The sequence below is a fragment of the Triplophysa rosa genome, linkage group LG14 (assembly GCF_024868665.1).
Source record: "Triplophysa rosa linkage group LG14, Trosa_1v2, whole genome shotgun sequence".
NCBI lineage: Eukaryota > Metazoa > Chordata > Actinopteri > Cypriniformes > Nemacheilidae > Triplophysa > Triplophysa rosa.
The window spans coordinates 2,016,558-2,086,170 of record NC_079903.1 but is presented as its reverse complement, the minus strand read 5'-3'; the positions used below and the strand labels follow the sequence as shown (position 1 = coordinate 2,086,170).

Genomic DNA, 69,613 nt, shown 5'->3' with positions numbered 1-69,613 from the left:
TAAGTTAACTATCACTTTTGGTTTAGACTCTTCCAAGTAAATAACAGGAACAGGGTTATTGAGATATCAGGATAAGTTAGCAACGACAATAATAATTAACGAAAATAAAATACACTAATATTAGAGCGAAGTGGTAAGCGCACTGATACAAACAAGCTGCCGGCAGTGATGCAGGAAACAGGAAGCAGGGTCACACAGCAAACTGGCCTGTGGTGACCCTGATCACCCTGATCACTTAGGAACCAAATGATCAGGTTGTGCTGTCCTAGAGATTACCAGCAACTGAGTCGTGATGAGCGGCAATAGCGGCTCCATACACGTTCAGTGTGGAAGGGGAGAGATTACTCTCGAGTCTCTGGAAGGACAGCACGTACCCGATCAAGCAACTCCGCGGGTCTTCTCTTCGAGAAGAGCACCAGGATGAGAAGAGGCACCACTTACAGGCATATAGTCGCCTAGTGGCCAGGGCCCTAGCCTGAGTAGTGGTCTTAACCGCCGCAGGGGGTAGGCCACTCAGGATCTCCTCGTTCCGTCCAGGGGCCAGACATGGAGGTTCCAGAGGTCTGGCCCATGATGCCATAAAGTGCCCTTCCCCTGGGAAAGCAGGTCCTTCGTCAGGGGAATCGGCCAGGGGGGAGCTGTCGTCAAGAGCATTAGCTCCGAGAACCAAGTCCGGTAGGGCCAGTATGGCGCAACTAGTACACTTGATGGTCCTCTTCCCTGACCTTGCACAGGGTCTGTGCAATGAGGCTCACTGGGGGGGACGTACTTCCGCTTGTCCCACGGCCAGCTGTGCACTAGAGCATCCGTGCCGAGGGGGGCCTCGGGCGGGGAGTATCTTAGCGGGCAATGTGTGGTGTCCAGGGAGGCGAAGGGGTCTACCTAAGCCCGCCCGGACTGTACCCAATGAGCTGGCTGCGCGGGGGTGGAGTCGCCACTCTCCGCGAGGTGTCAACTGACGAGAGAGCACATCGGCTGTCTGGTTCAGGTCGCCTGCGATATGTGTGGCTCGCAGGGATCTGCTCACCTGCGGACTCCACAGGAGGAAGCGTCGGGCGAGTCATGTTAGCTGCCATAGGCGAATGCCACCCTGGCGGTTTAATACGCTACAGCAGCTGTGCTGTCCGACCGGACCAGCACGTCCTTGTTCTTCACGAGAGGTTGTAACCCCTTCAGTGCGGGTAGCATGTCCAACAACTCTAGGCAGTTGACATGCCTGCGCAGGCGGGGGCTCGTCCATCGCCCCGACACTGCGTGCCCGTTGCACACGTCACCCCAACCCTGCAGGGAGGCGTCTGTCGACCCTGACGCATCTCGACCTGCCCGAGAGGGACCGCCGTCCGTAGAAAGGTCATTGAAGACCAAGGGGTTAGGGTGCGTCGGCAGAAAAGCGTAATCACCATCCGCCTGCTGCCGGTGTGCCACGCTCTCCAGGGAACTCGACTCTGTAGCCAGTGTTGGAGCGGTCTCATGTGCATCAACCCGAGGGGTATCACCACTGTCGAGGATGCCACGTGCCCAGGAGCCTCTTCCCGCTGACTCCTTGAAATATTCCAGGCAGTTCAACCATGACTGAGCGCAGTCGCGCTGTAATGGAGACAGAGTTGAGTTCCATACCAAAAAAGAGGATGCTCTGCACAGAGGAGAGCTTGCTCTTTTTCGGTTGACCTGTGGTCCCAATCGATCTAGGTGCCGAAGCACTAGGTCCCTGTGTGTACATAACAGATCTCACGAGTGTGTCAAATGAGCCAGTCGTCGAGATAGTTTAGTACCCACACACCTCTCTCCCTGAGGGGAGTGAGTGCGGCTTCCACGATCTTCGTGAAGACTCGTGGGGACAGGGACAGACCGAAGGGGAGGACTCTCTACTAACATGCCTGACCCTCGAAAGCGAACCGTTGGAATGGGCGATGATGAGGGAGAATTGAGACATGAGAGTAAGCGTCCTTCAGGTCGATTGCCATGAATCCATCTTGACATCTAATAGATGCCAGAATGCGCTTCTGCGTGAGCATCCTGAACGGCAGCTTGAGTAGGTGCCTGTTCAGGGTACGCAGATCTAGCGACCCCCGCTCTTTTGGGGACGATGACGTACGGGCTGTAAAACCCGTTGAATGTCTCGGCTAGATGGACGAGCACGATCATTTCCTCACCAGAGGGGTGGCGACCTCGGCCCGAAGCACGGGGCATCCTTGCCTCTGCTGAGGTTAAGAGGATGCCCCGAAACTTGGGCGGGCGTCTGGGGAGTTGGATCACGTAGCCGAGACGGACCGTATCCCGTAGTCACCGTGACGGTTTGGGAAGCTGTTGTCAGGCTCCCTGGGACCGAGACAGGGAGGCTAGGGGTACGTTCTGCTTCATCGACCTCCCGGGGGTGGTTCGATGGCTGGCAGTGCGGATCCCGGAGAGGAGATCAACTCTGCAGTTTTACCTGCCTGGCTATGATGTAGCACAACGCACCATCGAATGAGAGTGCTTAGGCTGATGATTATCCTCGACATTGTGTCTTGCCGTGACGCAACGTCGAGTTGCCGAAAACCGTCGTGTAGAGGGTGAGAGCAGCTGTGATAATACCCAGATGATGATGTGGCACAACGCACCGCCGATTGAGAGTGCTTAGGCTGCTGATTATCCTCGACATTGGGTCTCGCCGTGACGCAACGTCGAGTTGCCGAAAACCGTCGTGTAGAGGGTGAGAGCGGCTGTGATAAACACCCAGAGAGGGAGAAAACTTTTAGAAGTGGGCTGTTGGGACGGGGCAGGAACCATCCCGGATCGACCACCAGCTATGGAATGGCTGGGGTCGGGCCCGAAGCTATTCTCGATCTCCCTGGGGTCTTCCCATGAGGGCCGCTTTGGCTTCTGCCGCGGCTGCTGACGGGGTGGTGGTCTCCTCTTCGTTGTCTTGAAGAGGACCAGGGCTGCTGGGAAGCAGACGGTGCACGGGATCTCGGCGGCCAGAGGGCGGTCGAGTCGCGGCTGGAGAGGACATACTTGATATCCTCTATCTGCTCCCTAACTGTCGAGCTCGACAGTATCACCATACAGCCCCCCCTTGCAAGATGGGTGCATCGAGAATGTCGACATCGCCCGACCCAGGGCCCGCAGCAGAGTAAGCTCTCGACACCTCAGATGCCGAAAAGCCTACGTGCTTGGAACGGGAGTCTAGGTCAAGCCCCTGGGGGACATCGACGCATCCTCTAGCTGCCCCACCATCGAGGGAAGAAAGGGTGATGGAACTAGTCGACGTGTACACGCCGAAGGGGGCGAAGGGTTCCTCATGCACTTCCGGGGGAACACGGCACTGGGGGCGAGTGCGACTTGGAGCCGCTCTCAAGCCCGATGTACCGTGTATCCAGCCGCGAGTGTTGGGAGAGGCAGTGCGGTGCACCGCAACCCAATGTCAGCGACCCGGGAAAGCATGGCTGACATTTCGACGTCCGCTTCTTCCTGATCTCGGCCCCCCGAGGGAGGGAGCTTCAAGGAATCGTCGGAGTCTGATGCCAGTAAGTCACCCTCCGATGCTGCAACAGACATCTCATCATCACATACCGTGTCCGATACGTGATTGAGGAACAAGACAGTGGGACCGTCTCATGGGGAACGGTCAGACGAGCAAGACGAGGTGCGTACGGTCCGCGAGCCAGTGGCTGACGGATTAGCGCTCACAGTAATCCTCATATCACCCTCGCTGCTCGCCGTAGCGGACGGCAGGACACGGAACGGGAAGCAGACGAGGTGGAGTCCCGTGGGAACACAGCCACCTGTGAGGCAACGTCTGAATCATCAACCGCCCGCAGTGCAGGCAGGACGTATCCACAACATCTGCCCCAGCGTACTGGAAGCAGACATCGTGTCCGTCCCCCTCCTCGATGAGTATGTTGCACCCACGAGAACAGCGGGACATGCCACGCTGGAGAAATTTGCTCTTTTAGAGAAAAAACTCGAACACTTCTGGAACCGCCAAGACGCCCAGGGGAAGTCGCTGCAGGAAGTGACAGACAAACCCCATCTGTCGGTTCGACACAACGTTGAGAGACCGACAGAAAGGGAATCTATTTTATCTATTTAATATTAATATTTAGCTCTCTGGAGCTTGTGCAGAGGCAGCAGCTTTTGCCAGAGGGGAACTAGAATCCCCTGGTTGGGCCTGGGTTCTCCTGAGGTTTTTTTCTCGATTAGAGTTTTGGGTTCCTCGCCACCGTTTGCATACTGTTTTTTGCACTATTTGCCTGGCCGGGGGAGCTGCTTTAGAATTTTAAAGTTTTACTTAATTAATATTGCATATAGGAATTCATAGTCTGTTATGTTTGACCTGTGCTTCTCTCTCCTTTATCGTAAATGTGTGCTCTCACTGAGCATGTGTGTGTGTGTGTGTGCGCGTACTTGTCTGTGTGTGTGTGTGCGTGTGCGTGCTCGTCCGTGTGTGTGTGTCTATGTCTATGTGTGTTAGTACGTGTGCATATTGTGTGTGTGGAGTGTTTTGTATGTGGGTATGTCTGTCTTCTGTGTTTTCAACTAGGTCTACAGTATGATTAAAGCAATGGGTGGGTCAGACTCGGAGGGTTAGACTCGTTTAGACCAATGTAATCGTTCTGTTTAAGCCACATTTCACAGAGTATGTTAAACCTGTCATCTGTTATCATTTTATTTAAAATGACTGCCTTAGGTTTGAGCGATCTAATATTTAGTAGCCCTAACTAAAAAACAAGATTTTGTTTGATATTTTGTGTTTTTATCATAATCAGATTTTTTTCTAGGTTCTTATTTCAAGTTATTAGTTGAGCACACTATTCGGGGAACAGACAAAGTCTCTAAGATTGCCAACATTGCACTTTGATTACTCATTAGGTCGGGATTATTAGAGATTGGATTTGCTAGTCAATGTGATGATGTGTTCTAGCCTACATTTGTTCAACAGGCAAGAGGCAAGATCTAATATTTAGTAGCCCTAACTAAAAAAAAAGATTTTGTTTGATATTTTGTGTTTTTATCATAATCAGATTTTTTTCTAGGTTCTTATTTCAAGTTATTAGTTGAGCACACTATTCGGGGAACAGACAAAGTCTCTAAGATTGCCAACATTGCACTTTGATTACTCATTAGGTCGGGATTATTAGAGATTGGATTTGCTAGTCAATGTGATGATGTGTTCTAGCCTACATTTGTTCAAGAGGCAAGAGTCTATTCCTCCTGCCCTTCTCTTCTCCCAAGAACATCACACCTAACTTGAGATACCTAACAGACAGAGACTCTGATATTTTTCACTAAATTAGTGGAGAACTCCTCCAGAAAGATCCCATCCATCAAGATAAGGAGAACTTGACTTTAATAAACAGCCTGCAAAATAGCCCGACTCTGTTGACAGCCTTGTGCAAAAGTAATGTCTATGAACTGACATTTTTAAATGAAAAGTTTTTCTCAAAACAGATTAGACAGTGATCTTAACACTTTATAATTATCCTAAACAGATTGTATGTTTTTATTCATTTCATACAAAATACTAATTGTACAAATGTAACCACAAAAGTCTTAAATTGCACAGGAATATTTGTGGCAAAAGCCAACAAAACATTGTTTGGGTCAAGATGATCGATTTTTCTTATATGCCAAAAATCATTGGGATATTACGTAAAGATCATGTTCCATGAAGATATTTTGTAAGAATGTCCTGCCCTAAATATATCAAAACAGCTGGCCCCAATCTTAAAACTTGCAGCCTTGCATGCTTTGGAACCCGCTTGAAGTCCAAGAAATCACTGCGGTGCGTGTGGGCCAAATTTCACAACTTTCCTATGTGTGTTTCCATGGGCTGCCATAAACGTCCATGGTAGAAAAAGAAGAAAACTAACGGGTTTGCAATACAAGTTTTTGCCCCTTCAGTGCTTGACCCCTAATTATAAAAGTGTATTGACAAACTCTTTAGATCTGTTGCCTAGCTTCCCTAAATTGCTTAATAATTAAAGCAACTGATAAATGTGCAAACAATTGTAAATGTAAATGTTCAGTATTTATAGACATGATACTAGACAGCAGCGCTAGCTTTCTAATGGCCCTTTTTTACAAGCTTGTGATAATGTGTTCAACGGTCAATTTTTTTCTATTTTCTATTTTTTATTATAATATGAAATATTACATTTTTTACAACACTATACTTTATTACCTTTGCATGAAATTACCAAAAAATAGTTAAGTCACGTTAAATTTGACATAATTATCTATTTTGACAATTTTTTCTTACTTTTAAAAGTACTGCAAACACTATTGTTGACTTTTTCTTTTGCTATTTGAGCAAATGATAATGTAAAAAATGTATTTGTGGTAGTTCCCCATTCACCACTATAGAAGTTTACTTAACTATGATGACTTCCGCTGCTGAGAAACCCAGAAACGTTAAAAAGGTTCATTCCTATGTTTACATACACCCTCATAATGCAATTATTGCCAGAAATTAGACAACATTAAGCCTTTATGGCCAAATAGGAAACATAATGGTTTCTGCAATACTGTGTTGTATAATATTTACCCACCATATACCTTCCTAAAATTAACATCTGCACTATATAAATCATTTAGCACTGCCTTTTATGCTTAAATTAAACGAGAAAAAAAGAATGCATCCTAAAATATTGAATAAATATCATACAAAGCTTGTAACTGTAACTTTATATACATGTCAACACATTATTACAACACTAATTTTAATTTTTAATATAAGTAAATTGTTTGTGTTGCTTGAAATTGATTGGAGAAAAGTGTCAAATCAAAAGAGAAAAACTGTAATGGAATAAATTGTTTTAAAGACTTCATGTGGAAATAAAACAATAAACGATGATTGAAGAACCGCTGGATGTTTTAAGACAAAGATTAAGCCACACCCTCAAACCTAAAGCGCACCAATTAGTTATATTCTCTGACAAATAAACCATGCTAAAAAGAGACTGGTATCCTGCTTGACCTTCTACAGTATAATGGATTGAAGACCTGGGAAAGGCAAGATTGTATCAGTTCATACCATAACCTCATGACCAAGCACATTCCAGTCAGGAACCATGTACACGTAATGCTTAATGAGATTTGCTTTGTGACAGAGCCCATATAGGGACTGTATTAATGCTGTAATATATACAATGGTTTAAGTGCAGGTCTTTGCTTAAATCTTGGCCCTTGATGGAGCTAGACAGACAGTCTTTGACATTTACCCTCAGAGGAATTTGTGGTGGAGGAATTTCTTCGGTAGGTGAAGTGCTGCAAAGCATCCTGCCAATGAGAATAAGCTTTACAAGTTTAAGAAGTGCCATTGAAACCTAAATATGACCACTGGATCCGTGTCATTTGAAAACCTGTCAAGACCACTACAGAGATGATCATGTAATCTACACACTCCCGTTGCACGCCTACTTCACTTTTATCACAGTGTTTGTTTACTGCTTTTAGTTCTGGTGATAAAGATTCTGTTACACACATTCAAATTGATAACTAACGGTCACCGATTTCATCCATGTGCTGGGAAAGTTCTGTGTAATACACTGATATATTGTGCGTGTGTGTTTACATGTCTCTAAAAACACTTGTATATCCTTTAAAGTCCTGATTGCAAATATCTTCTGGTCCATCTGCATGTTTTGTTATCCAACTCGGCTCTGAACTGATAAGGCAGAACTAATGCTATTTTTATTACTGCTTGTGTAACCGGTCAGACGCGGAACATTTCTGCCACACGCTCCAAGAGGGTGACCAATCGCAAAAGATTGGGTCATCCTGACCAATCAGAGTGTATCGGAAGAAGACAGACCGTTTTGTGAGAACAGAGACAGCGGTGAAGATGAATGGTGAAATATGTCAAAATAACACGTTTTTCAAAAACTAAGAGTGAACACTGATATAATGCATGGCAAAAACACAATAAAGATTAAAAAATACCCTATAATACATGACCTTTAACATACCACAAGGCATTAATTTCCTTAATGCAAGTATATCCAGCTCTGGAAAACAAGATCTCCAGGATGAAGTCCACAGAGGTGCTCCTCCCAGCACACATTTGCCATTAAGCACCTCTGGAGGAGTCACTAATCAGATTGGGAATTTTTAGAGGGAGGGCCGGGAATTCATCAAAATCCCATGTGACACCGGAGTTGTGCCATCTGATTTGGCGCTGATTTCATACACATTTAGGCACAGCCAGCTGAGTGTCGATGAGCAGGAGACCTAATGGAATAAATAGTTCTCTAATGTTCTGAGCCAAAGACTCAAGAGCCAACTGGTGCCTTAACTCACCCCCCTCCCATTCAAGCACGGCTGTGTGAAAGCAGAGCTTCTTAATTCTTCTGAGACTAGAAGGAGGCAAGACTTTGCTTTTCTTTCCTTTCATCTGGCCTTGGCCTTCACCCTTCTCACATAGCTGGCGTGTCATTAAAAGCTGTTGTCATAAAAGTCTAATTACTTTGGCTGCGTAAAACAACGCTGGGGCCCGTCTACTGTGCCGAACTGAACTGAAAATGTCCGCAGTAATACATGATCAACAGAGTGTTTGAAGGACACTGTTACCTAAAACTGAGCTCAATATGATTTATTGTCCTTCGGTTCCATGTATGACAGATGTTTGAGTGATAAATTACCAGAGCAGTGTGCAGAATAAAACAATAATTGATATTTCCACAATGGGCATGATGAATTTCCACATGAATTGTACATGATGTAGCTGGCAAGTACACTTTAGATACTCTATAATGCCAGTTCCAATAGCAAACAGACTCTGGTCTCGCACAGATCCTTTACTTAATACAACAACAGTTGTACTATGACATCTCTCAGTAGGTCATAAATGAAAAACAGACTGACAGATGTTTGTGACATGCATCAAGAAAATCACTGTAGCGAGGAAGGCGGGGCGAGAGCCGTGGGGCGAGTAAGGCGGGGCCGGTGGCGTAAGTGGCAACGAGTGTCAGCTGTGCGACCGCCGGTCCCCGCATGCCTCACGGGGGAGCTCGGGAGCATAAGAGGACGAGCAACCGGACCATCGAGAGAGAGGACCCGGGCCCGGAAACGGTTAAGTTTGTTTATGTTTGTGTGGCCGGCAGTCGACCGCGAGGTGGCTGCCGGCCTTTTATTCTTGGATTATTGTTTGTTTATTTTTGAATAAAAGTTTGTTAATGTTCGCCGGTTCCCGCCTCCTTCCTTCCCTTCTATTGAACTGTGTTACAATCACTATTAAGCTAAAAGGCAGTCGAGAGATGTTTGGGATTAGTTTATCCCATCAGCAATGTGACAAATGACAGGTAACTTTCCAAAGCCCAGAAATTCCCACCTGTCCCATAACTCACTCCAGAAAAAACATTCCACCTGCACGAGCTAAATCATCAAACTCGCAGGCTCTGAACTTTGAAATTCATATGGGCATTTTGGTATCTATCCAGTACAAAAGTGAATTGATAACTATTCACTGAGAATTTATTTATCTCAGACAGGAATTGAAGAGCAAAAAAACAGCATTATATTTTGTTTAAACTTGGTGTCAGGCTGACATCGATTTTTTCGGTCAAATACATGCAAATGGCACACAAATATCACAAGTGCCTTGCAAACATGCCTGGATAGAACAGACCTGCAATTTGTCATTGTGGAACTGAACCAAGTTTGCGACATTCAGAAAAAGTACTTGAGCATTTTTATGTTCTTAAACATACAAATTATTCAAATTAACATACCGGAAGCCAAAATTAAGACATGGACCTTATGGCTTCTATGTAAATCATACTGTATTGCAGTTACAAATCCTCACAGGCAACAACGGCTGGTTCTCTCCTAAATAAATAAATCCACCATCAGCGAGACAGCACTGAGAGGTCCCTTTTAGGAACAGACTGGAAACACGAACATCGAGTGCGGAAAAAAAGTATTTGAAAAAAAATTAATAAATCATTGTGAAATATTTTGGCATTGTTTGGAAACTGGGAACAGACCATCGCATGCCTTCCAATCATGGCTAAACATTGCACAGACGCATCCAAGAACATCATAACATTTGCAATCTACTGAGGGAAGCCAAAAACGTGATGGAGATTATTTGACTTCTCATCTTTATATTCATACCACAATCGCTTCATTCAACGGTCTGCCACCATACTTGACTTTGAAGTGACCGGGACATTTGACTGAACATTTGTGCACCTCACTGGACACCATTGTCCACAGAGAAGGTTTTTATTATGTTAAGCGCAAACGAGCTGACAGAAGGAGAGCTGGCAGCTGAAATCTTTTGTGAGCTGTGTTTTCGATTAACAAACCCATCACAACCCTCCCCATCACCTAAGCAAAACGCTCTACATTTTAGAGGATCAGCCTTTACAGCTGATGCTGATGTTATACTAACATCTGTAACTGGGTTCAATGTTTATGACATTTTATCCTGTCTGGATGTGGTGGTTTGTACGATTTGTAATAATTATTTTTGAAAGCTTTACATTTTAAATGTTATTAATTATAAAAACTTTTCTTTTGATGGAGATTGTCATAAGACATCAATATAAAACAATAGTTTACATTCATTTTTAAGACTTTGACTTAGCAAATCTACAACTCAGTAAAAAACTACATTTTTAAGCTGACTCGGCCACAGGGTACAGTATATATGGGAATCATATATTATGATGTTGTCTGTGAAATATATACTTCCTTCTGTGTTACATTACCGACCTGGATGTTATTTGGGCAAATACAGACCATATCCAAATATGGACTATGTTAATGTTACTACACCAATTGTTTGCGGTTAATGTGGACCAGATTCTTCAGTAAAGAGACATGCGGGCAGTGCCTGAGATGTTTTCTGAAGTTTTGTCTGAGGTGTTGTTGGGATTCTGTATGTACCGTAGAAGATTGCAAATCATTCATTTGTTACCAGGCCAAGTATACACTACATAAGTATAATGATACTTCATGTACTACTGACTACTGTTCTTGCATGTTATTAGTTAAGGTCTTCATGAAACAATACCCCTCGCCCCCAGCGAATGTGCATGACACATATCATAAACATTCACACCTGCAGCACAAATCATTTGCACACAAAGTTTTCTGAAGAACTCAAATGTGTGGGAGAAACCATTTCTGAAGGTCCCTTTCATGTATCTTAGGATCTCTCATATGAGTCATCAAAGTGGACACCTACCTCCCTGAAGTGAAGGACTCGGCTGTGTGGTGAGAAAGAATCCGAGAAGAAGCAACACAACCCTCCTGCTAGCCATCTCGCCCCAAAATGCTCCGGCCCTCCCCATATCAGCAGGTTTTATTCTCCGAGAGCTAATTACCACTTCAAAAATATGTCAAAAAAAAAAAGAAAGGATACAGGACACTACGTAATTAAAAAGGGCAAAGCCTTTGGTTCGATGGATCATTGCATATTTTTCTCTTCTGTCTGGTGTTCCTGTTTTTATTCTGGTCACTCCTGCCAAATAACTGAGGGCTGCCAGAGAGAGAGAAGAGAAAAATAGAGAGTGTGAGAGACATTATGGGAGGGAAGCAGAAAGGACGAGAGACAACAGGAGAGACGGGGGGAAGAGAGAGTCGCTTTCCCATTCTCATGTCCAAAAAGAATGTAACTGTCTGCCAGACATTTTCATGGGCTTTAACAGCACTTCAAATTTTCATGTGAGCAGAGGAAAAAAATGATAATGATGTTTTACCCATCATTGTATGTCTGCCTTACAAACAAAAGTTTCACAAAATAAAAATAAAAAATAAGCCATTGATTCTCAAGACTTTACAATGATTCTAATTCCTGAAAAATGTCTGAACTGTCATGGGAAAAATGACTTGGTCAAAGAAAGCTTGAAACATGTTTGTCTAAGAGCTTTGGGAAAAAATTAAGCTTCTTTGAACAGCATGACGTTTTGTAATACATCTGAAATCCTTGCCAGATAATGCCTGCCAGATATAACTATAATGTGACTGATTTCATGTAATCAGTAATGAAAGACCTTGATGAAATGAATGAAAAATGCACCCAAACCTGAAAACACAATTAAGAATAGCCATGTCATCCCTTGTGATGACTGGAATGTTGTCAGTGAGGTCAATAAAGTGAATCTCAAAGAAATGTTTCTGACATATGGACACATGCCAATAAATGAGGCCAAATGATGCTCCTGAGCGTGACCGCCACCTTTACCTGACTCTGATTCGTGCCTCTGGCCTTAAAAGCATGGTTCATCCAAAAATAAAAATTCTGTCCTCATTAATTCATCATTTATGTTTTTCAAAACCTGTGTATGACTCTTTCTTCTGTGAATAAAGCAAATTGCCCCAATAACACCAAAACTATTCCCAACCATAACACAAACCCAAACCCATATTCCCAGCATGAGTCACTGCGATAATTCAGTCATGGCCAGTAGTTGAGGTGTACGTGATTTTTTACATCCTAATTCATAAATGCACATGACAATGCTCATGTGATACGTGAATAAAGAGCTACATTCCTGTGTGCAGTTCATGTAAAAAAAAAAACATATACCGAATTTATTCTATTACAGTAAGCAGCATGGGGAAAATAATTTCTCTGGGCCTCACACACGTCAATCTACATGTACTGTATGTTTCAATGTGAGAAACAAAACATGTCATGATTCTGCCGCATCATGTCATGTTTCTCGGTCTAGTGGAAGGATCATGACAGAACCTTATGTTTTATGTGGAGAGGGGCGTTTGTCCGTATGGCCTTCCATACACCCTCTCCGGTCTCGTCTCTGTTCCTGCCCTCTCGTCTCCTCATTATTGCTCATTTATTGTTTCATGCCCCACAGCTGTCCCCCTCTTGATTTGATCCCTTTATAATGCCCTTGTGTTTTCTGTCCTGTGGTGGTCCATTTCGATCCATGTGGGTGAGTCTCTGTGTCTAGTTCAGTTCAGTCCAGTCCGGTGTAGTCTAGTTATTTGTAGTTAATGTCAAATGTTGTCTCTAGTCTAGTTTAGTGTAGTTAGTCCGTGTTCTTGATATCCGTCATGTTTTTACCTTTGTTCTTTGTATTTTACCCCCTCGTGGGTTTTTGATTTGTCTTTTTTATTAAAGTCTTGTGTTAACCCCTTACCTGCTGTCTGCGCTTGGGTCCTCTGTCCTTGTATCCCTGTGTTCCCTCCCCGATCATGACAGAATGGACCAGCCCTCACAGGACCCAGCAGACAGGGTTCCCCTCCAGGGTCAAAGCCGTTGGACTCCCTTCCAGGGTCGAGGCTGCCGGGCTCCCTTCCGGGGTCGAGGCCGTCGGGTTCCCGTCCGGGGTCGAGGCTGCCGGTATCCTGTTCCCGCTCCAGCCGGCACTCCCGCTGGCATCCCAGCCGGCCATCCAGTCTGGTGCAACCGGCATCCAGTCCGGTGCAACCAGCATCCAGTCCAGTGCAGCCGGGAATCCAGTCCGGTGCAGCCGGCTGTAATGTTGTACGTCTCCTTTAAGAAGAGGAGTTCCCATGCTACGGTGCAGAGAAGCGGAAGCGAGACAGGTAGCATGGGATATGTGCTGTGTTAGCTGTTTAAGTAAAGAATTACATTGTCTAATGAATACTGTTGTCCGCCTAGAGTCATTACAATGGCGACGAGTGATTAACTGGTAATATAGCGTGGAATACAACTATATACGCAGCATGACGACGAACTAAAACGGACAGCATCCGACGACATCAACAGAAGTCTCTCGAATTGACACCTGCACCCGGAGAAAAATAAGTCCCATATCGTTGCGCAAAGACACAGAGAAGTGAGTGAAACTAACGAAAAACGATTAAGTATCAATCAAAAAAAAAAAAAAAGTGTATTCCTCACAACTGCAGACTATACATACAATCTGCCAGTGACTGTGCACAAGTAAACAGGCTAAACGCTATTCAACAACGTACTACTGTCAGTTTATAAAACGTGGCCACAGCAACTGAGCTGCCATATTTTCTGAGATTTGATATTGACACAGACCAAGGCTCGCTTGCATTGAAATGGAAAACATGGTTACTAAGATTTGAAACATTTGTGACAGCCGCTGGTGTAACCAACAAAACAAGATGAAGAGCGATGTTACTGTACTATGCAGGCGAACAGGTGCAGGACATTTTTGAAACTATCCCAGAAAATGGTGCCAGTGATGACTATGCTAAAGCAGTACAAGTTCTGACCGAATACTTCAACCCAAGTCACAATGTGGAATACGAAGTTTATGTTTTCAGACAAGCCAAACAAAAACCAGGAGAGACCATCGATGCCTTCCACACCAGGTTAAGACAGCTTGCAACAACATGTGAATTTGAAAATGCAGAAAGAGAAATAAAATCTCAAATTATACTCACATGTTCATCATCACAACTACGGAGAAGAGCACTGAGAGACAGCAGTCTGACATTGAAACAACTGTTGGATTTAGCCAGAGCATGTGAAATATCGGAACTGCAGGCGGATGGAATTGAAAAGGACACGCACGGTGGCGACATTGAACGCGTCGCGGCGATACCAAAAAAAGATTCAAAGACTAGATAACACGTACAAACCAACAACAGAAGACAACTCAAAGACAACAACAGTCTACATGCAGAAATTGTGGTGGATCTTTTCCGCATCCTGGTGGACAATCAACATGTCCGGCTAGAGGAATGTCATGTAAATCTTGTGGGAAACTAAATCATTTCGCTCGTTGTTGTTTCAGCAAACCACTCATGGAGCAAGACCACAGAAAATACACAAAATCACAACAAAGACACAATATAAAACAAAAGGTGAGAGCAATATAGATACACGAAAAGAACACACCAGCAACCCTGGAGTCAGCTGTGACCTCAGGCTCAGATGATGAATACGTATACGTTATGCAAACTCCTGCAAACATCAACCAACCAATGACACAAGTCTGGATGTCTCAACAACCCCTGGATATACTAATCGACACTGGAGCCACAGTCAACCTCCTTGACAAAAGCGCCCATGATAAAATAAAAACATTAACAAAATTACAACCAACATTCAAGAAAATATTACCTTATAGCAAGCAACACCCTCTTCCAGTGCTGGGAAAACTAACCACTGATGTTTCATCCCATGGAAGAACCACTGAAGCAACATTCTATGTGGTGCAGGGCGATCATGGCTCTCTGCTCAGTCACAAAACAGCTTCAGAGCTTGGACTCGTTCACATTGTCTACTCTGCAGACATAGTCAAGCCTACACGTTCTGTCGCTGATCAGCTCATGCTAAAATACCCAAACATTACAAAGGGCATTGGCAAACTGAAAAACACTCAAGTCAATATACACATTGATGGCATTCCCTTCCACATACAAAAAAAAGTGGAGAAAGAACTACAGCTCCGTGAGGATCAAGGTATCATAGAAAAAGTGGACGGTCCAACACCATGGGTCTCACCCATTGTAGCAATACCTAAGCCAAAAAATCCAGAGAAGATACGTATTTGTGTTGACATGCGCTTACCCAACCAAGCTGTACAAAGGGATAGACACATTTCACCTACCGTAGATGACATTATCCATGATCTCAATGGCGCAGTCATGTTCTCCAAAATGGACCTCAACTCTGGCTATCACCAGCTTGAGCTAGCACCTGAGTCCAGGTACATCACAACATTTTCAACTCATGTTGGATTAAGAAGATACACAAGGCTCATCTTCGGTATCTCATCGGCAGCGGAAGATTTTCAAAGTACCATTCGACAGGTCCTGAAAGGAATCCCGGGGTCCGAAATTTCAGTGATGACATTCTGGTGTATGGCACCTCAGCAGATGCCCACAACAGATCTCTTGAAGCAGTCTTTCAACGACTGCATGAAAACAACCTGACGATCAACAAGGATAAATGTGAATTTCACAAAACATCCCTGGAGTTCTTTGGATATGTATTCTCCAGTCGTGGCATCGCACCTGATAGAAAGAAAACGTCTTGGTTACAGATGTAACCTCGGTTCCCTGATGGGGGGAACGATACGTTGTGTCGAACCGACAGAATGGGGTTTGTCTTGAGAACCTATCATCTTCTGAGTATTTAGAAAAGGCCAATGAAAATTGGCGAATGAAATTTGCATCATTCATTCACCTTTGGTCTAAGAAGCCTAAAGCATCCTCCCCCGACCGCTGGGGTGGGCGGCCAGTGTTGTGGCATGAGGGACACAACGTCTCGTTCCCTCCATCAGGGAACCGAGGTTACATCCGTAACCAAGACGTTCCCTTTCTGTCGGTCTCTCGAAGTTGTGTCGAACCGACAGAATGGGGTTCCTATGGAAAACGCCACAGCACTGAGCCGCGTCACAATCTCTGCGGAGCGACGCTGACTGGCCTGGGCGAGTCAGACGAACACGCTAACGCAAAATTATGACCCTCCAGTGGAGTGGAAGGGGGACCCAGAGCTTTACACAAAGTTGGGAAGCCCCTGTCACCGGCCGTCACGGGTGGAGGCCTAGTTCTCTAAATGGCGAGAAGCCGCCCGGCACCGTACGGGCCACTGGGTAAGCATTATTCCCCCCTGGGGGAAAAACCGACGTGTGCAATGGGCACGCAGTGTCGGGGTGATGGACGGGCCCCCTGCCTGCACAGGCAAATCAACTGCCTAGAGTTGTTGGATGTGCTACTTTCACTGAAGGGGCTACAACCTCTCATACAGGACAAGCACGTGCTGGCCCGGTCGGACAGCACAACTGCCATAGTGTATATCAATGCCAGGGTGGCGTTCGCTCACGGCAGCTAACCCGACTCGCCCAACGCCTCCTCCTGTGGAGTCCACAGGCGAGCAGATCCCTGCGAGCCACACATATCCCAGGCGACCTGAACCAGACAGCCGATGCGCTCTCTCGTCAGTTGTTGCCTCGCGGAGAGTGGCGACTCCACCCCCGTGCAGTCCAGCTCATTGGGTACAGTTCGGGTTGGCTCAGGTAGACCTGTTCACCTCCCTGGACACCACCCATTGCCCGCTAGGGTACTCCCGTCCGAGGCCCCCCTCAGCACACATGCTCTAGCGCACAGCTGGCCGTGGGACAAGCGGAAGTATGCCTTCCCCCCAGTGAGCCTCATTGCACAGACCCTGTGCAAGGTCAGGGAAGAGGAACATCAAGTTTACTAGTTGAGCCATACTGGCCCAACCGGACTTGGTTCTCGGAGCTAATGCTCTTGACGACAGCTCCCCCCTGGCCGATTGCCCTGACGAAGGACCTGCTTTCCCAGGGGAAGGGCACGTTATGGCATCCTAGGCCAGACCTCTGGAACCTCCATGTCTGGCCCCTGGATGGGACGAGGAGATACTGAGTGGCCTACCCCCTGCGGCGTTTAAGACCATCACTCAGGCTAGGGCCCTGGCCACTAAGCGGCTATAAGCCTGTAAGTGGTGCCTCTTCTCATCCTGGTGCTCTTCTCGAAGAGAAGACCCGCGGAGTTGCTCGATCGGGAACTTGCTGTCCTTCCAGAGACTCGAGAGTAATCTCTCCCCTTCCACACTGAACGTGTATGTAGCCACTATTGCCGCTCATCACGACTCAGTTGCTGGTAAGTCTCTAGGACAGCACAACCTGATCATTTGGTTCCGGGAAGGCTACAGTCTCACCCTCATTCCGTACCCTCTTGTGACCTTGATGCAGTCCTGAAGCCCCTCGGAGATGCCGCTCTTTCTCTCCTCATGGTGAAGACGGCTCTCCGGATGGCGCTCAAGAGGGTAGCGGACCTACAAGCATTCTCCGTGTCCACAGATTGCCTAGAACTCGGGTCCGGTGATTCTCACGCCTTCCTGAAAGTGCCCAAAAGTTCCACGTGCCCAAAGTTCCCACCACTCCCCCCAGACACCAGGTGGTGAACTTACTGGCGCTCCCCACCGGGGAGAAAGACCCAGCCCCATCCGTGTTGTGTCCAGTATGCGCTTTACGCCTCTGCTTGGACTGAACGCAGAGCCGCAGGAGCTCTGATCAACCCACTGGTAGGTTACAATTTCGCGGTAGCGCTCACGGCTGACACGCCCAGTCCAGTCACCGTCGCTTTGCTAGAGATTGTGACAGGGCACAGTGTTGTGGCGTTTTCCATAGGAACCCCATCTGTCAGCTCGACACAACGTTGAGAGACCGACAGAAAGGGAACGTCTTGGTTACAAATGTAAGATGTTGTGTCCTTCTTGCCACAACACGTGCTGCCCACTGCAGCAGTCATGAGAGGTCTCAGGCTCCTCAGAACAAAGGTGAATGAATGAGGCACGCCGTCTCCCTTTTATACCCGGATATCTGCGGGCAGAGTCCGGCATGCAAATTTCATTCGCCAATTTCATTGGCCTTTTCTAAGTAGTCGGAAGCGATTGGTTCTCAAGGATGAACCCCATCTGTCGGCTCAACACAACGTCTCGTTCCCTCCATCAGGGAACTGAGGTTACATCCGTAACCAAGACGATTAGTTTTATGACTAAATACTTTTTATATCCTAAATTAACCTTGATTAGTTAAGTGACATCTTGGATACATATGTAACATATGTTCCCTGATGGAGGGAACGAGACGTTGTGTCGAACTGACGGATGGGGTTTGACTTGAGAACCTATCATCTTCTGACTAATTTTGAAATTGGCGAATGAAATTTCAGTTTGCTGCATTCATTCACCTTTTGTGCTGAGGAGCCTGAGAGCATCTCTCGACTGCTGCAGCGGGTGGCAAGCATTGTGGCATGAAGGACACAACATCTCGTTACCTCCATCAGGGAACAGAGGTTACATACGTAACCAAGACGTTCCCTTTTCAGTTGGTCTCTCGACGTTGTGTGAAACCGACAGATGGGGTTCCTATCGAAAACGCCACGGCGTTGTGCTGCGTCACAATCTCTAGCGAAGCGAGATTGCCCTCACTGCCAGCGGGCACTGGCGGCCTGGGATCGGTACGCGATCCAGTGCGCCAATCTCTGTTTGGAGACAGCTCTCCCCGGTTGCTGACCTCCAAAACAGACAAAGACCTGATCAGAGCTCCTAAAGCTCTGCGTGCGATCCAGTAGAGGCGCAGCGCGCATACTGGAAACAACACGGATGGGTTGAGTCTTCCTCCCCCAGTGGGGAGCGCCTGCAAGTTCACCACCTGGTCCCGAAAGGGAGTGGTGGGAACTTTGGACACGTAGCCGGGCTGGGATCTCAGGATAAGCTGTGCGCTAGGGCATCCGTGCCGAGGGGGGCCTTGGGCAGGGAGTACCATAGCGGGCAATGGGTAGTGTCCAGGGAGGTGAACAGGTCTACCTGTGCCCGTCCGAACTGCACCCAGTCAGCTGGATTATGCAGGGGGTTGGAGTCGCCACTCTCCGCGAGGCGTCGACTGATAAGAGAGTGCGTCGGCTGTCTGGTTCAGGTCGGGATGTGTGTGGCTTGCAGGGACTTTGTCCCCTGTTGACTCCACAGGAGGAGGCTTCAGGCGAGTTGTGGTAACTGTTGTGAGCGAATGCCACCCTGATGGCAATATACGCCATGGTAGTTGCACCGTCCGATCGGACCAGCACGTGCTTGTCCTGCACGAGAAGTTGCGTCCAGGCAGTTTATATGCCAACGCAGGCGGGGGCCCATCCATCGACCCGACACTGCGTGCCCGTTGCACATGGCAGCCCACCCCTGCAGGGAGGCGTCCGTCGTCACCACGACGTGCCTCGAAACCTGCAGAAAGGTCATTAAAGACCAGGGAGTTAGGGTGCGTTGGCAGAGAGGCGTGATGACCATACGCCTGCTGCCGGTGTGCCACGCTCTCCAGGGAACCCGAATCTGTAGCCAGTGCTGGAGCGGTCTCATGTGCATCAACCCGAGGGGATCACCCCCGCCGAGGATGCCATGTGCCCCAGGAGCCTCTGAAATAGTTTCAGGGGGACCGCTGGCTGCTTGAAAAGGTTCAAGCAATTCAGCACTGACTGTGCACGCTCGGTAGTCAGCCGTGCTTTCATGGAGACAGAGTCGAGTTCCATGCCGAGAAAAAAGATGCTCTGCACGGGGGAGAGCTTGATCTTTTCTCGGTTGACCTGTAGCCCCAAACAATCTAGGTGCCGGAGCACCAGGTCCCTGTGTGTACACAACAGATCTCGCGAGTGTGCCAAGATGAGCCAGTCGTCGAGATAGTTGAGTACGCGCACGCCCTTCTCCCTGAGGGGAGCGAGGGCAGCTTTCACGACCTTCGCTAAGACTCGTGGGGACGGGGACAGACCGAAGGGGAGGACCCTGTACTGATATGCCCGCGAGACATGAATGTTGTATAAACAGTAGATATAACACATCGGCATGTATGTGCATAAACAACATGAACTTATAGTGAATCAATCAACAGTTATGCAGGGATAATGCGATGATGTATTGTGTGCTCGTGCTGTAGTTCCGCCCCCCTGCACGCCTCTAGGCACTCGTCTTTTCCCTGAAATAGTCGTACAGCTGTCTTTTATAAATTTGATCATACCAAATACTCTTTGAAGATAAGAAGTATGCAATACTACTGTATAGGTACTCAAGATTAATATGAGATTGGCAGAAACTGTGTGTTACCTCATATTTAAAGATTTCCTTCCTCTGGAAAAAATGCAGTCCCTGATCTGAATAGCAACAGAATATTGGGTGGTTACTGAGCGTGCGAATTGATACACAAGCTGTGTCTTATGTAAACCGCTATGTATATATAGCGAATGACATTTGAGTCCACTATATACAGAAGAAATTAATGAAAATGACCTAGCAATTTCGGACACTGATGTATATAGCCTGTTTCGGACAGTACTGTCGTGGACATTCGTCATAAACATAACGATTAGCTTATATTATACCAAAGAGATTTAAGAGATGTGGCATTTTGGATTGTTTTATAAAATATAAAAGTTTATTTTCACTTTTTTGTCACATTAGTTGTATTCGTTTCAATTATAGAAGATAAAATAAAAAAATACTTATATGGTTATTTATTTTTATTAATTTAAATGTTCTAATATATTTAAAATAAAACACTCCCGTTTATCACGTTCATTTAAAAAATGACTACCGTTTATCACATTCATTTAAAAAATGACTGTCATCAAGAACAAAAATAAGTGCAGTGTTTCCTATACATTGATTTATTCGTGGTGGCCCACCACACTATCAACACTGGCTGCTACAAATAGATTTTGTGATGGCCTATGACTTTAGAACAACATCAATGTATGTTTTGGCCTAATGCAGCAGAGGCTTTATCATAGTAGACTTACAAACGCATGCACCTCAGTGACACAGTAGCTAATATGAGCAGTGTTGGGCAGTAATGTGTTACTGTAGTTTGATTACTTTTTTGGTGACGGAGTAATTTAACGCGTTATAATTCCTAAACTAGTCATTAGATTATAGTTCCAAGACCTGGTAACTATACGTTACAGCTGAGTTACATCGTTGCCGTTGTATCGTTTTATCATTTAAATTGTAAAAAGCGAAATAGCTTTTTCGAAGTCTGGATGCCTGCCTGTCGCACCCGCGACGTCATCAAACTGAAATGCGCCTGCGCGGAAAGTACTACCAAAGCCACTCCATGGAAAGCCTGCCACCTTAAGCTAAAAACTCGTAACGGCCAATGCTATCGCCGCGCAGAACGCAGGCAAGGAGACTAGACACCGGATATGATTGGTTGAGGTGCCTCTCGTGATCGATGTTCGCCTTTATGCTCCCATACATCTCCCTTTCACAAGACAATCTTTGGTACTACCAGCGAAAACAAACTCAGCATGGAGAGAGAACGTCTTGGTTATGGATGTAACCTCAGTTCCCTATAAGAGGGAAGCCGGCGTGCTCATTCATTTACCTTTTGTTCTTCAGAGCCTACGCATCTGATGAGCTTCTCTACGATCTTTGGTGATCATTTTTCTGCTGGAATCTACGATGTAGACAGCAGACGGTCCCTTCCTGCAGTGACTCTCCCTTGGGCGTCTCGGCAGTTCCGGAGGTGTTCGAGCAAATTTCCATTCTAAAAGAGCAAATTTCTCCAGCGTGGCATGTCCCGCTGTTCTCATGGGTGCAACACACTCATCGAGGAGGGGGACGGACACGATGCCTTCTTCCAGTATGCTGGGGCAGACGTTGTGGATACGTCCTGCCCGCACTGCGGGCGGTGATGATTCAGACGTTGCGTCACAGGTGGCTGTGTTCCCACGGGACTCAGCCACCACCTCGTTTGCTCCCCGTTCCGTGGCGGCAGGACTACGGCCCTGCCGTCCGCTACGGCAAGCAGCGAGGGTGATATGAGGATTACTGTGAGCGATAATCCGCCAGCCACTGGCTCACGTCTTATTCCTCAGTCACGTATTCGGACACGATGCGTGATGATGAGATGTCTCTTGCAGCATCGGGGGGTGACGTACTGCCATCCGACTCCGACGATTCCACGGGCTCCCTCCCTCGGGGGGTCGAGCCCAGGAAGAAGCGGACGTCGAAAAGTCAGCCATGCTTTCCCGGGCCGCCGTGAGTGTTGGGTTGCAGTGCCCGCACTGCCTTTCCCGGCGCTTGCAGCTGGCTACATGGCGCCTCGGGTTTGAGCGCGGCTCCAAGCCGCGCCCGCCCCCAGTGCAGTGTTTACCGGAAGTGCATGAGGAACTTAGTAAGACCTGGAACGCCCCTTTCCGGCACGTTTCACGTCAAACAAAGTTCCGTCACCCTCTCTTCCCTCGAGGTTGAGACAGCTGGAGGATACGTCGTTGTCCCCCAGGTGGAGTATGCTGCCGCGGTGCACTCGTGCCCATAGGCGGCGGCCACCTGGGGGGGGGGCTCGACCTAGACTCCCGTCCAAAGCATGTGGTGTCTCGGCATCTCTGGTGTCGAGAGCTTACATTGCGGCGGACCAAGCTGCCTCCTCTCTCCACGCTATGGCTCCTGCCAGGCCAAGGTGTTGAGAGAGCTCCACGAGGGTAAGACCGACCCAGCGCTTATGCAGGAACTCAGCGCCGCCACCGACCTCGCTCTACGGGCGACCAAGGTGACCATGCTTGCCCTGGGTCGGACGATGTCCACACTTGTGGTCCATGAGAAACTCCTCTGGCCGATCCTTGTGCAGATGAGTAACGCCGAGAAGGTCAGCTTTCTCGACACACCCGTCTCGCAAGGGGGGGCTGGTTGGTGTTACTGTCGAGCCGCAGCGGCCCCGCTCACCCCCGCCCGTCGGGGGGCACGAGACCCTCACGCGGCCTCCTCCGGAGGGTTCTCCACAGTAAAGAAGCAGTCCTCCGTGCCGCGACTCGGCCGCCTCGGCCGTCGAGTCCCATGCACTGTCTGCTTCCCAGCAGCCCTGGTCCTCTTCGACGCCCTCCAGCTCTGGCGCCCCCCACTCAGGCGCCCACCCCCTGGAGGAGACAGCGAAGAGGAGACCATCGCCCCATCAGCAGCCGCGGTGAAGCGGCCCTCATGGGAAGACCTCAGGGGGATCGAGGCTACCATTGGGCCCGACCCCAGCCACATCGCTGGGAAGTCGGATAGGGACGGATATTTCCCCGTCCCTCCATCTGCTGGCCCCCTCCGGGGGGCTAGCGCCCACTTACTCTCAAAAAAAAGGAGAGTTTCCTCTCTCTCTGGGTCACCACAGCCGCTCTCACCCTCTGCACGACGGTGAACGGCAAACTCGACGTTGCATCATGGCGAAGCGCAATGTCGAGTATAAACACCAGCCCTCAGCACTCTCAGTCAGACAGGCAGGAAAAACAGCAGAGCCGATCTCCTCCCCGGGGGACCTCCGCCGGCAAGGAATCCTGACTGCTGGCCATCGAACCACCCCCCGGGGGGACGATGAAAAAGATCGTACCTTTAGTCCCCGTCTCATTATGGGAGCCTGTCCGGCTTCCCAGGCTGTCAGGCTGGTTAGGGAAGACGATCCGTCTCGGCTACACGATCCAGTCGCCTCACGCCCGCCAAGTTTCAGGGCATCCGATATACCTCAGTCAGAGGCTTGGATGTTCCCGTACTTCGGGCCGAGGTCGCCACCCTTCTGGTGAAGGGAGTGATCGAGCCCGTCTCACCAGCCGAGATGTTCAACGGGTTTTACAGCCTGTACTTCATTGTCCCCAAGAAAGGCGGGGGGTTGAGCCCTATCTTGGGTCTGTGTGTTCTGAACAGTCACCTACACAATAGCTGCCTTTCAGGTTGATCACGCAGAAGCGCATCCTGACGTCCGTCAGGTGTCAGGACTGGTTCATGGCAATCGACCTGAAGGACGCGTACTTCATGTCTCGATCCTCACTCGACATCGGCCGTTCCGACGGTTTGCGTTCGAGGGACGGGCATATCAGTACAGGGTCCTCCCCTTCGGTCTGTCCCTGTCTCCACGAGTCTTTACAAAGGTCGTGGAAGCCACCATCCTTCCCCTCACGGAAGGAGGTGTGCGGGTACTAAACTATCTCGACGATGGGCTCAGTTTGGCGCACTCTCGTTGAACTCTCAAGATTCGTTGAAGTATGTTTTTGCATATTTCAAGTTTCCATGTGTCTTCACTGAGCAAAGGTTTGAGTCTGGCCACTAAGCCATAAAGCCCAGATTGGTGGAGTGTTGCAGTGATGTTTGTCCTTCTGTAAGTTTCTCCCATCTCCATATATGATCATGGAGCTCAACCAGAGTAATCATCAGCTTCTTGGTCACCGCTCTAACCAAGACCCTTCCTCATCGATGGCTCAGTTTGGACAGGAGGTCAGCTCAAGTAAGAGATCTGGTGGTTCCAAACCTCTTTCATTGAGGATAAATGGAGGCTACATGCTTCTGTGAACCTTCAATACAGCAGATTTTTTTCAGAAGTCTTCCCCAGATCTGTGCCTTGATACAATCCTGTCTCAAAGCTCTACTGGCAGTTCTTTTGACCTCATGTCTTGGTTTTTACTTTGATATGCATTTTCATCTGTTGCACCCTTTATAGAGAGGTATGTGCCGCTCCAAATCATACTTATTCAATTGAATTTGGCACAGGTTAACTCCACTCGAAGTGTATAAACATTAACAAGCAAAACTAATGCTTCTGAGCAAAATTTCAAGTGTCCCAGAAAAGGGTGTGAATACTTATGCAATGTACTTATTTTTGTTTTTTATTTTTAATAAATTTGCAAAGCTGTCAAAAATCTGTTTTTTGTTTTGTCATTATTGTGCATGGAGTGTAGATTAATGTAAAAAAATAATCATTTTAAGTAGTTTAAGATAAGGCAGCAGCATAACAAAATGTAAATAAAATGAAGGGGGTTGAATACTTTTGCAAGCCACTGTATATACAAGTTATAAGAAACTAAGGAGAGACTTTTTACATTATGGCGTATGCAGGTTTTGTCATGGTTCTGCCTCACTTAGTCATGTCTTTCTTGATTTTGTGGCTGAATCATGGCAGGATCCCCTGTTTAATGTGGAGAGAGACATTTTGACCCTTTCGGCCTTGCATGCCCCCTCTCCAGTCTCGTCTTTGTTCGCGCCCTCTTGTATTCCTCATTCTTGATTGTTAACTAGTTCATGCCCGCACCTGTCCCCTCTTGATTTGCTGCCCTTTAAATAGCCCTCGTGTTCATTGTCCTGTGGTCGTTTATTGTACTATTGTGCCTTGTACCCACATGCTTACCGTTTCCTCATGCTCGTGTTCCTGGTCCTGTTATTGGATTATTGCAGAAGCAGGACAAGATAACATTATTGCATATTATTGCAGGGAGTGTGACAGAATCCTGCTGAAGCGGGTGGGAATGATATCCGTCCGCACGCAGCTCTCTTGGAACAGTCAGCCTCTTCTTAAAGGTACAGCGTCAAAATCACATGACCCGCGACTAGTCGACATCAAGCTTTAAATGACGCGTCAGAGCATTAATGTTGACTAGTTAACTAGTTCATGCAACAAAGAAAACCACCAGGAGATACACATCAGGAAACCATGACATTACAATCACGAGACCGGACAAAGAAGGGGCAAACAGAATTTAGTCTTTATGAAGTCCTGGTGATGAAATACAACAACAAAAATTCAATAAAGACAATAATAATGATAAAAATAGTCATAAATAATAAATGAGTGAAACATCGCAAACATTGATGAGGGATGCAAAGGGAACTGTGACAATACTCTCCTCTCATAAAATTTGTATCTAAACAAGAAACTACTACAAATGATAAAAAGTTCAGTCACAAAAACAATTGTGTCCACACATTTTCAGAGCTAATTGAATAAAAAAAATTATGCAAAATATGCGTTTGAATTGCCTCAAACTATTAGTAAATCTGGCCCATAGTGCACTATATGGGAGATAGGGAGCGGTTTCAGACAAAGCAAGATAATCATTAGGTGCAGTGGTGGTAACTGTGCTTTATTGTGAAAAAAAACAGGTATTGACCAGTCAAAATCAAGGACTGGAATTAAATGTTTTATAAAATGCCGTAAAGGTGCATTTAACAAAACAATCACCCCTGGACTGTATATCATCTCTTAAGAAATGCAGCTCAGCCAATCAGATTATAAAATCAGAACAAACTTAAATTTATGTAATGACTATAAAATGCTAAAAGATACACAAACACTGCTTTCGTGAGTTCTTCATTCAAACTCAGGATGTTCTATATTTTGTTGTATTATTTATTACACAATTTATTGTTTCTTTATAAGTTAATACAGAATAAATTATTATTTTAAGACCCTTTAAATCTCTTTGACTTGTATAAGAAGATGCTTCTTTAACACAGGGGTCTATTTTACTATTTTACCTATTTTACCAACCGGGGGGGAGGGTGTTGGTGGCTAGATAAGGTATGTCAGGCAATACAAGTGAGACTCGCGTCGCACTTAAGTGGATGTTAGCACTGAAACCCCTCCTTTGCAAAGAAAGTGTAGAACCATATTTTTGGCGGATTGTTTTTACAACAAGTACCGTGGTTAAAGTGTATAATGGTGTCATTTTTTGGTGCCGCTATTGCTGGATAATTCCGTCTTTTTTTCCAGAAGCCTGCAGGGTTGATGTCTAAAACATTCATTTCAGTCCTTTGTGATGTCACTAAGTTGATCATCTTCATACATTGACACTTATGATTCATGAGGTAAATTAGCAAATGATTCATGGAGAGATTCCTGTGCAATTATTGGATCAATTGTGTTTTGGAAGTATGCTCAAACTCTGATGACTGCAAAGCTATGTGATTTCGGACGCTCTGGAAAGAGTCCTGGTACAAAAGTGGAATCGAGGTAGTCATGCCCACGATGTAAATATAGATGGTTGCTCTTAAAGGGCAAAACCAACGATAAATAATAACACTATATTACACAGCTACTATACACATTTTTTCCACCTTCCACATATGATATATGCTTTGTAATATGTCAAAAATATATATGCTTGTAACAAATGTTTTTTACAGTTATTACATGTGTTATGTGACATCTCAAGACACAGAGGTAAGTAAAACCAAAGAAGGCGTGTTTAAATACAACGGTCAACCTCAGTGATGACTGAACAAATGGAATCCTCTTTTGTTTACCAGGTGTTGGAGCACGCTCGGGGACTGATGAGCATTGGCTGGCCAATCTAGGAGCTTGATACAGGTAAGTAGAGGAATGAAGTGCTGAGCTGGGATGGCTTTAAGGAAGATTCCATCCCCACATCACAGGTAGCAAACAATTTATCTTAATTAAACTTCAACAATTTTAGCTGTTTTAAAAATATCAATTTAGCCAAAAGGATGAACTGGTCTTAATTTTTTAACCTTAAACCACATGACTAAGCCTGAACTTGTCATGAATCGGGGATGTGTGGAAATATTATTCAGTTAAAAGTATGATTTAATTATCAATAAAATCAATAAGTGTTTTCTTTCATTAAATCATTAAGCTGTGTGCTTTTATCATGTGCTTGCTATTTTACTCAGTGGAAAATTACTGTGACAAGCAGAGTGAAACAGGAAAAGAGGGGGTGAAATCATAAATCTAACTAAGTCAGCACACACACACACACAAAGAGTCACACAGAAAATAAATGTTATGAATCAATCCACTGCATATGTTTTAAGTATAATCATGAGTTGTGATGTGTTTTAATGAATCATAGGATTAAGAAACAACGCTACATAATTAAAAGCATTAGATGATTGAGTGTTTTCTTTTTACTAAAAGAATGTTGGTATGTTGTCCGGCCATAAGAAACTGTCTCTAGGGAACACTCCCCGAAACTAGCGACTGACCACAGGATGTAAAACATGTGTTGTGAGAGATGTTGTTTTGCAGGAACTAACAAAGAAGGACGGAGTCAGATAAACGTGGTTCACGGTGATTGGTTGCTAAGGAGCAATACTCCCCAGAGAAAAAGGAGGAGTCAGAAGATGAGAACGACGTCAAATACTGAATAAATATGTGTGTTTTTTGAATAATCTGGGTTGTTGGCTTTTGAGAGAGTGTGGAGAGCGACTGACAACCCAAAGCTTTGTTACCCTTTTTACATCTGATAATAAAACTTCTGTTTAATTTTGGAGAACGTCTCTGTGCAAATTTTTGAGCATGCAGGACTGACCATTAAGTCCAACAATAGGTGACCCGTGACGTGATTTGACGAGAGACGAAGGCATCTTTTGCACATTTCGTTGGAGAATCGGAACGGATTCAGGTTCAACACACAGGTCGACCTAAAGATAAAAAGGTAAGCAGAAGCCTGTTTATTCAAAATTCTGCTATTGAATATACCTAAATTGCTGTGTTGAACTTGATGAACATTCCGAGTAAGTAAAAGTAAACTATAAAAAGAAGTTTGAGAAATCAGATTTAAAAAGTAATAGTATAAGAATTGAAGAAATTTGAGACTGGGTCTCAATAGCGGGTGATTAGAGATCCCCGAGAGGAATTGAAGTTCCTGGTATTTTGTGCGTTGTGGTAATCGCGTCTGGGACAAAAAAGGCCAGGGTAATAAAAACCCTTGAGTTTGGAACTCATAAATTGCGTTGTGGTAATCGCGTCTGGGACAAAAAAGGCCAGGGTAATAAAACCCTTTGAGTTTGGAACTCATAAAGTGCGTTGTGGTAATCGCGTCTGGGACGAAAAAGGCCAGGGTGAAATAAATCCCTTTGAGTCGGCGAACTCATAAAGGAATATTCCAAAATTGTCTGTTATATGTTTGAATGTTTTTAAAAAGTGAATGCAGTTGCTGATGTGAAAATTAATGTGAAAACTGACTTAACTGTGTGACAAAGATACTGTATAATTTTTGCAAACTGTGAATAGAATTTGTGCGTAAAATGGCCGAATTTCAGAAAGAATGCGACGAATACGGGTGTCCGCCAGTATTGGTGCAGTGGCAAAATGTTACAGATATGTTATTAGCACAGGCAGAACCAAAAGATAGAAAGCAAAGACAGAAAGAAATTGATAAGTGTTGGGTAGCATTATGTGATGAGTGTGGATGGGAAAGTGCAGAAAAGGTGATGACTCCGTTAGCACCAAAAGTTAGAGAAATGGAGAAGAAAGCACACTGTAAGTTGCGTAGACATGTAGAGGAGAAAGATAAAGTAAAGTGGTATAATGCAGGGAAACATGGCAGTGAAGAAGACACCCTCAGGAAAAAACTAAGAATGTGGACTAGAGTGGCGTTAACAACCACAGCACTCAGTTCACAGAAGACACAGGGAGGTGAGAGAAAAGGGGAAGTGAACAGCTCAAAAGTCAAAGAGAAAAAGAAAGAGAATACAGGAAATGCTCAGACTAGCCCCTCTGCTCCGCCCCCAGAAAAACCCAACCCCACTTCATTATACCCAACATTAAGCCATCCCCCTCCATACGAACCGCCCAAACAGCAGGTAGTGATGACAATCAATGGGGGAGAAATGGATGTCGACGTAGATGACATTACTGATTCAATGGAAAAACTACACAAAGAGGTTAGTGAATTAAGACAAATAGTGACCACTGAAGTAGGCAGGACATTAAAGAAAGCAAATCAAACCATTCAGGATATAGAAAACACAAGACATAGGCAGGAGAACAGGGAACAGCCAGAAGAGGAGGCCTCTCAGGAAGGATCTCAGGTGAATGACAGTGAAGGTACTCAGGATAATATTATACATGCGAATCCGGTACATGCATCCACTCCTAAAGCACAGTCAGGGACCCACACACCACCAGGCCCGATAAAAGTTCAGATTACAGGGGATATGACTGTAGATGGGCCAATAGCAAACAGGCTGAGAAGCAAAACGGGGCCGTGGGAAAGGGAGCTTGTTTTATATGGCCCAGGCAATCAATTAATGGCACCCCAGATACAGGCACCATTGATGCACAGACCAGGGGGGAATCTTCAGTACCAGCCCTGGTCGCACAGTGACATGACGGCAATAACAAGTAAGTTGCCACCCATTACCTCAGGAGGCAGCAGATGGTTGAGTAAGCTGACAGCACTCAGCCATGGCACTGACTTGGCTTTGGGTGACTTGAGATGCCTGTTGGGTCAGATACTGACAGCCTCACAAATGCAAAATTTAGAGCTCGATGCAAATACTACGTATGTTGCAAATGAGATACCATTTACCAGAGTAAGCACTGTTGTAAGCCAAACTCTTCGTCGACTATATCCCGTGCCACCAACCGTGTACCAGAATATAAAATTCCGCATTAAACCAGGTGAGACTGGAGCAGCCTATTATTTCCGTTGTGCTGCTGAGTGGGAACAAATGGTGGAGGAAAACAGTTTAAATAACCCCGTGACACGAGACATATTTAGAACAGCAGTAATGACAGGAGCTCCAAATGGAGTAAAACAGGCAATGGAGAATAACCCAGATATCCCAGTGGCAAGTAACGAGGTATGGGAAAGACATTTAGTGCACCACACAGACAGAGCAGTTGAAAGGGCCACTAAGGAAGAGGAGGAACTTGAAAGAGTTAAAACACAGCTGTTAAAGCTACAGTTAGAAAAAGCAAAGGGCGAAGGTGTGACAAAAAAGGCTAGACAAATGCCACAGCATGACCACCCCAGAGATCCATATGAAGGGCCCCCATATAGTGGTTCACCCTTCGGGGGACCACCACAAGTACAGCAGCACATGACCCCACCATGGGGCCAAGGAACAAATCATAGGCAGGGATCCCACTGGAGAGGAAACAGAGGCAGACAGGGAGGACGAGGGAGAAGGGGGCAGAGCGGGACACAGTGTTACATGTGCGGTGAAAATGGACATTGGGCAAGAAATTGTCCACGAAATGGGTCACAGACTCAAGGCCAATACAGCGGTCCACCTGCGGGGGGATGGGGTCCCCGAGGAGGTGGTTCCGGTGGTCAGGGCAGGGGACCACAGACCCCACACAACCCGGGGCAACACTTCCCGTCACCCTCCAACCTACAGGCGCCTGTGCACCCAACATGGGGCCCGGAGGGTGGGGCGGAGGAATGTTGAAGGGGCCCACAGAGAACCACCGTGAGAGGAATGGCCGAACCTCTCATGGAGATAGTGGTGAGTGATCGACCACTACAGGCTCTGGTGGACACTGGGGCCACATACTCTACTGTAACTAAGGGCACAATTGATAATAGTGATCTGACGAATCGCACAGTGGGAGTAATGGGGTTCTCTGGTGGGGTGGAAAAATGGCCTATGACCAAATTGTTGAGAGTGAAAGTCGCCAATCAGACATTATCGCACTCGTTTCTGTACTCTTGCAATGCTCCCATCCCCCTCCTAGGCAGAGATTTATTAATTAAATTAGGAGCTAGTATTCTATGTTCAGCTGAGGGAGTGATAGTGAAATTTCCAGATGGATCAGAAACAAATTGTTCTCTTTCAGGTCACACCACAGACAGTCAGTGGATGTTAACATCATGTGGTGAGCTAGAAGATGCTGACATATATTGGGTGGAGCTAGATTTGAGTGTAGCCCCCAACAGTGTTGTGTCAAGGTATAACGAACATCGTCAGTGGATCACAAACATTGACATATTTCTACCACCCATCGACCCATTACATTGCACGTTATTTTATGACAGGAATGACACCACACAATACCAAGATCTGTTCCAGGAAATAGAGGACAGCAAATGGGTGTTAAGGGGATCTGGTCTTATGGTAGGAAAAGAAGGAGTAGTGGCACCAGTTCTATTGACAGAAGAGCAGATGAAATGGTATGAAATGTCAGATACAACAGCACCACATATCTCCTTAGCATTGCATCCAAACCATGAGGCTAGGGAGCTAGGCAACATGACTAAGAGACTGTTAGCAGCTAATGATTGGAAGCCCACAGAGATGTGGGGTATCCTATATTCAGATACACAAAAAGCATATTGGGTGCAAGACCAAACAGAAGACACAGGGGTGTTGACACACAAACAGATCTCTAGATGCCATGGTAGGGAGCAGACAGACGCTGACGGAGCAGAAAATATGATTAACACATTGCCAGACAATTTATGGTCCCAGGGACCAACAGATGTGGGGTTTTGCAATATCAAACCTGTTAGCTTCGAATTGACCACCACCACACCTATTTGGGTCCCTCAGTACCGCAACAAACCAGAAGCAGAAGAAGGTGTAGCCACCACTGTTTCTGGACTGATTGATAAGGGAGTGATAACCCCTTATAGGTCCAATTGGAACACACCAATTTTTCCAGTGCCTAAACCAGCCACTAACAAGTACAGGTTGGTGCATGATTTACGTAACATCAACTCCATTGTAGCAACACCTACAATGACTGTACCAAACCCATATATTGCTCTGTCTATATTGACCCCAATGCACCAATGGTTCACGTGTATTGATTTGGCAAATGCTTTTTTCTGTATACCAATCGCTGAGGAGTGTAAAGCATGTTTGGCTTTCACTTATAGAGGCTGCCAGTACTCTTACAACAGACTACCACAGGGGTTTATTTTGTCACCAGGAATTTTCAATCATGTCTTAAAACAGCAGCTACAGGACTGTAGCTTACCTGAGAACTGTGTCATGATCATGTATGTTGACGACCTACTCTTGGCAGCCACAACTGAAAAGGCGTGCCTGGAGGCTACCAGAGTTGTGTTGCTTCAGTTGCACAAGTCTGGTTTCAAGGTAAGCAAGGACAAACTGCAGGTGTGCAGACCTTGTGTTACATTTTTAGGCCGACTGATCACGGCACAGGGATCAACTTTGACAGGGACACAAAGACAGGGTATACTCAGCCATCCTAAGCCAACCACAGTGAAAGACATGTTGTCATTTTTAGGCCTCACAGGATTCAGTAGGCACTATATCCCTATGTATGTTTCACTGACTACACCACTCAGGCAGTTGATTAAAGAGCATGGCATGAAAAATCTGAAAGCAGAACTTCAGTGGACACAAGAGGCTGAACGGACGTTCATTGACCTCAAGACACAGCTAGCTCATGCTGTGCACCTGAACTGTGCCAACTATGAGTTACCTTTCTTCCTGGATGCCTCAGAATCTGGCTCCAGCGCACATGGTGTCCTGTTTCAGAAAGACCAAGGCAGGAGAAAAGTGTTGATGTATGCGAGTGTGTTGTTAGACTGTGTAGAGCAAAGACAACCAATTTGTTCTCGATTTGCAGCGGGTTTAGCTAAAGTTGTGCACAAAACATCACATATTGTAATGGGCCACCCATTGACAATACTCACCACACACTCTATCATGTCATTCGTAAATTCAGCATCATTCACGTTTTCACCACTGAGACAGAGAAGAATAGCTAAGATTTTGACCAGCCCCAATCTCACATACACACATGAAGGCATTAATATGGCTGATCTGATGGGAGATGGACAGCCGCATGATTGTGCACCCATCACCGAGAGAGCATCCAAAGTAAGAGAAGATCTGTCTGCGGTGCCATTGACAACCCCACCACCAGTTATGACATTGTTCACAGATGGTTGTTGTTTCAGAGCAGAGGATGGGAGCCTGAAGGCAGCCTATGCAGTAGTTGAACAGGTGGGAAGCTCATTAGTGACAAGAGATGCAGGGAAGTTAGAAGGAAAACAGTCAGCACAGAGAGCAGAGATGATAGCAGTGACAAGAGCCCTGTACTACGCTGGTGAGACCCGTGTGAACATATATTCCGATTCAGCATATGTTGTAACAGCTGTCCACGTGGAATTGCCCTTATGGCAGAGGTGTGGTTTTATCACATCCTCAGGTCGACCAATCACGCATGCATGCGAAGCCAGAGACCTTTTAGAGGCTCTGATGATACCCAAAGAGGTAGCAGTTATTAAATGTCCAGGACATTCCAAAAATGATTCCCCTATCACTGATGGAAACAATGCAGCTGATCTAGCTGCCAAAACTGAAGCTGGCTATGTTGCAACTCAGCAGGTGGTAAGATCAGATAGAGCCTGTAGTGATCTTTTGCCTCGTTTCACTCGAGAATATTTGGTCAAAGAACAACAGAAATCTGCCCCTGAAGAACAATCAGTCTGGTCACAGCATGGAGGCATCTGTGCTAGTGATGGTCTATGGCAAGCGCCAGATGGACGCCCGGCATTGCCTGTCTCTCTGACCGGTTCAATGTTAACACAAGCCCATGGGGTAAGCCATGTCAGTGACAAACAAATGATGAGAGCTCTCGAACATTGGTGGCATCCATTTTTGCAATCCATGGTGTCAGGTCATGTGACGAGTTGTTGTATCTGTCAGGAACACAATGTAAAACCTAGCATCAAACCCAAACGGGGGTGTTTCCCTTTGACATCTGGTCCAGGGGAAGAAATTGTGATTGACTTCACAGACATGATTACACGAGTACATGGCAAACGCTATGTTTTGGTGATTGTTGATTATTTCACTGGTTGGCCAGAAGCATATCCTGTCGGCCGAGAGGACAGTACGGCCGTAATAAAGTGTCTAATCAACCATTACATTCCACACTATGGGTTCCCACGACGTATCAGATCTGACAATGCCACCCATTTTAAAAATGAACATTTGAAAATTGTTGAACAGGCTCTAGGCCTAACACATGCGTATGGTGCAGTTTACCATGCGGCCAGCCAAGGTAAGGTTGAACGTTTAAACCTGACAATTAAACTAAAATTGGCTAAAATCTGTGCACAGACTAAATTGAACTGGCTGTCAGCTTTACCCATTGCTCTCATGTCTATTCGTTCTTCTGTCAACAGGATCTCAGGCTTTACACCTTTTGAATTGCTTACAGGTCGTCAATTTCCAGGACCAACCACGGCGTTGAGAGAGGACACAGTGCAGCCATTGTCACATACTGTGTATTTTGATAAACTAACAGCTCTGATTCGAACCTTTTCCCATCAGGTAACTCCTGTACCAGCACAACCGGAGGAACTGCCATCTCCAGTCACAGCTGACTGGGTCAGGATCAGGATCTTCCGCAGAAAGTGGAGTGAACCACGGTGGTCTAAGCCCCATCGAGTAACAGCTCGCACCTCACACTGTGTGCAACTACAAGACAAAGGCGATACTTGGTTCCATTTAACATCCTGTGTAGCTTGTGACCCACCTTCTAGGTCTCTTGCTGACACTGGTTTGGACCTGAGGACTCAGGTCCAAGAGAGGGAGGATACACAAAGTGACGGTAAAACAGACACTGAAATTGCCACTGGACAACACCAACAGCTCCAAATTATACATAAAACAGGCGACATTTTCACAAGCCCACACACAGAACCATTGGCCCATTGTGTAAGTGCTGACTGTGCATACGGAGCAGGTATAGCTAAACAGTTCAAACGGCGATATGGTACAGAGAAAGTAATTGACCAAAACAAACAACCAGGTGAATGTGCAGTAACTAAAGAAGAAGATGGCAGAATTATTTTTCACCTAATAACTAAAGAACAATGTACTGATTTACCAACATATAACTGTTTCACAGAAAGCCTAAAACACATGAGAGGTTGGTGTGTGGCTAATAGAGTAAAAAGAGTCTCAGTACCCCGGCTGGGGTGTGGTCTAGATAAACTAGACTTTAAGAAAGTGCAAAATATTCTGAGTGAAGTGTTTACGGACGTGGACATACAAATAACCATTTATTCCTTATAATCAAGTTTTCATTATTGTGTGTTTTTCAATGTTTTTCAATTTTCAGGTTTAAAAGTGTATTTTTAAGAGTGTTTTCTTACAAGTTTTAAGGTATTAAGTTTTAAGAAGTGTTGATTTTGTAAAGATAATAAGACATTACTAGAGAGGGTGAATACAGCAGCAACAACATGAAATTGTGGGAAAATTGGAAATTATTGGGGATGTTAGGAATAATTGCAGGAACGATCGTAGGAATAATCTTTGGAATACAAAGAAGCCAGGAAGGTAATAGCACCACACCAAAAACTAGACACAGAAGGTCAACTACATCAACAGACCCGTGTTTGCAGAAGTATGAGGGAATAGAACTGGATTATCTCAATGGGTCAGGGGGAAGTTTCACGTTCGATTTGTGTGCAGTAATTGATTGCGGAGGGAAAAATAGCTCTTGGAGGGGATATGATGTGTATGTGTGTGGGATGGAAAGGCCAGAGCCTATGTGGTGCTCCACATGGGGACATGTGTGGGTAGCAACAAACAGGAACTTTAAAAACTCACACAAGGCCAATAAGGTGTCCATACAGAGAGATTACGGTAAATCACAGAATCCAATCACCTTTTCCATAAGGGAACAGAGAGGACACATTTATGAGAAAAAATCTGAGAATAGCAGAACAGATACTTATTGGGGAAAACATGGGAACTCATATTTCCTCATGCTAGGGGTAGACCAGACAGGCAAAGATAAAAAAGCTGTAATAAAGATAACTATAGTAGAACCCCCAACCGAACAAGTCGTCCAAAACCGTCTAGCCCTGGATATGTTATTAGCAGAAAAGGGAGGAGTATGTTTCATGTTTGGAGATCTTTGTTGTACTTACATTCCAAATAATACAGCCCCAGATGGATCAGTCACCAGAGCATTAGAGGGATTGAAGACGTTATCTGTAGAGATGAAGGAACATTCAGGTGTAGATAACCCTATAGAAGATTGGCTAGACAAGACCTTGGGGAAATGGAAAGCAGTGGTGATGTCTATTGTAGTGTCAATAGGAGTTTTCTTAGCTATATTGATTACCTGTGGATGTTGTTGTATTCCCTGTATTAGATCACTGTGCAATAGGCTAATTGTCACAGCTATTGAGAAAAAGAAGTCACCCCCTCCATATAGTATGCCCTTGTTGTTAGGCGACTTAGTGTCAGAAGATGAAGAGGATATGTGACCTATTACGAGGTCAAGAGAGGGAATTGTGGAAATATTATTCAGTTAAAAGTATGATTTAATTATCAATAAAATCAATGAGTGTTTTCTTTCATTAAATCATTAAGCTGTGTGCTTTTATCATGTGCTTGCTATTTTACTCAGTGGAAAATTACTGTGACAAGCAGAGTGAAACAGGAAAAGAGGGGGTGAAATCATAAATCTAACTAAGTCAGCACACACACACACACACACACAAAGAGTCACACAGAAAATAAATGTTATGAATCAATCCACTGCATATGTTTTAAGTATAATCATGAGTTGTGATGTGTTTTAATGAATCATAGGATTAAGAAACAACGCTACATAATTAAAAGCATTAGATGATTGAGTGTTTTCTTTTTACTAAAAGAATGTTGGTATGTTGTCCGGCCATAAGAAACTGTCTCTAGGGAACACTCCCCGAAACTAGCGACTGACCACAGGATGTAAAACATGTGTTGTGAGAGATGTTGTTTTGCAGGAACTAACAAAGAAGGACGGAGTCAGATAAACGTGGTTCACGGTGATTGGTTGCTAAGGAGTAATACTCCCCAGAGAAAAAGGAGGAGTCAGAAGATGAGAACGACGTCAAATACTGAATAAATATGTGTGTTTTTTGAATAATCTGGGTTGTTGGCTTTTGAGAGAGTGTGGAGAGCGACTGACAACCCAAAGCTTTGTTACCCTTTTTACATCTGATAATAAAACTTCTGTTTAATTTTGGAGAATGTCTCTGTGCAAATTTTTGAGCATGCAGGACTGACCATTAAGTCCAACAGATGAGAGACACGGATACACAGACAGAGGATCCAAGTGCAGACAGTGTAAGGGGTAAACTAGACTTTTAATAAATAACAAAACAAAGACCCACGTGGGGGTAAAATAAACTGTAAACATGACATATAACAAGAACAAGGACTTACTACACTAAACTAGAAATAACATCTATTACATACAACAAAAGACTATGCTACACTTAACATGACAAGAACTCACCCACACGAAACACGACAGAGTACAATGATTCAGCACAGGACAGAAAACACAGGGACCTCATAAAGGGGACAAATCAAGAGGAAGCAGGTGCGGGGAATGAACTAATTAACAAACAATAACGAGGAGACGAAAGGGCGGGAACAGAGACGCCACACCGGAGAGTGGAAGACCAACGGGGACAAAACGTCACTCTCCACATAAAACAAGAGGTTCTATCATGGTTCTGCCACTAGGTCAAGAGAAGCAAGACAAGGTGGGGAAGAACCATGACAGAAGCCCCTCCTTAAGGAGCAGCATCCTGATGCTCCTCAAGGAACAAACAAGACTAGACAGACTGACAAAAAAAATTATACAAAACACGACCAAAAACGTGATACATAGGGGGAAAAAAAAGTCCAAACAAAGACATGGTGCCGGCACGAAGGCCGGATGGACAACACTTGGCGCCGGCTGGACAACACATGGCGCCGGCTGGACAACACATGGCGCAGGCTGGATGGCCGGCTGGACAGTACATGGCCCCGGCTGGATGGCCGGCTGGGAGACCAGCTATCACCGGCTGGGCAGGCCTGGATGTTGACATGACAGGACAGGATGTCGGCGGCTGGGCAGCACTCTCTGGCAGCTGGGCAGCATCTCCGACGGCTGGGCAGCGCTCTCTGGCAGCTGGGCAGCAAACAAGGACAAACACACACAAACAGTCGACTCGACAGGCCTGGGCACCAGCTGGGAGGCCGGCAGGGATCTACAGCGGGAACAGGACACAGGCAGCCTCAACCCTGGAGGGGAATCCAAAGACCTCAACACTGGAAGGGAGCCCGGCGGTCTCGATCCTGGACGGGGTTCCGGCAGTCTCGACCCTGGAAGGGAGTCCGGCGGTCCCGACTCTGGACTGGAGCCCGGCGGCCTCTACCCTACAAGGGAGTCCGGCGGATTCAACCCTGGAAGGGAGTCCGGTGGCATCTACCCCTCCCGCTGAGACCCCTCTGTCTGCTGGGTCCAAAAGGGCTGAATCATTCTGTCATGAATCGGGGATGAGAGACACGGATACACAGACAGAGGACCCAAGTGCAGACAGGGTAAGGGGTAAACTAGACTTTTAATAAATAACAAAACATACAAAACAAAGACCCACGTGGGGGTAAAATAAACTGTAAACATGACATATAACAAGAACAAGGACTTACTACAATAAACTAGAAATAACATCTATTACATACAACAAAAGACTATGCTACACTTAACATGACAAGAACTCACCCACACGAAACATGACAGAGTACAATGATTCAGCACAGGACAGAAAACACAGGGACCTTATAAAGGGGACAAATCAAGAGGAAGCAGGTGCGTGGCATGAACTAATTAACAAACAATAACGAGGAGACAGAAGGGCGGGAACAGAGACGCCACACCGGAGAGTGGAAGACCAACGGGGACAAAACGTAACTCTCCACATAAAACAAGAGGTTCTATCATGGTTCTGCCACTAGGTCAAGAGAAGCAAGACAAGGTGGGGAAGAACCATGACAGTACTCAGTACAATGACAAATAAAGATCTTAAAACAAACCAATATAGTAATGTCTTTATTTATTGAGCCATGCAAATCTGTATATATATATATAAATAAATTATGTGTGGCCTAAATCCTAGCCATCACAGAAGTGTAGTCCGATTAGTGAGTGCAGGCAGGGGAACAGACGGGGATCATGAAGTCCTCACGCCATAACAGTTGAAAGTACAACTGGATAGGGAGGGCAGGTGACAGGTAGTGAGAAGGTCTGCAAACCCCATGATGGTACTGGAAGCTGGGGAACCAGGGAGGTGCTGGCAACTCAGGTAGCCAGGGAGGTTACAAACAGACTCTTTGGCCTTGACACTGGAAACAATGCACAGGAGTTTAAAAATGGCCACCATGGGCGTGACACTGAAAACTTGGTCACGTGAGTTACAAACGGCCTCCATGTCCGTGACAAGAAGACTGGTCCCCATGGTCACCAAGAGACCACAACGTAGGAAAAGGCAGAACCTGGCCTTAATTTGGTCTTCGTGGCCATGATGGCGATTCAGTGACGGCCACTTCATCCCAGTGATGGCTCCCCAAAATTTGCTTGGGAAAGTTTAGCCAAGTGTGTGTTGCCCAAACAAATGCCAAACAAAAGAAATTAGAGTCATTTAACTCAAGAACATAAATAATGAAATCGACAAGGGGCAACTTGCAAAGTTCAGGGGACATACATAATAACATGAATACGTTATCGTCATCCAGTCCCATCAGAAAACATGGGTTGGGCATAGAATTGCTTCAGCTCACTAGATGTATGTAGCACAGCAGTCCTCCACATAACCCTCCACAGATTGACGTTTTGACGGAGTATCATATAATGCCTGTTGGTTATGGGTTATCCAGAATCAAGACACAAGTAAGTAAACATCTTACATTTATGAATTTGGCAAAGCTTTTTTCCAAAAGCGACTTACATTGCATTATACTACATTTACATTTAGTCATTTAGCAGACGCTTTTATCTAAAGCGACTTACAAAGTAGGGTAAACAATAGAAGCAATTTGTCCAACAAAAGAACAATAATGCATTGTCAGGGTTCCTCTTAAGTGTGTCTTTGTTTCCTTTCAACTATGCGAACCTGACTTAAATTAGTCAGATCACATGATCTTCAACTTACCGTTATGGAACCGATTTAAGCGTGACTGATGAGTTTGGTTCATTCAAGTAAGGTGTTGGGCTTTAATCGCCGCTTTATTTAGCGGACTTTATGGAACAGCCCACAGGAGTTGAAACCTGTTGGTAAGCAGTGTCAAAAAACAGATGAACTCTAATTAGCCTGGGTTGAATTTTCATGTTTTGTCAACTTGTGTTCATCCCAATTGGTGCAACAGGCCACTGTTAAACCACAGTACGATTTGTAAATAAAATACAAATCATCATCAGGCTCATGTATTAGCTTCATTATTTTATAACTATTGTTAGGTAGGCAGTGAGTGAAGATGTTGTGAAGATTTGTTTACACCTTTGTTTAAAGGGAATTTAGCCTCAGTTTTCTTTTCAAGGTTTTGGTTTGGGTAATTTATATCCTCAAGGGTCACCCAGTTACCGGCTTAATGCCCTCTAGTCTTGTCATGTTGTGTGGATGCTTTCTCTTGCCTTGTCATGTGGATTTTTCTAGCCTGCTATTTGACTCCTGTTTTGTTGTGTGATTGGACTTTCTTCAACCCTGCCGGATTTTCCCCAGCCTCTTGTATTATTTTTCCCTGCCTTTACATGGCTTTTTGCGATTTATTAAACGCTTTGTTTTTCGTCTGTCTCAGGCTCTGGGTTTTTTTGGTTGTTTTTTTCCCCCTGCTGTGTCGTTAGTTCTCCGGTCCCGTCTTCTCCCGCCTGCCTGGGGTACCAGTGACCTGCGGGTCCCACAGAACATCCAGCCAACCTCCGCCTCCCCTCAGCTCCCCACCTCGGAATCGTCAACCCTCTGGCGGTCACAGGCGCCAGCTCTGGACTGTTTCATCCACCTGTGGGAGCTCGCGCTCCAGGCGTTTTCTCTTCCTCTGGCATGGGTCTAGCACCCCGAGAGGGTTCTCAGCACGCGGAAGTCAAACCACACCTCCCTCGGGCCAACAAGGCCACCCCCTCCGGTCCAGCCATTTCTCACCATCCTTGGAATTACTCTCATCTGCATCGAGCCTGCTGGCTCACTGGAATTACTCTCATCTGCATCGAGCCTGCTGGCTCACTGGAGTTATTCTCGTCTGCATCGAGTCGGCTGACTCCCTAGGATTAATCTTGTCTGCATCGAGTCTTGTGGCTAACTGGAACTTCTCTTGTCTGCATTGTGTTATCCCTCTCTGTCTATTGGTACTGAATAAAGCATTGTCAACCTGCAATTGAATCTTTGTGTCTTTATGCCTGACAGAATGCATTGTAAATCAATATTCTTTTGTCTTGCCCCTTGAATTTTGTCTTGTAATACGTCTGGAAATAGACCCAGATAACTTTTACTATACTATACTAGACAAAGTTCCTGTAAATTTAACAGTAATTGTCAGGAAAGGAGTCGGGGAATCAATTGCAGGCACAAAACCTTTTATTGAGGTTATTGAGTTTATTGAGGCTAACTAAATGTAAAAACTAGACAAAACGCAGAGGTGGCACTAAGACAACAGAATCGGGCAGATCAGACAGAAGTCATGACATTAATGGTATAACACACTCTCCCAATTTAAAGCTGGGTGGGTGTTGTAGGGAGTGGGGGGGGCTTGTTGGTTGTGGTTCGGGGCATTTCATTTGTTGGGACTGTGTGGGTCTGGTCTGGTTGGTCTTGTTTTGTGGTCGATGTCGGACAACAGAGGAATAAAGTTAATTATGCCATTACTACTTTTCCCTGGTTGTTCCTCTGTTGTCTGTTGTTGATCGCGGAATGGGACCGGGTTGGACCTGCACGATTTCGGCGGATTCCTGGCTCTCCCTGTTCTTCGTGGACGTTGCTCGGTGGCTTTGGTCGGGGTCACTGATTGCAGCTATGACACGTCAGAGGAGATCTGGCCCTCCCGGCTGAGCCTGGTTTCTCCCGAGGTTTTTTTTTCTCCATTATTCATCATTGGAGTTTGGGTTCCTCGCCACAGCAGAGCAGTGCAGTGTTGGCTTGCTCACCGGGAGACTGCATTTATTTATTTATTTATTCATTTATTTATTAGATATTATTTATTATAATGATCTTGCTTGGTCTATAAACACCATGCACTGTGCTGTGTTTTACCTTTCTGTGTTTTTCTTATTTGCTCCTGTAAAGCTGCTTTGGAACAATGCACATTGTGAAAAGTGCTATATAAAAAAAAAAAACTGAATTGAATTAATGTTCTTAGCAATGCAATCTTCAATTTTGTTCTACAGTTAATTGAAATATCGTCACTGTCGGGCAGAAATCCTCGCATGTCACGAATGGTGAGGGAACAAGGACACAGTACAGAGGACCCAGACGCAGACAGCGGATAAGGGGTTAACAAGACATTTAACAAAATATAAAAACAAAACAAAGACCCACGTGGGGGAACATAACAAAACATGGGAATACGAAAACACGACAGGACAGGACTAAAACTGACTACATCTACAAAAGACTAAAATTAACACTTGACATAGTAAACAAATAACTAAACTGAACTAGACTAACAGAGCACAGGCACTCACCAGACAAATGACAATGAACCAGCACAGGACAATAAAACAAGAGGACTATATAAAGGGGACTAAATCAAGAAGGGGACAGGTGCGGGACATGAACTAATTAACAAGCAATAATGAGACGAAAGGGCGGGAACAGAGACGCCACACCGGAGAGAGGGAGTATATGGAATGCCAAAACTGTCTCTCTCCACATAAAACAAGAGGTTCTATCATGGTACTGCCACTAGGTCAAGAAAAGCAAGACAAGGTGGGGCAGAACCATGACAGAAGCATCATCCTGATGCTCCTCAAGGAACAAACAAGACTAGACAGACTGTGACAAAAAACATAACTATACAAAACACGACCAAAAACGTGATACGTAGAAAAAAAAAGTTCAAACAAAGACATGGCGCCGGCACGAAGGCTGGCTGGACAGCACATGGCGCCGGCTGGAAGGCCGGCTGATCAGTACATGGCACCGGCTGGAAGGCCGGCTGGACAACACATGGCGCCGGCTGGTTGGCCGGCTGGAGAGTACATGGTGCCAGCTGGAAGGCCGGCCAAAGGAATGACATCAATGAAGAATTCCAGTCTGGATTTAGAGCATGTCACAGTACAGAGACTGCTTTGATCAGAGTTACAAATGATCTGATATTGGCGTTTGACCGAGGTTGTATCTCGTTATTGGTGCTGCTAGACCTTAGTGCTGCATTCGATACCATTGACCACAGCACACTCCTACATAGACTCGAAAATTATGTCGGCATTAAGGGAATAGCTTTGAAATGGTTTAAATCTTATTTATCCGACCGTTTTCAATTTGTAGCAATAAACAATGAGGTGTCACGCAAATCGCAAGTCCAGTACGGTGTACCACAGGGCTCAGTCTTAGGGCCTCTGCTCTTCGCATTATACATGCTACCTCTAGGAGATATAATAAAGCGACACGGAGTTAGCTTTCACTGTTATGCTGATGATACTCAACTTTATATTTCCTCGAAGCCTCATGAAACACAGCAGTTCCATCGAATAATGGAATGCATAGTCGATATAAAAAACTGGATGAGTAACAACTTTTTATTACTGAACTCGGACAAAACGGAAGTGTTACTTATTGGACCGAAAACTGCTATAAGTAACAACCAAGAATACTGTTTAACTATTGACGGATGTTCCATAAAACCCTCGTCGTCAGCAAAGAATCTTGGCGTTCTATTCGATAGTAATCTGTCATTTGAGAGCCACGTCGCCAACACCTGTAAAATTGCGTTTTTCCATCTTAAGAATATATCTAAACTACGTCATATGCTGTCAATCTCAGATGCAGAGAAGTTAATTCATGCATTCATGACATCAAGACTAGATTACTGTAATGCACTGTTAGGTGGTTGCCCTGCAGGCTTATTACAAAAACTCCAATTGGTCCAAAACGCGGCAGCTCGAGTTCTTACACGTACAAAAAAGTATGAACATATTAGCCCGGTTCTGTCAACCTTGCACTGGTTACCTATAAAGCATCGCGTTAACTTTAAAATCTTGCTTATTACCTATAAAGCCTTACATGGTTTAGCTCCTCAGTACTTGAATGAACTCCTTTTGTATTACAGTCCTTCACGTGCATTACGCTCTCAGGCGTCCTGTCAGTTGGTAATACCTAGAATTTCAAAATCAAGTGCAGGTGGTAGATCCTTTTCCTATCTAGCGCCTAAACTTTGGAATAGTCTTCCCTGCACTGTCCGGGAGGCAGACACACTCTGTCAGTTTAAATCTAGACTAAAGACGCATCTTTTTAATCTTGCATACACTACTCTTCCATAATATAAATCTTCAGAGGGTTTAGGCTGCATTAGTTAGATCAACCGGAACCAAAAACACAACTGATGTACTTGTTGCATCAAAGAGTACAGAACAGTACTCTACTCTCAGCCAGTCTTGTCTCATTGTTCCAAGGTTACCACAGCGAGCAGGATGCAGTTCATGGCCTGACCTGATGGTAGAGCGGAGAATGGGAAGTGGGGACCTGACAAGAGCTGAGATGATAGAGCTGGATAAAGAAGGACGCGGTCTCTTGACATGTCTTCACCACAAAATTTCAAATGCTATTAGATTATTAATGATAATCTTAAACTATAATTTATTTTATTATTAAGTTTATTTATTTTATTTAGCCTTGTTGTGCAAGTTCTCTGGAGCTTGTGCAGAGGCAGCAGCTTTTGCCAGAGGGGAACTGGAATCCCCTGGTTGGGCCTGGGTTCTCCTGAGGTTTTTTTTCTCGATTAGAGTTTTGGGTTCCTCGCCACCGTTTGCATACTGTTTTTGCACTATCTGCCTGACCGGGGGGGCTGCTTTAGAATTTTAAAGTTTTACTTAATTAATATTGCATACAGGAATTTATAGTCTGTTATATTTGACCTGTGCTTCTCTCTCCTTTATCCTAAATGTGTGCTCTCACTGAGCGTGTGTGTGTGTGTGTACATACTTGTCTGTGTACATACGTGTGTGTGTGTTGTGTGTGTGTGTGTGCGTGCGCATCCGTTTGTGTGTGTGTGTCTCTATGTCTATGTGTGTTAGTACGTGTGCATATTGTGTGTGTGGAGTGTTTTGTATGTGGGTATGTCTGTCTTCTGTGTTTTCAACCTTTTCTTGTTTTTGCAGGTACAACTTTAATTATTTTGCTTATAGTCAATATGTCTCATGTACAGCTGCTTTGTAACAATGAAAATTGTAAAAGCGCTTTATAAATAAAGTTGAGTTGAGTTGACAACACATGGCGCCGGCTGGTTGGCCGGCTGGAGAGTACATGGCACCGGCTGGAAGGCCGGCTGGACAACACATGGCGCCGGCTGGATGGTGTAAAATGGATTTTTTAATGAATTTAATGAAGTTATTTATGAATGAATGTCACGGACCAACCCGACTGTTCATCTGTCATACTAGAACCCGGATGGCCTCTTTTGAATGTGGGCCGGAACGCGGATGAGCTGAGCAGTAGGTGACGGCATGTGCTCAGGACACCACTCCGCCATTGAAAAGAAAGAAGAAGAATGAACGGAAGGGGATCCGTCAACAACAGACGAAACTGACAGATTGCTGCTCTTGGCAAAGATATCCCAACACAGTCTCACTGTCTGAAGTCTATTTATTCGTGTTTACTGACACGAATTTCCCCCTTTTTTCGTGTCAGTCAGCACGACTTTCAATCTAATGTATTATAAAACGCAGTATTTTTCATATGTATAAATATATATCAACGCAATCTGGTGGGAATTCATACCTATTTTACAAGGTTAATTCGTGTGAATTCCTATTTCCTACGATCTCATTGGTATGTTTTGACTTTTCCCGTGTGACGTTAGGTTTAGGGGCAGGATTACGGGAGCCATTTATCATTGTTTTTTGCCACCTCGTGAAACTCGTGAAGCAAAATTAGCCTTTGCGGCTGTGATTTTAGGGTTTGGGGTGAAGTAAGGTGTTAGTCAGCCACATCCTAAAATATGTAGGACTTGTTTTGAAATCAGGTTATAAATATATACATGTAAATACACACGCAGTCTGTGTAGTCGTGCTGAGTGACACGAAAAGAAAGTCGTGCTGAGTGACATTAAAAAAAGGTTTTGCTCACTGACACGAAAAAAGGGGGATATTCGTGTCCATGAACACGCATTAATAGATTCCAAATTTTGTGTCTATGCCACTGTGACGAAGGAGGCGTGACGAGAGCCGTGGGAGGAAGAAGCGAGGCCAGCTGGGCGTCATTCCGGCCTCGTATCTCTCACGGAGGAGAGCGGAAGCATAAAAGGACGAACGGCAGGAGAATACGGCGAGAGAGGACCGGGTTTTGTTTAAGTTTGTTTATGTTCGTGTTGCCGGCAGTTGTCCGCGAGGGGCTGCCGGCTTGTTACTTTTGTGTTTATGTTTGTGTACTTTTACTTCCGTATTATTGTTTGTTTATTTTTGATTAAAGTTTATTGTTAAATGTTCGCCGGTTCCCGCCTCCTTCCTTCCGTTTTATTGAGCTTTGTTACAGCCACGAACTGCCGTGAGACTGGGTTGGATGTCCAGAGATGGTTTTTAGTCTCACACATTAACAACATTTTCGGAACTGTATCTTTGAGCATTGGCAGCGCAATCAATGTCCGATTTGTGTAATATGATTACATTATAGGCAATGCATGTATTTCGAATTGTGATCAAACTGACTGGAACTACTTGTGCATTAAACGGTTTTAATGCACACCTTCCAACCAATCAGAATTTAGTATTTAGATTGACCCAGTATTGGTTAATTCTCAATTATACCATGGTCTTTGATGATAGTTTTAGGTATTCATTCAATTCATTGTAATGAGGAAAAATGAAAAAAAATGATACAGGACAGAAAACCCCTGAAAAAATTTGCATCAGGACAAAGCCTTGTGTCCTCAGAGCTAGGAGAAATGTCTAATAAATGAGAGAACTAAACAAAACTGACACAGTCTGTCAGTGACTTCACATTACTCCAGATAACAAACATATTTCAAACACAACCCTGCACTAATATTGCATTTCCATTCAGATGAGAAAATATACACTTTAGTTTTTGTGTAAATCAGTGCCTGAGCAGGAAGAAGGAATACAATCATTTTAAGCTCATTTCGAAGTGCACGACAACCACTACACAGAGAAGCGCACCTGCTGCTGATACAAATGAGGTCAATAACGTTACACTCTCCATCTCCATAACGGATGTAACCCGATCCTTCCGACGGGTGAACATTCGCAAAGCTGCTGGTCCAGATGGCACCCCAGGCCGTGTACTAAGAGTGTGTGCTGACCAGTTAGCTGGCATTTTTGTGGACATTTTTAATCTCTCCCTCTCTCTGTCTGTGGTCCCCCCATGCTTTAAAACGTCCACCATTGTGTCCATCCCAAAGCAGGCTAAAATCACATGCTTGAATGACTGGCGCCCTGTAGCTTTAACACCTATCTTCAGCAAGTGTTTTGAAAAACTGATCAGAGACTACATCTGCTCTGTGCTGCCTGCCTCATTAGACCCTCTACAGTTTGCATATCACAGAAACCGCTCTACCGATGATGCCATCTCCTTCACCCTGCACACTGCTCTCTCCCACCTTGACAACGAGAACACATATGTGAGAATGCTGTTTGTAGACTACAGCTCAGCATTCAATACCATAGTGCCGACCAAACTTGGTTTGAAGCTCCAGGCTCTGGGTCCCTGTGTGACTGGATTTTGGACTTCCTGTCAGGCAGACGTCAAGTTGTCAGAATAGGAAACAATACTTCCTCCCCACTGACTCTCAACACCGGTGCTCCCCAGGAATGCATCCTAAGCCCACTCCTCTACTCCCTATATACACACGACTGCATTGCCACACACAGCTCTAACGTCATTGTGAAATTCGTCGATGACACGACAGTGATAGGCCTGATCACTAACAACTGCCTACAGAGAGGAGGTATGCAGTCTGTCACACTGGTGTAAGGAGAACCATCTCTTGCTCAACACCAACAAAACCAAGGAGCTGGTGGTGGATTTCAGGAGGCAGGACAAGGAGCACAGCCCCATCACCATCGACGGGACACCTGTGGAGCGGGTAAACAGCTTCAAGTTCCTTTGGGTTAACATCACTGACCATCTCACATGGACTGTTCACACTGATGCAGTGCTAAAGAAGGCACACCAGTGCGTCTTTTTTCTCAGGTGCCTGAGGAGCTTTGGGATGAGCCAAAAAATCCTCAGAACCTTTTATACCTGCACAGATGAGAGCATTCTAACTGGCTGCATTACTGCCTGGTATGGAAACAGTACCGCCGGCAACCGCAAAGCACTGCAGAGAGTTGAGTTGTGTGAACTGCCCGTCGTGTTGTGGGAGATGAGCTTCCCTCTCTCCAGGACATCTACACCAGGCGGTGTATGAGGAAAGCCAGGAAGATCATCAGTGATTCCAGCCACCTGAATCACAGGCTGCTCTCCTTGCTGCCTTCGGGCAGACGATACTGGAGCATCCGGTCCCGCACAAACTGCCTGAAGGACAGCGTTTTTCCTCAGGCAATTAGACTGCTCAACATCAAAAACTGATACACTCCACACGCTCATACTTCTTTTTACCATGTACTACAGTTTCATGGACTATAATGCATCATTCATTGCACCTAATGCAATAACCATCCATTACCAAACTTACTTACCTATATCTGTACTATGTGCACTATATGGTTGATCCATTATTCATACACATTCATGTGTACACCTGCATATTTAATTTGTATGTTCAACTTCTTATGTGTATATCTTGTGTAATGTTCCCTCTAAGCTGCACGCTTGCGCAATCGCGCACTGCTCCCGCGTTCTCCGCGCACAGCAAATCTATGCAGCGCATAAAATAAAATCCAACCTGAACTGTAAATAAAATAAACGCATAACAATTCATTCTGTACCATTTTGCAATGCAAGTCAGTGAGTGACAGGTGACAACAAGTGGTAACTACAGTAAAACAATGATTGTCCAGCCAATGTGGACTGAATGGAAGTTGGACTACCTCAAGCGTCACATTCAGAAGAAAAGTCATTTCAATGCTGTTGGAATTGTACAAAGATTCAAGATGGGAATGGGAATCGGTACATTATTGCAGGAGAGCGCAAAAGATCGAGAGAAGAGGAAAGAGCTGTCACAGAAAAAGAAATCCGACCCCGAGCAAGTTAAAATTCTCATCGACAATATTCTACTCGCCATCAAAATGAATGCATCAATGCTGTTGGTTCAACAAATCCACGATCACATGGCAAAGTATGTGAGCATACCAGAAGGATGGCGAAGCAAAAATTATGCCTTTGAATTTGTGAACTCAATCAATGAGATAGTGCAGAATGAGACGATGTGCAATGTTAAAAATGCACCCTGGCATACCCTGATAGTAGATGAGAGCACAGACATAACAGTGCACAAAATGCTAGTCCTATATATAAAATACAGGGAGGAAAATGACGTCAACTATAAAACTGTGTTCGGCGGCATCATCCAGCTGACAGCATTGCACTGCTCACAATATTGTGCAGGCAATCACTCAGTTTTACTCCAAGCATGGACTGGACTTGCAGAGAATGGTGATGCTGACCTCCGATGGTGCCTCAGTAATGCTAGGAAACCACAACTGAGTTGCAGCTTTATTAAAGCGGCAAATACCACACCTAACAGAACAACACTGCGTGGCCCATAGAGAGGACTTGGGCATTGATGATGCCTGGAAAGATGTGCCTTTGATTCGAGATGTGGAAACTGTTCTTAGAACTGTATATTCCACTTTCTCTGGGTCCACTGTGAAGAGAGGCAAAATGGAGGACCTAGCAAAGATTCTCAATGAGGATACACTGTTATTCAGGCCTCCGAGCGAAGTGCGATGGCTGTCGCGGCACCAAGCTGTGAATGTTGTTCTGAGGAACTACACTGTGCTTGAAGAATACTGCAAGAGAGAATCCAGTGATAACAGAGATCCTAATGAAGCAAAAACTGAAACAAGGGTCAATCAGCACATTCTCAGATACGGTGGCTGCAGCACTTAGATGTGAGGAGCTAAAGGAGATCTCACAGCTTGTGGATATTTGTGCTACATTTCAAGCATCCAGTGCAGATTGTGAAAGAGGCTTTAGTTTGATGAATCATATCAAAACAGCATCCAGAAATTGTCTTGACGTGGCACATTTGGACCAGCTGATGTGCATAAAGTCAAAGCAAGAAGCAGACGGGGCCATCAACCTGGACAAAGTCTACAACCACTGGAGAAGTGAAAAGGACAGACGGGGAAAATAAGGTGAAATTTAAGTCCCCAATCAGATTTGTGCTTATTCTAGTGTCATTTGTTAAGAATTTTCATTTGTGGATATTAATTAATATTAATATTAAAGTACAAGATTACAAGTAACTTATGATCTCAGGTTTTTGTGTGTTAATTTTATCCCTCCTTGTCTGTGTCTGTTCTGTCTGCTGGTGGGTTTCCTGCTCTAGCTAGAGTCCCAGTGGCCAGACCTGTACCCTGTTCTCTCTGTGCACCTGGACCCTCACATCACACCCTCAGCCTAGAGATGGACTTCCTCTGAACAGCTGCAGACTAAAATTCAGGCAGAGAAGCTGTCTAAAGTGGACCTACTTTACTGCAGAATGCAGTAAACGTGTATCTTTAACTATACAGCTGGTCACTTTTATTTTTCTGATGTACATACACAGCTCATGAAAAACAAGATTTTTGTCTTTTTCATTGTAAGTGGGCCAAATCACTTATATTAAAAGTAATCGGATATTACTGCTGTAATTTGACTCTTTTAATAAGCCATGTAACTTGTTATGATCTTAGGTTTTGGACAGGTGTGATACTGGTGTCGCCACAGTGTGCACGTCTGATGTTGCTCACAGTGGTCCAAGGAATTCTCAGGGAATTTGTGTGTATGCTCAGACACATGAAAAATTAGGGGGAACATTGATCTTGTGTATATTGTATATATACTGTCCATATGTGTATAATGTATATTGTCTTTTTGTACAGTCTGTCTATTTATACTTTGCATTGTTCGTCTGCATTAAATACTGTCACTTAAGTCTGTAAAGTCATACAGTTGTCTGTCCAACTGCATTCTACTTTGTATAGAGTACGCACCGAATACTTTCACTCACCACATGTGGTGATGTGACATAAAAGTGAGTTGAGCTGAGTTAAGATCAAAGTGCCTTTTTACAAATGACCAAACGCTTGGAGAACAAATAGTCGTGCAATTAAGGGCAAGATGAAGACCGGTAATACAAAAAGGAGGGTGTACACCCTTCACTTTTACCTGAGCATTCATCTTAGTCCTTTCTCAGAGATTGTTTGCATATGAACCCATGTCTTTCATCATACTCCACTACCGTACCCGAATTCTCTCACATTTACTTAAGAAACACACATATATGCTAGCAAGGCTTGACTTTAACTATTTAACTTTTTTGCTCACCATCCATAGTAGCGTGGTTTTCCAAAGTTACTAGCCACTCAGCATTTCCACAATTTTGTTGCTGGGAAATACATTTTCATATGATTAAATGATTAAAATTGACTTTGATATGCTAAAATTACATGATTTAGCTAGATTTAAAACCCTTTTAAATGCAGATTGAACTGCCAAATTAACAATACACTTCAGTAAATTACATATATTTACATGTGGTAAACCACAACACTTACTTGCACATCAACACGTAGTCCATAAAGGGTCAACCCTTTTTTTCCCAATAGCGTGTGCGTTCCAAAACAGTAGCTGTGTCTACCGTATACATGCATCATCAAGGTCGTCTCATTTCAGTTAAGAAAAACATTATAAAATTAACATTTCTCTTAAGACGTAATAATTGTAGTTCCCTTTCTGTCGGTCTCTCGATGTTGTGTTGAACCGACAGATGGGGTTCGCCCTTGAGAACCCCATCTGTCGGTTCAACACAACATCTCATTCCCTCCATCAGTGAAAGTGACCTATTAGTCAGATATGGTGACCCATACCCGAAATGTGACCTCTGCTTTTAACCCTTGTAGTGAACACACGTACAGCAAGTGGTGAACACACGTACACCCGGAGCAGTGGGCAGCTATCACTGCAGCGCCCGGGGAGCAAGTAGGGGTAAGGTGCCTTGCTCAAGGGCACCTCAGTCGTGGGAATCGAACCGGCAACCTTCTGGTCACGAGGCCGACTCTCTAACCATTAGGCCACGACTGCCCCTTCAGGGAACAGAGGTTACATCCGTAACCAAGACGTTCCCTTTCTGTCGGTCTCTCGACGTTGTGTCAAAATGACAGATGGGGTTCTCAAGGGCGAATTTTGTTGCTGGGAAATACATTTTTATTTTTGATTAAATTTTTTTTTTTAATTTTTAAAATACATTTTATTTTTGATTTCTGAACCCTTGGTTCGACACAACGTCTTGTTCCGTCCATCAGGGAACAGAGATTACATCCATAACCAAGACGTTTCATTCTTACCTTGAAATGTAGCGATTGCCTTTTTGAAATAATAAACCTCAATGACGTATGTGCCCGACAAATGCGACCAACGGAGGACACAACCTTCAAAATTGAGTATAGTATCTTCATCTTCTCAAGATCAGCAGACTTTATGACAACAAGGGACTTCACCACCACACTATCCTTTAGCGACGCTCTCTTCACCCGTTTAGTCGACATGCTGGTGGTATGACCAACAGACTTTTCTGTTAATTCACTTATTCATGAGGTCTTGTGTGTTGGTAGTGTGCATTCCGAAGACCAAACACTGGGTGCAGGGAGTATTCATGAGAGTTGTAGTTTTGTAGTGTCACATTGGGCATTGTTTATTATTTTACATGATAAAATGGCCAAAATGGCTAGTGGGAGTGACAGATGAAATCTACCAACATTTGGTGGGTTGGCGGGTGTTAATGTCAAGCCCTGTATGCTAGTCATATGTAGGGATGATCACACAACTACAATATTGGCAAAGTTAAGTCATAATGCTGTTCTCAGCATCATGGCATGCATATGGCACGTCTAACTGCTGGAACTTTTGGCAAGCTTTGCTTTGTTTAAACGTGATGAAGAAAAGTGCTTATCTTATCTCTGCATGTCTGCAGCTGATTAGAAAGAGCATATTTTCCATGTTGAAGTCTGTTTCAAGATATGTTATTGCTGGTGTTAATCAAAGGTTCATTTTTTAATTGGTCTGAATGACGGAAAATTTCTTGATTAACACAAACTGTTAGTTTTATAAAATGTAAATGTGCTTCAAACATATCATAGAAAACAAGTGAGATTAGAAATAAACTCTAACATATGTTAGTACCATATCTCTGGTTTTTCTATTCACCTCTCAACATAAATTGAATTATATATACTGCCTTGTATCAACAATTAAGATTCGTGATGGTGACGTAATGATGTGTGCCCCCAACTGAGCATCATTTATAGGAACTGTTTCTGACTGTGTCCATGCCACACATGGTACTAGTCACAAATTAGATTATTCTCATTAATTATACATTCACAACATTCCTTTGTTAATTGTTTTTAAAAACAAAAAAACGTTTTTCAGGTTTAAGTTAAAATTATTTCCAGACATTCGACAACGTCTCTGACTTTCAGACTGTATAGAAACTCCTGATACTGAAAATGTCCACACACTCACTGGCCAGTGTCCAAATAAGCTCCCGACCCCACTCCCCCACCAAACCTTTCTCACATTTACTCACGCCAAGTCAGGGTGGGTCTCCCTTTCCAGCACACACTTGCCAGCGATCTGCCTCTTAGAACAATTGTGCAGGATTGGCTACATTTACCTTGGGAACTGTAGGAAACTTTTTCCTCGTCGAAGCAGAGACCAGGAGACGTTGGGATATCTTTCATACAGAAGTTCTCTTTATTGAGGACTCACTGTGCATCACTGTAGTCATCCAAGTCTGACTTTTAATTCAGTACAGTAGAGTTTTATACCTTTCAAGGGGGTGGGATACATAGAGGTGGAGATGATTTACACAAAGCATGCAAATGCAATACAGGAATCAGCCCGTTACCGGAATTGTCCCAGCCAAGGTCTCATCAGCATAACAGTGTCATTCAAATGCATAGGTGCTAATCCAATTAGCCTGACAGTATTGCCCATACCTTCACATTATCATAGATTCAAAAGCTTAGCTGTGCCTTAAAGCTTAACATTCAACTTTAACTTGGGACCCTGCCCAATGGTCAGGAAGTGAATAAAGACAAAAGGGTAATGTCTCAGACATCTGGGCTGCCTGACTTGACCTTCTTAGAATGTCATCGTCGTTACCTCAAAATGTGAAACATAATGTGCATAACTTTAACCTAGATATAACATTGTATACATTTGTAATCGCACAGTTCCCCCTTTGAGAGTTCTAATAACTCTCACAAAATACAAATTTAGACACTTTAAAAGTTCATTCTTGTAACCTGTGATCGTTACAGGCTCATAGCACTTGTTCTGTGTGGATTGTCTGTAGTGACGAACGACATGCTGACACAGAAACAAACATGCAGCTAGGGTCCGTGAAGTTCTTATGGATAATAGTCTTTTCTGGTTGGAACTGCCGTTTCCTCGTGATGGGCGTGAAGCTGTATCATTGGCCAGTTTCTGTACAGAATTCGATAAGCTTCTGACTTGATCAAGGTCAAGTGCAGAATGACATGCATGACACCATAAAATGGGATTAATGCTCCAAGAGTTCTTGACCACCATGTTTGTGCACACGTGAGTCCTGGGATGCAGCCATCTTCTTTGTTTGCGGTAGGAGCTGAGATATGTAGATGTGGAGAGCTTGGGGTGGAGTGTGTATTTTCTCTGATAGCCAGTAGAACATAAACCAGGGTGCACCAGCCATTGGATTGGCTGGATAGGATGTGGTAGACAGAAGTTCCACATAACCAAAAGGTGCCAGTAGGTGGAGGAATCATACACCACTGATTTATTGTGAAGAGTTTCATGAGAGATGGTGTCCTGTGGAGACACCCTGCTAAGTCCTTTTTCTCTCTCCCTGCTGATGGAGTAATGTCCACATGGGATTCTGTTCTCCTTCCAACCACAAGGTTGAAACGGTCACGAGGAATTTCACCTAATGGAGTAGAGGCCGGAGCATAATTTTCCACGCACCAAGGAAAAGTCACTGGCAAGAGTAGATCTGTCATGATGGGAGTAGCTGAAGTTAGGTTGCAGGATGGTAATCCAGGAATACAACACGGAGAAGCTGGAGGAATTGTGATGTTGTGACATGTACTCTTGTTGTATATTCCATTGGTATGACACGTGTCACAGTTGGAGATGGGGTGTGCCACCCATGGGATCCCTGCTCCTACTGAAGGCGGGTGTGGCATGCAAATGTTCTTTCCAACAAATAAGGCGTTTCTTGACATATTAATCAACTCTAAGAATATATTGTTTCTGTAGTCTACACTTTGTGCAATGTCCATGATGATTACTAGTATGGCAATCTTGATCATGTTGATGGATGACTGAAGTTCCTGTATGTGATTCTCTGCGTTGTGTATTATTCTTTCTTTTTTCGTGACAGTTGGCTCTGCAGTGGGTCTAGTTGTCTTTTAGAGATTGTGGCTTCATACACAGGTGAGGAGGTCGGCGTGTATGGGTCTCGGGACAGTCATCAAGTGGTATCTGCACAGATTAAGAAACAAAAACAAAAGAAGACAGGGCAGTATCTGTGGCAAACGACTGCAAATACTAGGGTTGTATCTTTTGTTCGATGTGAGTCTGTTATTGTTGTTCATTCTTTCCCTATTTCTTAATTCCTGTGACACCTAAAGAACAGTGAGGTAAGGATGGACTAGTGGATGGGAAAGGCCTATGAGGGAGTCTTCACCGCAGGGTTGGCCCCCGAAGCCTGTTGCATACGGTTCTTCCCTGGGCTCCTCACTGGTCGCGTGTCCTATCCTATCCCTGTAGGTGGGGGAACAACTTTACAGTGTGACACATGAGTCCAGGTTTTCCTTCCCTGACACAACACTGCAGCTGCTGTAATTAACATCAGTTGATGTGGTCCATGTCACTTGGGTTCTAACGGTTTGTTTCTAAAAGACTTTATCATGACCCATTGACCTGGGATGATTGTGTGTCCACCTTCTGGTGGAGTCTGCCAACATGACTCAACTCTCTCTCTGGCACTCTGTACTGCCTTTGTGAGGTTCCCTTTCTGTCGGTCTCTCGACGTTGTGTCGAACCGACAGATGGGGTTCGTCCCTGAGAACCAATCGCTTCCGACTAGTGTTAACACGACTCGCCCGACGCCTCCTCCGGTGTAGTCAGCAGGTGACCCGCTCCCTGCGTGCCACGTATATCCCAGGCGACCTGAACCAGACAGCCGACGCGCTCTCTCGTCAATCTACGCCTCGCAGTCCAGCTCATTTGGGTGCAGTTCGGGCAGGCCCAGGTAGACCTGTTCGCCTCCCTCGAAACCACCCATTGCCCGATTTGGTACTCTCTGACCGAGGGTCCCCTCGGCACGGATGCCCTAGCGCACAGCTGGCCGCGGGACAAGCGGAAGTACGCCTTCCCCCCAGTGAGCCTCATTGCACAGACCCTGTGTAAGGTCAAGGAAGAGGAGCAGCAAGTGTTACTCGTTGCGCCACACTGGCCCAACTGGACTTGGTTCTCGGAGCTAATGCTCTTGATGACAGCTCCCCCCTGGCCGATTCCCCTGACGAAGGACCTGTTTTCCCAGGGGAAGGGCACGTTATGGCATCCCAGGCCAGACCACTGGAACCTCCATGTCTGGCCTCTGGACGGGACGAGGAGATCCTGAGTGGTCTGCCCCCAGCGGTGGTAGCTACCATTTCTCAGGCTAGGGCACCTGCCACTAGGCGACTGTACGCCTACAAGTGGCGCCTCTTCTCGACCTGGTGTGCTTCTCGAGGAGAAGACCCACGGAGTTGTGCGATCAGGTCCGTGCTGTCCTTCCTACAAGAGAGACTCAAGACTAACCTCTCCCCCTCCACACTGAAAGTGTATGTAGCCGCCATTGCCGCTGATCACAACTCAGTTGCTGGGAAGTCTCTAGGGCAGCATGACCTGGTCATTAGGTTCCTAAAGGGAGCTAGGAGGTGCAATCCGCCTCGTCCGCGCTCCATACCCTCTTGGGACCTGGATGTAGCCCTGACAGGTCTCACCAGGGCCCCCTTCGAGCCCCTAGGGGATGCCTCTCTTCCTCATCTCACGATGAAGACGGTTCTCCTTATGGCGCTTGCCTCCATCAAGAGGGTAAGGGTCCTGCAGGCATTCTCCGTGTCCCCTGACTGCCTAGAGTTCGGACCCAGGGATTCTCACATTATCCTGAGACCTCGGCCCGGCTACGTGCCCAAGGTTCCCACCGCTCCCTTTCGGGACCAGGTGGTGAACTTACAGGCGCTCCCCACTGGGGAGGAAGACCCAACCCCATCCGTGTTATGTCCAGTACGCGCGCTGCACCTTTACTTAGACTGCACGCAGAGCCACAGAGCTCTGAGCAGCTCTTTGTCTGTTTTGGAGATCAGGTTTTGGAGGGCTGTCTCAAACAGAGATTGGCGAGGTGCCTCTCTGGCAGACATCTGCAGAGCTGCGGGTTGGGCTACACCCATCACCTTCGCGAGGTCCTACAGCCTCCGCAAAAAAACGGTATCCGCTCGAGTCTTGCGGGCATCAGCAAGACTGGCGGCCGGTAGGGTGTACGCCTATGACAGTACCTTCCCCCCTTTTTCCAAAGGGGGTCAGCGTACTAACTAGCTTCCCTTCTTCCCCCACTTGGTGAAGAACAGGCACTCCATCCATCACTAGCAAGCACCTCCTGCGGGCGGGCTGGGCAGAGCAGCCCTGCCCCTTAGGCCGGGTATCTCCGGAGTTATTCGCAACATAGCTCTAACCGGACCTAGTGCTACCAGATGTTGCAACCCCCAGTTGGGCGGTTCCGTCTGATGTATCCTCATGCTGGTTCCCACCTTGGTAACCCATGACCTCCTTAGGTGGACCTCCACCTCGCGGTTAACTCCTTCAGTCCGCATGTCTTCCCATGAGCTCTCCCCTATCGGTGAGACCATGTTGGTATCTCCACTAGAATCCTCCCTGCGGTAGGAAGTGGTCTCTGTAGCGCATCCCCCAATTGAGGAAGTAGCGCTTACCCAGTGGCCTTACGGTACTGGGCGGCTTCTAGCTGTTAGAGAAACAAGGCCGCCGCCTGTGAGGCCGAAGGCAGGGGCCTTCCCACCTTTCAAGAAAGCTCTGGGACCCCTACCTACCCACTGGTAGGTTACAATTTCGCGGTAGCGCTCACGGCTGACACGCCCAGGCCAGTCACCGTCGCTTCGCTAGACATTGTGACAGGGCACAGTGTTATGGCGTTTTCCATAGGAACCCCATCTGTCGGTTCGACACAACGTCGAGAGACCGACAGAAAGGGAACGTCTCGGTTATGGATGTAACCTCGGTTCCCTGATGGAGGGAACGAGACGTTGTGTCCTCCTTGCCACAACACGTGCTGTCCACTGCAGCAGTCGTGAGAGGTCTCAGGCTCCTCAGAACTAAGGTGAATGAATGAGGCACGCCACCTCCCTTTTATACCCGGATATCCGGGGGCGGAGTCCGGCATGCAAATTTCATTCGCCAATTTTCATTGGCCTTTTCTAAGAAGTCGGAAGCGATTGGTTCTCAGGCACGAACCCCATCTGTCAGTTCGACACAACGTCTCGTTCCCTCCATCAGGGAACCGAGGTTACATCCGTAACCAAGACGTTTTCAGCACGTGATTCAGACATTTCATGCGGCTCACCGAGGACTTTATCTGCGGATACCTGTTGCGTTAGCAAGGAGGACGATATCTACGGGCAATCTAACAGATTGCTGCAGACTGTTAAATCGTCAAAGTTGCGTGTGGCAGGGCTGCAAAGAGGTTTCCAGGTGGTTATGCTAAGATACTAATGTTTCGCCGACACCGGGACAGCATGGATATGGCTAACTGATCGTCGCCACACGTGGTCGGGTGCTATCGGGTAACGAGGGGCTCTTGCTAACATCAGGATCTCTGATGTATAGTCTGTTTAATTTGTGCTTTACAAAGTGAAGCGGCCAGTTTGTATTTTATTCGGCCTCTACGTACACAAGCAACGCTTCATGCCTGCAACGGGGGGGTGGGGGGGGGTAGGCTGGAGGGTTTGTGGACTGCGTGTGTGTGTGTTGTGGGCCCACAAACTGGTTGTGTTTCATTTGATGCATGCTTTAACTGTTTACATGATATATTGGTGTTCAGTGTGAAACCATAGTCTGTTATTACACCGTGTTCTGATTTGAATTACAGATTTCTCATTTTGCTGTTTCGAAATACTATAGGTTTGCGCATACAGTATTACGTTTGGTTTGGGTGAACGTTACTGTAATATATTTGTTTGTGCTTACGGAAATAAGTGAGTGTCAGAGTTCAAAGCTTATTTTTTGGGTTTATATTTCAGGTGAACAAAAGACTCAAACAACAGCCACAGTGTGCGATATCCATTTATTCAAGGTTTAAGTGAATTGACTATTCCTTTTCAGTGAATTTATTTAATTACTTTATTACAACAATTTCCTTTTGTGTTTCTCTATTCTGTTAATAAATACTTTGTGTTCCCTTTCTGTCGGTCTCTCGACGTTGTGTCGAGCCGACAGATGGGGTTTGACTTGAGAACCTATCATCTTCTGATTATTTTGAAAAGGCCAATGAAAATTGGCGAATGAAATTTGCATGCCGGACTCCGCCCCGGACATCCGGGTATAAAAAGAACACGGCATGCAGCATTCATTCACCTTTTGGTCTTCAGAGCCTAAGCATCTGATGATCTTCTGCGGATCTTCGTTGATATACCTACGATCTCACGATCTACCTTCCTGCTGGAATCTACGACGTGGTGCAGCGTACAGTCCCTTCCTGCAGCTACTCTCCCCTGGGCGTCTCGGCAGTTCCGGAGGTGTCAAGAGCAAATTTCGTTCTAAAAGTGCAAATTTCTCCAGCGTGGCATGGCCCACTGCTCTCGTGGGTGCAACGCGCTCATCGAGGAGGGGGACGGACACGATGTCTGCCTCAGGTGTTTGGGTCTCCGGCACGCTGAGGCAGCCTTTGTGGATACGTCCTGCCTGCACTGCGGGCGGATGGCGATCCAGACGTTGCGGTCACGGGTGGCTGTGTTCTTTATGGACACAGCCACCAACCCGTCTGTTACCCGCTCCGAGACTGCAAGGGCTACGGCCCTGCCATCCGCTTCGGTTAACACCGGGGGTGATATGGGGATCACTGTTAGCGTCAAACCGTCAGCCGCAGGCTCAGGGACCGTTCACGCCCCGTCTCGCTCGTCTGATCGTCCCCCAGGAGACGGTTCTACCCCGTCTTGTTCCTCAGTCACGTACTTGGGAGTGCGTGACGAAGATGAGATGTCACTTGCTTCATAGGAGGGCGACCTATTGGCATCTGACCCCGACGACTCCTCGGAGCTCCCTCCCTCGGGGGGTCGAGCCCAGGGGGAAGCGGACGTCGAGATGTCATCCATGCTATTCCGGGCCGCCGCGAGCATTGGGTTGCAGTGTACCACACTGCCTCCTCCACAGCGCTCGCGGCTGGATACGTGGTACCTGGGGCCTGAGCGCGGCTCCAAGCCACGCCCGGCCCTGTTCTTCCCGGAGGTGCATGAGGAGCTCAGTAAGTCGTGGAACGCGCCCCTCACGGCCCGTTCCTGTCAGACCGGCTCTGTCGCCCTTACCTCCCTCGATGGTGGGGCAGCCAGAGGCTATGTCGAGCTTCCCCAGGTGGAGCGTGCTGTTGCGGTGCACCTGTGCCCGCAGACAGCGGCCACCTGGAGGGCTCGGCCTAGACTCCCTTCCAAGGCGTGTAAGTTTTCGGCATCCCTGGTGTCGAAGGCTTACACTGCCGCGGGACAGGCTGCCTCCTCCCTCCACGCCATGGCCATCCTGCAAGTTCACCAGGCCAAGGCGTTGAAGGAGCTCCACGAGGGTAGGACCGACCCAGTGGCAATATTGTGGGGCATATTGTCTCTGCCAGTGGTGTTGCCCCTGATCCCGAGAAAATAAAGGCTGTTAATGAGTGGAAGATGCCTACGGATGTGAAATCTCTAAGATCATTCCTAGGGTTTTGCGGGTTTTACAGAAGGTTTGTCAAGAACTACTCTACAACAGTATGACCTCTGACAGAACTCACTAAAGGGTATCCACCAGCCAAAAGGGATGCAAAGGGCCACACAGAAGGAATGTACTACAAAGTGAAGGAGACGTTTGGTGAGCGATGGAGTAAAGAATGCACTGATGCTTTTAAGTCCATTATCCATTGCCTTACTCATGCCCCTGTCCTCGCATTTGCTGATCCCAACAAGGCTTATGTCCTACACATAGATGCAAGTCAAAATGGTTTGGGAGCAGTGTTGAACCAGGAGTATCCAGAAGGACTCAGTACTAACCCTAGCCCTATAGTAAGTACATGTAGTAACGTTTTATTACTCAGTACTTACAGTGTAATTATACATTTAACACAGGCACTGTAAAATAAAGTGTAACCGCCAAGCCTAGAGCTGCAAGAAAGCGCAAAGAGCTGTCAAGGGAAGGAAGAGCACAGGATGCCGAAGACACAGTGGAACATTCCTCGGAGAGTGAGGAAGAGAGCTGCAGACACCATTCATCAAATCACTAAGGGCTGAAGAGAATGAAGTAACTGTTCACACAGACAGTGAATCTCAACGTGCTGGAGAAGAGGAAGTGGAATCCTTTGAACAAGAAGATTCCAGAGTGAACTTGAACCAGAATTCTACTCTGCAGAAGTTTCAGAAAGGGAAGAGAATAGTTCTGAAAGTGTGTCAGACTCTGAGATTGAGGCCGAGGAACCTCGTCCGAAAAGGCAGCCAAACCTGTGTCTAGACTAAGCTATGATGAGCTAGGTCAACCAAGTGAAATCACCGTTGTACATAGAGGGATAGTCATTCACTTACCACATTCCTCAAAGATTGAACTTTGCCATTCTAGTCATTATCCCCCTTTGCGTGTCAGGATATGTGTGGACTCTGAAAATAGAGTTATTATCCATTTTTAAATTGAGTATACTCATGGGGACATGAGAGTTTCAGAAGGGGAAGAGTGTAACCCAGTGTCGAGTTTCTTCCTGGTTTTGATTCAGTTAAATGCATGTTTAATATGTTTGTTTATATTGGGTTAAAAGTTTCATTTTCACGAATTTGCAATGTTGAATGTATACTTTCTTTTGTATCCGCAAGTTTGAGCAATGTTATTGGTTAAATGAGGGTTAAGTCCTGCCTCAGGTAAGCTAGGCGCTGTGATTGGTCTAAAGGAAAAGGAGGAAGTAATTGTTATAGTCTGTCTTGGTGTTTTACTTTTTTGGTTTTTATTTTCTGAGCGCCACGTTCTCATATTTCACAGGTGTGTCAAATTTTTTAATTACTCTACTCTCACCTGATTCTCGTTGTACCTTTAGGATTATGTCACTGATGATTGCCATCACCTGTTACTCGTTCTGGTTTGCCTATTTCTGCCTCTCTGTTTCGTTCATTCAGTGCTACAACGTTTTTTTGTATGAGCCATTTCTCATGGAATATTTGTTCTCCTTTGTTTCTTTTCTTTGCTATACATCCAGGATTCACCATCTAACTCCTGAGCTCCGCATCTTGTGTTCGGTGAGGCTGTACTTGTTATAGTCTGTCTTGGTGTTTTACTTTTTTTGGGGGGGGTTATTTTCTGAGCACCACGTTCTCAAATTTCACACGTGTCTCAAATTTTTAAATTACTCTAACCTCACCTGATTCTCGTTGTACCTTTAGGATTACGTCACGGATGATTGCCATCACCTGTTACTCGTTCTGGTATGCCTATTTCTGCCTCTCTGTTTCGTTCATTCAGTGCGACGATGTTTTTTTTTGTATGAGCCATTTCCCATGGAATATTTGTTCACCTTTGTTTCTTTTCTTTGCTATAGATTCCAGGATTCACCATCTAACTCCTGAGCTCCGCATCTTTTTTTCGGTGAGGCTGTACTGAGAGCGAGCTTTCAGGATTTTTGTTCGTTTGGCTATTTACCTCTCACCCACCACTTTGCGGCTCCTAGCTCAGGCTCTGTTTTCCATTATTGGATTTATTTTTGTTTCTGCTGTGTACCTGGAGTTCCCTGGCATTTTTTGTTTCGGATACTTTTGCTCTGTTGTGACTAATAAACTGACTTAAATGGCTTCCTGCTATTGAGTCCCTTTTTGTTCAGTGACCGTAATGGCGGAGAAGATGAGAGGGGCGATGGTATCGTTGTGAGCCCGTTTTTGCAGGCGTTTCTTTGTTTTCTCCCGAATTGCAGTATAAGTGTGTTGAGCAAGTGGTAAACCGTATGTTCCTGTCTTTCTGTAAAGTCAAAACGACTGCACAAGAAAAGCCAACAAGACGTGAGCGGACGAACTGTTGTTTTCAGCACGTGAGCACTATTGCGCGTGATTCAGACCGTTCATGCGGCTCACCGAGGACTTTATCTGAGGATACCTGTTGCGTTAGCAAGGAGGACGGTATCTAACGGGGGGGGGGGTTTGTGGACTGCGTGTGTGTGTGTGTTGTGGGCCCACAAACTGGTTGTTTCATTTGATGGATGCTTTAACTGTTTACATGCTATATTGGTGTTCAGTGTGAAACCATAGTCTGTTATTACAACGTGTTCTTATTTGAATTACAGATTTCACATTTTTCTGTGTCGTAATAATAAAGGTTTGTGCATACGGTATTACGTTTGGTTTGGGTGAACGTTACTGTAATATATTTGTTTGTGCTTATGGGAGTAAGTGAGTGTCTAGAGTTCAAAGCTCATTTTTTGGGTTTATATTCGAGGTGAACAAGACTCAAACAACAGCCATAGTGTGCGATATCCCTTTATTCAAGCTTTAAGTGAACTGACTTTATTCCTTTTCAGTGAATTTATTTAATTACTTTATTGCTACAATTTCCTTTTGTGTTTCTCTATTCTGTTAATAAATACATTGTGTTATGTCACCTGTATAACGGTTTCACGTGTATTAGTTGAATAACAAGTTCTAACATTTACTGGTCATTTCTAATGTTCAAATAGCACTGTCTTAAGGAAAGAGCCGAGAACCAGTGTACAGTTAAGGGATCATCCTATTTTAATCATGAAATGACGTCGAGAGACACAAGTAAAATAATCTGGGATCTAACGCCCTTTGTTCGAAGTAGGTTCGTACACCTGAGACCAGAGCGGGCGCTACAATAATAATGTTTCATTTGTCGAGATGTAAAGTTACTTCCCTGTCCGTAATTATTTTCCTAGGAAACCCAACTCTTGAAAAGAGCTGTACAAGAGAATTCACAATTTGTCTTGTTTTTATGTTTCTGAGAGGAAAAGATTCCGGGTATCTGGTAGCATAATCTGAAACAACCAAAATGTACCAGTTTCCAGATCTACTCCTATCCAGGGGGTCGACAATATCCATAGCAATACGTTCAAAGGGAATGTCAATAATCGGGAGATTCACTAAGGGTGCCCTGTCTCCCTTTCTACCTGGACGTACCAGTTGACACTCTGAACAAGATTTACAGAATCTATTACATCCGTATAGAGCCTGGGCCAATAAAATCTAGCAGCAATTTTCTCAAAGGTTTTATGCTGTCCCAAATGTCCTGCCCAAGGGACTGAATGACCCCGCTGTAAGACCTTTAATCTCATAGGCTCAGGAACCACCAATCTCTCCCTCAGGACCTTGTAAGTACAGTCTATCATCCTTAATCACAAAATTATCTTTCTGTGACATTGCTGATATAGCACGCTCTCTATTGACTTTTTCAAACAAAGGTTTGAGTGATTTGTCTTGTATTTGCAATTCAACAATATCATGAGGAATATCCTCAATTTCACTCACTTGAGGGTCAGGTAACTTCTCAATCAATTTAGTTCCCTCCAAATTTTCCTGATGTCTCTGCCGTCTTGATTTTTTTGGTTTGAAACTCACAACAAATGGTAAATCTCCAAAACACTGTTTACTGACCACAACTGGATAGGGTGACTGCTCCAATACCCCAACTGATAGATGGTAAGCCTGTCTTTCAATTTCAATTACCGAATCAGTCTCAAGATATTCTCTTTCATCACCATGAATACAACAAACTCAATTTACCATGTACACGTGTATTTAGCACATCCAGGCATTCACTTCTTACTAAAGTCTGGCTTGAACCTGAATCAACCAAAGCTTTAAAGACCTTGTTTCCATTCTTCACATCAATGACAGTATCAGTGTTCAAATCTGCCTCATTTAACGCCTTTAACGGTCTTGGCACATAACAAAGACGAATATTAGTGACCTTCTGTAAGGGACAATTTGCTTTCCTATGTCCTGGTTGGAACCGCCGAGACGCCCAGGGGAAGTCACTGCAGGAAGGGACAGTCCGCTGCACCACGTCGAGAGATTCCAGCAGTAATTCAGCGTAGAGTTTTGAAGTCTCGAAGTCGATCATACAAACGAAGGCTCCGAAGAACAAAAGGTGAATGAATGCAGCACGCCATCTCCCTTTTATACCTGGATATCCGGGGGAGGAGTCCGGCATGCAAATTTCATTTGCCAATTTCATTGGCCTTTTCTAAACTAGTCGGAAGTTGATAGGTTCTCAAGACGAACCCCATCTGTCCGTTCGACACAACGTCAGGAGACCGACAGAAAGGGAACTAACGGATACATTAGGGATCCTAGCCCGGCTTGACCCCTAATAAAGAAAGTAAATATAGCAGTATGTATACAATAATCTCCATAATAGAGACGGTTGGACTCTTCAGTGTGTTTACTGCTGGAGAGTTTTGTGGTCAGTCAGTTTTAGTGCCGCCGTGTCATCCATTTTTTGCAACTGCAACGGCTTCAGGCAAATTATCTAAAGTTCAAATCTCATTGCATAGCCTGTTTATTTGCTGGACAAATGTGAAAGAAAATGTCTTTGCTTTTTCAGAGCATGAATGTTCGCTTGTGGTGTGAACGTTTTTCTGCACGTCATTGCGTTTCACGTTGCGTCTCATTTCGCTTTTTCGTATTCATTGTGAAAGAGCTATAACTCCACATTCCAGTTGCTGCCTCCTTTATACTGGCTCCTTTCTATTTCCAAAGACCATTTATAAAGTGGTAAAACTACTTTTTTTTACTTTTATGCTTTTGGCAAACACTTTTATCCAAAGCAACTTACATTGCATTATACTATACTATACATTTGTATCAGAGTATGTGCAATCCCTGGGATAGAACCCATAACCTTGGCATTGCTAGCGCCATGCTCTACCCACTGAGCTATCTGCCTTATATGACAATGTCACACATTTAAAGTGATAGTTAACCCAAAATTTAAAATTCTGTCATTATTTCCTCACCCTCTTGTAATTTTAAACCTTTATGACTTTATGACGTGAACTAATAAGAACATATTTTGAACAAAGTTGGTAACCGAACAGCACTTGACCCCATCCTATTCTACGGACTCTAAACCATTGCAAGTGAATGGGGTCCAGTTAACAACATTTTTCAAAATATTTTCATTTGTGTTCCACGGAGAAAAAAAGTCAAACAGGTTTTAAATGACAAAAGGGATAGTAAATCCTAAATGAGAATTTTAATTTCAATGTATTCATGTGAGGGGAGAGAACAGACTGAATTATCAAACAATGCTCACATTACTGCTTCTACTAAAGCAATATACAGTAGGTCAAAAGTTACAGCAAAGGAACAGATATAAAATGAAAACCAATATATTCCAAATCTATTCAAGTAAAAGTTACAAAATGCATTATTTACAATGCTATAAGGCATTTGTTGATTGTAAGCATATAAAAGCATCAATGACTTAAGTACACTGAACAAAATTATAGACGCAACACTTTTGTTTTTGCCACCATTTTTCATGAGCTGAACTCAAAGATCTAAGACTTTTTTATGTACACAAAAGGCCTATTTCTCTCAAATGTTGTTCACAAATCTGTCTAAATCTGTGTTAGTGAGCACTTCTCCTTTACCGAGATAATCCATCCACCTCACAGGTGTGGCATATCAAGATGCTGATTAGACAGCATGATTATTGCACAGGTGTGCCTTAGGCTGGCCACAATAAAAGGCCACTCTAAAATTAGCAGTTTTATCACATAGCACAATGCCATAGATGTCGCAAGTTTTGAGGGTGTCATAGTTCTGCCTCTCGTGTCACGTATTTCTTGGTCTCGTGGCAGAACCATGGCAGAACGTCTTGTTATGTGTGGAGAGAAGCATATTATTGTCTGTCACGACATAATATACTTTCTCTCCGGTGTCTCTTCTCTAAGCCACGCCCTCTCGTTCCCTCGTTAGCTTCCCCTTAGTGTATGATCCGTCACCTGCACGTCACCCTCCCTGTGTTATCATACCTCATTTGTATTCCCCTATTTAAAGCCCCTGTTTTTCCTGTCCCGTGTCGGTACATTGTTCCTTGTACTCTGTTCGACGGTCATGTCTTTGCATTTCTCATGTTCCTACCTTGCCTTGTCCTGCATTATCCGGTTAGTGTGAGTTTTGTTTGCTTATTTTGTTGTTATTATTATTATTTTTTGTTATTGTTTTAGTTACCGTTTTGCCCCCCTGAGGGAAGTTTTTTTTCCCCTTTTGGAAGGAGTTTCTTGTTTATAGTGTTTGTTCCCCAATTGTGGGTTTTTGTTTTGTTCTTAATAAATATTCTTTGTTAAACCCTTATTTGCTGTCTGCATCTGGGTTCTCCCTGCCATTTCATGACAGAGGGAGCGTGCAATTGGCATGCTGACTGCAGGAATGTCCACCAGAGCTGTTGCCTGTGAATTGAATGTTCATTTCTCTACCATAAGCTGTCTCCAAAGGCGTTTCAGAGAATTTGGCAGTACATCCAACCGGCCTCACAACTGCAGACCAAGTGTAACCACACCAGCCCAGGACCTCTACATCCAGCATCTTCACCTCCAAGATCATCTGAGACCAGCCACCCAGACAGCTGCTGCAACAATCAGTTTACATAACCAAAGAATTTCTGCACAAACTGTCAGAAACCATCTCAGGGAAGCTCATCTGCATGCTCTTCGTCCTCATCGGGGTCTCGACCTGACTGCAGTTCGTCGTTGTAACTGACTTGAGTGGGCAAATGCTCACATTCGATGGCGTTTGGCACTTTGGAGAGGTGTTCTCTTCACAGATGAATCCTGGTTCCCTTTCTGTCGGTCTCTCGACGTTGTGTCGAACCGACAGAATGGGGTTTGTCTTGAGAACCTATCATCTTCTGAGTATTTAGAAAAGGCCAATGAAAATTGGCGAATGAAATTTGTATGCCGGGTTCCTCCCCAGATGTCCGGGTATAAGAGGGAAGCCGGCGTGCTCATTCATTCACATTTTGTTCTTCAGAGCCTAAGCATCTGATGAGCGTCTCCAGATCTTCGCTGATCCTATCCTGCTGGAAATCTACGACGTGGTGCAGCGGACGGTCCCTTCCTGCAGCGACTTTCCCCTGGGCGTCTCGGCAGTTCCGGAAGTGTCTGAGCAATTCTTTTTTTCTAAAAGAGCAAATTTCTCAAGCGTGGCATGTCCCGCTGTTCTCTTGGGTGCGACGCGCTCATTGAGGAAGGGGATGGACACGATGTCTGTCTCAGGTGTTTGGGTCTCCGGCACGCTGAGGCAGCCTTCGTGGATACATCCTG

General features: G+C 45.2%; 2 protein-coding genes and 1 long non-coding RNA gene across 14 annotated transcripts in view; 2 read left to right on the top strand and 1 right to left on the bottom strand.

Annotated features, from left to right (window-relative positions):
• elna (elastin a) overlaps positions 1-11,487 on the bottom strand; it is a 169,320-nt gene extending 157,833 nt beyond the window's left edge. For 8 of the 12 annotated variants that reach the window (XM_057350344.1, XM_057350354.1, XM_057350355.1 and 5 more), the window contains exon 1: positions 11,174-11,486. In XM_057350344.1, coding sequence (XP_057206327.1) covers positions 11,174-11,279 — 106 coding nt within the window. In that variant the 5' untranslated portion in view covers positions 11,280-11,486. Of the gene's footprint in view, positions 1-11,173 lie in introns of all 12 variants that reach the window. The other 4 variants (XM_057350350.1, XM_057350352.1, XM_057350345.1 and 1 more) reach the window with 2 other exon arrangements.
• A 17,010-nt stretch (positions 11,488-28,497) lies between these two features.
• On the top strand, positions 28,498-33,515 carry LOC130564356 (uncharacterized). The gene has a single exon (XM_057350358.1). It carries the CDS (start codon positions 29,198-29,200, stop codon positions 31,346-31,348), a length of 2,151 nt encoding a protein of 716 aa, XP_057206341.1. The 5' UTR covers positions 28,498-29,197; the 3' UTR covers positions 31,349-33,515.
• Positions 33,516-63,291: 29,776 nt separating this feature from the next.
• LOC130564360 (uncharacterized) lies at positions 63,292-64,830 on the top strand. Its single transcript, XR_008964244.1, has 4 exons — positions 63,292-63,324; positions 63,539-63,578; positions 63,723-63,764; positions 63,878-64,830. It is a non-coding gene; the product is annotated as an uncharacterized LOC130564360 (long non-coding RNA).
• The last annotated feature ends 4,783 nt before the right edge of the window (positions 64,831-69,613 follow it).

Bases quoted from the DNA above. Each gene is read 5' to 3' on its own strand.
- LOC130564356 (XM_057350358.1), top strand. From the start codon at position 29,198: ATGGCCGAATTTCAGAAAGAATGCGACGAATACGGGTGTCCGCCAGTA.